Raw genomic sequence first — 72089 nt, forward strand, 5'->3', positions numbered from 1 at the left:
CAGGCCCAGAGGCATGTGTCCAGCGATGTGCTGCCTTTTTGGAGCGTCTGTCTCTCTAGGCACCGAAACTTCCCCAAATTTATGACTCCTTTTGGGGGGAGTGGCTTTGGGTGCGTCTCTACAGCCGAGGACCCTCTGAAGTCTAGAAACCCTAGGGATTGTTTCTTTTCTGACCCGGGCTTTCAGCTCCTCCCCCTTGCATCTCTCTGCTTTGTGCTTCAGCTGGGGAATGTTTGCAGTCTCTCACTTGGTTCTATTCTAGAGAAGTTCATTTTTAGGAGAGGAACCTTATTTTTAAATGTGAGAGCCTTATTTTGGGGGTATGCTTGGTTAGGGAAGAAGAATTTGATAAAATGAAAGGGAAAGAAAACAGGGTCAAAGGAAGCAAGGTTTTTGGCCGTTGAATTCCGCAGCCAATTGTAACTGCACCCGGAAGTTTGTGCTGAACACGTGTTGATGGGGGAAGGTTAGAAGACTAGCCCCACTGACCTTTAAAAGTTGATTATTAGCAAGTTCTCTCTGTGGCCAAGTGTTTAAAAATTCCCGAGGTTAAAGCAGATTTAGTATTGAAGATGGAGTTTCCAAAAGAGTGAGCCTGAAGGATCCAGAAAGTTGAATGTCTAGCACTGATAACAGACCAATCTAGGTCTAGTATAAGTAATCTACCTACAATGCTCTTAAACTATGAACCTGAGCAGAAGGACTGTTTTTTGTCAGTTGTCAAAAACTGGGTTTCCCAAAAGATCAACTGTTGTTGGCCAGGCAATAAATATTTCAAATCAAAATTTCACTTGGGAAACTTATAAATTGTCGTTCTTTAGAAGAATATACAAAATTGGGAAATTTACCTCATTTAGTAGTTTTGTTTTGCCCAAAATCTCTTCGAGAAATCATCTTTGCCCCATACTTTTTCACGACCCTAATGGAACAAAAGCAAGGAAAGAAAATCCACCATTTTAATTTAAGTATGGGATCAGGAGAGGCTAAATTGGCAGATATACAAGTTGGTCATGTCATGTCAAGAAGTATTTGTTAACCACCTGGCATATGCCATAGAAACCGTGTGAGGCCTTGGGGATACAAAGAAAGAAATAAAATAAAAGTCCTTGCTCTCAGGGAGCTCAATCTAATGGGTAAGACAAATGTACAAACACAAGGCTTCTCATCAAAGAAGGGTAGCATTTTAGCTGGGGCTTGAAGGAAGTTAGGAGCTGGAGTAGGGAGAGTTCCCAGGAATGGAGGACAGTCCTAGAGTGCAGAAGTGTTTTGTGTATTAGTGTTTTTGTTTGTTTGTTTGTTTGTTTTTAATGCAAGAAACCATAAAGAGACCAGTGTCACTGGTTTGAAAGGTACAAGAACATTGGAAAGATAGAAAGATGAACAAGCTATGTAGAATTTTAAATGTTAAAGGAGAGTGGACCGTGGAGGCAGTTAGATGGCTCAGTGGATTGAGAGCCAGGCTTAGAGATTTGAGGTCCTGGGTTCAAATTTGATCTCAGACACTTCCCTAGGCTGTCATCCTGCCCCATTCCCTAACCTTTACCGCTCTTCTGCCTTGAAAACAATACACAGTATTGATTCTATATCTCCTTATTTAAGAATTTTATGTCAATTACTTTTTTTTTTTACACCGAAAGAAGTATAGGAGTTCAGACATAAAAGATTCTGTGCAAGTAAACTGCAGATACAATTATCTTTCTTTTTTTAAATCACTTCCTTCATTATGATTTTCTTAGTAATTGCACAACAGTTATTTCTTCATTTGACTTTAGTTCTGTGTAAAAGAAAAAAATAATACTAACATGAATTTCTAAACCAAAGGCTATCTGGATTCATTCTGGAGGGAGGTGTTTTGCTTCCCTTAAATGAATAAATTTGTGGGGGAGGGGTGCTATTAATTGGACTCCCAAAACATTTATTTATTTATTTGTTTTAACTGGTGGTCAAATATATGCAACTTAAGATCCTTTAAAGCCTTTATTTAGATACTGATGGGTGCATATAAAATTCTCTGAACATCTGCTGATTTGATTTCAAGAACACATTTTTCCTTTTTCTTTTCTTTTACTAATACAGGTTTTCATTTAGGAAGAAAAAAGGGGAGTGGTTAACACACTGTTGCAAGGAATTAGATTTTGGGCAGGGTAAGATTTTCAGATTTTTTTTATCAGTATAATGTCTTGTTTAATGAATATGTATGATAGAGAAAGAGAAGTGTCATAGATTCCTAATATAAAAATATATTTTAAATCTTGCTTAATTCTTGTTACCTTTTAGAATAATTGGTGTTTGGGGCTATTGATAAATTTGTTTACATTGGTAATTACAATACTTAAAATTCTAAAATGACATACTATATTCACCTGGACATAAAAGTTTTACCAAGAGCACACATTTCAAGTGTAGGAACAATTTATAGTACAGCTACTCCCTTGGGATGGTTAAAACTTGAGGAACTAAACATTATTGGACAGATTGCTTTCCCATTTTAAGTAAGGGATAGATAAATATTTATATCTGTTAACTTTCTTCTGCTGCCTCTAAGGAATTACCTGACTCACAGTAAGTGTTTAATAATTGAGTTAATTAACTAAATTATAAGCATATAAAATAATATACCATGATGAGTCCTCCATACGATCCTTTTTTTTTTAACCCTTATCTTCCATCTTAAAATCTATACTAAGTATGAGTTCCAAGGCAAAAGAGCAGCAAAGGGTTAGGAAATTTCCAGTTAAATGACTTGCCCAGGGTCATACAACTAGGAAGTTTCTGAAGTGAGATTTGAACTTCTGTTTCTAGACCTGACTTTCAGTCTAGTGAGTCGCCTTGTTCCCCCCTTGATAGGATTCTTAACAATACTGACATTACTACTTTTCTGTATCTGCAGAGCAAGATATGTGCCCTATAGTGTAGGAAAATATGCTACAATATAAGACAATATAAAAGAGGCTAGGAAAGCCTGCAGCAAGTAGGCATTATGCCTATCCAGAAATATAGAGGTATGATGGATCACTGCAAAGAGAATCTTGCCCTTGTTCTTTTGACACATTTCACTGTAGGGTTATGAATGATAATAATAGCTAATTTTGTATATCTCTTAGAGGTTTCCAAAGCACTTTACCTGCATTTTCTCATTTGATAAAGGATAGGAATTATATTGTTCTACTCTTTGTATAATGATTTTTCGTTTTCAGTTATGATGAATAATTGGATATTCCATACTGAGGATGTTTCATAACTTTTTTTTTTTTTGTAACACATCTATGCTGTTTTAGAGTAGCATTTTTAGTTGGTTTCTATTGAAAGGTTCCACACAGAGAGTATACTCAATTCTCCAAAACTCAGGTCAGTTCAGGTCTGACTGTTCATCGGGTCAATAAAGTCCTTTATTTCTTTTTCTTCCTTTTTTAAGTTTCTTTTACTGCTTCTTGACATCTTTGCTAAAGGAAATAAAGATAGTGGGAGAAGTAAAATGAAAAACTAGACTTTTCTACTTGTTCATTTTGGTAGTAAATATTCATAGGGAAGAATTGAAATCATTGACTCAAATGAGTGAGATTGTTGTATTCAGTGTGTAGAGTGAATCTTTGTTCTCCATTTAAAAGTTGTGAAAATTTGTTAGTGATATTTCAGGTATTGGTATTTTGATAAGACCACTTACACATTAAATTTCCTCTTTTGGTACATCCATAGTGCATGAAGGCAGTAATAGCTTTTCAAATAAAAAAATTTAACACTTCTTTTGTTAAAATAGACTGAGGACATCAAAATACCTTCATTGTCTGGGTTGTTTAAACTCATCACTGCAATTAAAGAAGTTTTTTAAAATTATTTTGAAACAAATGCTTTAATATATGGTAGTTGTAAACTGATAAGTTTTTAGGTATTTGTGCTAATGGAGTTGTTGTTTTTCACCATTTTCCTTGATGCGTGAGAAGTGATTAAAAACATGGTGCTCAAAAAGGCTTGTTGCCTTCACTGAAAATAAAATCAGTCTCTTTTCCATTGTCATATATCCTTGCTTAGAGACCAGAATTGATAAATATATTTTGTAGCTAAATTACTCTTAAAGGGTTAATACTTATGTAAATAGGGACCTAGGAATACATTTTTTCTATAGGATAATTCTTTAACCTGAATTAATTGAAACCAAGTAGCAAAGCCCTGTTACTTTGGACCATTTTCTGGGACAAGAAACTAAGCAAATTTTTTTTCGAAATTCATACTCCTGAAATTTGAAATTCAGTCTCCTGAAATTCTTGTTATTTGGGGAATTATCCTTGGTGAATTTACCAAATAGCCCTGTACTTTTAGTTTTTCAAGTTATTCGAGGACTGGCGTTTATTAGGTTGTATTGGTTTACTTTATATAAGATTGTATAGTTCTGAAGACTTATTCATGGTTGTTAAAAGGAAGTTCTCTTGTTGGGGCAGGAGTCACAAGTCACAACAAAAGCCTGAACTATTTTGGTCACTATTTTATAGAACATTCACAATTATGAAATGTGGCCATCCATATATCCCTTTGGGCACACATAGTGACATCATTCTGTTCAACTTAGCATTATTGTGTTTTAATTTGAAAGAAATTCCAATCGTACCTGTTTTATGGATAAGGACCATGGGGAGAAATGCATAATAACTAGTATTTGAACTGTAGACTAATTGCCGGCCTTTCTGCCCCTCCCCCTACTCTTAACCATCTCCTATTCTGATAAGTTTATTCTTAAAAGAATAAGAAGTAGTACTGAAAACAGAATGGACCTTTGGATAAACAAACATTAGTATCATCTTAGGAAAGCCTCGTTTGCTACATCTTTCAAATATTGCTGTTGTATCTCTAAAGCTCCCTTCTGACCATAGATTTTGGAATGGTTTTGGAGTAGTCAGGAATATATTTAAATCATTTCAGTGTCAAGGATTTGGTTTATTGATTTGCTACCAGCAATTTGCCACCAAAGAGCTGGAGTTCATATCTCATTTCATCTATGTATGCATTTAGCATAATTTGTATTATACATTGGTTATGCAGGTTGTCTCTTTTTTCACTTTGATTATGCACCCCTAAAAGGGAAAGACTGCCTAGATTTCATTGTATATATGATGGAAGATTTTCACATAATATATTTGAGGATCTGAGTGAACTCTGTAACAACCCAAGAGTAGGATCTGAGAATCATTTGTACTTTGAGCTTATCTATGATCTAATTGATGTGGGTATTCCTCCAGTGATAATTGTAACCCCATCCATGCCTGTTTGTCTTTTAGTGTAATAATGAGTGTGAAATACAATGTTTATAATTTTGTCTTTGCCAAATAAATCTGATTTCCAATACCTAATAAAAAACCCAGCTATCATGCCATCCATTAAGTTTCTATTAATATTGATGAGGTTTATGGGGATGGGGTGGCATGATGAGTGGATTCATAGTCCATGGGGTCTTTGGCTTTGATGAAGTAGTTTGCCTATTGGACAACTTCTTTGGACAACTTCTGGCTTAAGTCTACAGGAAACCTGAATGTTGGAATCTGTCGATTGTGATCAAATTTTCTTTATACTGGAGGGAAATAAAAAAAACTTGAATGGATCCTGTTGTGCCTTACAACTAACCCCTATTTCTTTTTTATTTAAAATAGGTGTTCTCTTCCTTTATCCTATTTCCTTACTATTTATTCCAGTGATGACGAACCTTTTAGAGACAGAGTGCCCAAACTGCAACCCTTATTCCTAATGTGAGCCCCCTCCTGCCTTTTACCCCTGACAGAGGAGGGAGGAAGTGCTCCCATGGGCTGCTGGGCAGAGGGACGAGTGATGTGAGAAGTGTCCTTGGGCCCAGGTGGAGAGGGGGAAGGGAGCAGGTCCCCTCCAGTATGCGTGCCATAGGTTCACCAACACTGGTGGTCCCTTCTTTTTAGTCTTGTGTTTCCTAAAAGGTTCCTAACATGGGCAGATTTTGATTTTCTCCCTTTCCACCTTCAATTATGAATTTTAAGATAACATGATACAAAAAAGGATAAGGTCTCCTGAACTAGTTGATCTCTTGAGTGTTGATTCAGATTATGATTCTATGAGGCACAATACAGCACAAATTTGTTCCTCTGGATTATGTACACAAATTCCATTAAGTCATGCATAATGTGCAGTTAACATTTTCAGTTCTATAGGAGCAATTGATATCTTTGCATAACAGTTTCTATTAAGACATGAGATCTTCCTATACAGATTTATCCATTTATTTCAAAGTAAATAACTGGCATTCTCTACCCAGTCCCTTTCATACAGTCTGTTTCCTGTCAATCACCTACACTTCTGATAAGGTGTGATCTCTTTTTATCTCCTCACACACATATACCCCATATTTGGCAAAGAAAGCTGCTATGTTTTCTGTCTCAAGGGGGAATTATAAATTGATATTGTATAAATGGAGACTTTAAAGATTATTCCTAAATGCTTGTGAAGTTGTGAGAAATTATTTGAAACTATTGAAGAATCCACCATGGCCAAATTGGTTGTGGCTAAAACAGTGATGGGCAGAATCTGATTCACTATAAGTGACCTAATGAATGAGACCATATTTCTGGATCTCTGCCACATAGATAGGTCATGGTGAAGTTAACGGGTCTTCTCATGTTCGAGTCTGCCCTGGGCATGTTGAGATGGCCAATTGGGAAAGCAGATCTGTACCTTGGAAGACAAAAACAAAACTAGAGAGACAGAGTGTGTGTTCTCTTTTGGAATCTCAGAAACTATGTTCTACCCTTAACTTGGTAAGATTGACACTTGTGCCTGCCTATCACATCACTCCTCCCTCAATTTGACAATAAAGTCTTTCAAAGGCTTGAAAATTCTAAAATGGAGTTTCCATCAAGGTAGTTGTAAACAACATGTTCTGATGAAGAAAAGGAGATAAATTTTTTTGTTGGAAAAACCACACTGATTAAAGACAAAACATTCCTATAAGAAAGATTACCAAATATTGCTGGTTACCCTAATAATGGCTAACTTTTATCTAGTGCCCATTTAGCTTTGTGTATATAACTTTCTTATTTGAGCCTCCTAAAATAGCCCGATGAGGTAATTACCAAAGATGTCATTTTCATGTTACAAATGAGTAAATTGAGGTTCAAAGCTTAGCACGTGGGCATGCCACTAGTTAATGTCAAAAGCAGGACTCAAAGACAGATCTCTTCAGGTCACACAGAGAACCTTTCTCCTTTGACTCAAAAAGTATTTGCTGAGCATCATTCTGATGGAGTGGAAAAGAACACTCAAGTCAAAAGTCATGGTTCTGTTACTTTGTTATCTGTGTAGCCTTGGCCAAGTTACTTATGTTCTCTGGGCCTGTTATGTCTTCTATAAAAGAAGAGGATTGGCCTACATTTCTGAAAGTCTCTTCTGTATAAATCCTTGTGTGCCTTTGACCTATATGACCTATTCCCAACCTATAATAAATTGGAAACAAAATTACTTAAAAGGATGTAAACTAGATGAATGGGGAAGGTTTTTGCCTTAGAAATACTTCTCAGAAGAATGGTAAATAAAACCATTTTTTAAAATAATGAGCATGGAGTGATGGGGACTAAAGAAAAGATTCAAGTCGAGGATAAAAGCCCTTGTTCTATGTGGACATTGGCAAAAAGAAGACATATTACAATGAAATAGATTTGTGGGATGAAAACAGATTCACTAAGTTTAAAAGAGGGTCCAAAGGCAATAGGGTTTTTTTCCTTAGGTTAAGAGGCAGTAGGTTTTTTGTTTTGTTTTGTTTTTTGTTTTAAGGCCAATAATCTTCTGGCCACATTCTATTGGCTACAAATCTGAATACCACATCATGACCAGGGCATTGTTAAGTAGTTATTAAGAAAATAATTTAGGATTTTGTTGTTTACTTTTTCAGTGTATTGTTTGTCTTGTCTGACTCTTCATAACACATGAGATTTTCCTGGCAAAGATCCTAAAGTAGTTTGCCTTTTCCTTTTCTAGCTCATTCTACAGATGAGGAAATTGAGGCAATCAGGGTTAAATTAATTCCCAGGGTCACACATCTAATAAGTGTCTGAGACCAGATTTGAACTCAGAAAGATGAAGCCTAGCACTTTATCCACTCTGCCACTTAACTGTCCTCATTAATTTAGGTAATTATTCTGTAATTTTGTATTCTGAAAAGGTGCTAACAGGATGAAACTTAAAACCAATATGACTTCCAAGAAATCTCTGACTGGAAGAAATAGGCTAGTTATATATTGAAAGCAAGAGATGGAAGAAGGAGTGCTGTCCTTGTACCTTCCTGTTACATTAGTGGGCGGGGACTCCCTGGATATGCTTTAGAAAAGAGTATGGACAGGCTTCCCACAGATTAGAAGTCTGGCATTCAAGAAAATACTAAATATCATTTAGAGGTTAGATCCCAGTTCTGTCTATCTTTGTAGCCCTGAGTTTTATGCTCCAGGTCAAGATTCTTAATCTTGCATCTGAACAGGAATCTCTTATATGCCTAGAGTATTTCTTTGGAAAATTCTGTGTCAGGCTCCCAGTGCACTAGGCTAGCCCCTACTCTCCAGACCTTGATTGCTTTCTATCTAACGAGGCAATTACTTATGTAAATATGTAAAATAAATATAGGTTCTGGGAAGCAAGAAAGGTACCAGCTGCTGTGGTGAATTGGGAAAGGATTCTCAGAGGTGGAGTGTATTTTTTTCCCCTCCCATTTGTTCCTTGTCTTCTGTGATACTTTGCTCCCCTAGTTTTATCTTCTTTCAGATCATTCCTTCTTTTTTAACAATGAGCACCTTCAACCTTTGGGAGCTGGCTCTTTTCACACTTAATAATAAATACCTTTCTTTAATGTCTTTAGCTACCGTGTCTCTCTACTGTTTCTGTGTCATAAGGAATATACATGCCACCACCTAAAATTAAACAACATAATCCTTGGCTCCCCATACAAGAAGCATTTTATGATTTTCCTGTTAGTACAAATTAAGTCTAGTGCTGCAGAACTGTATATCTTATCCCAGGCATGGAGGACAGCTCATAGAAAAGTGTGAGGACATGGACTATCTAGTATCTGTAAAAAATAGCAAGAAGGTTGGTTTGATTGAAATAACCACTAGTGGGCTATTTAGCCTTGGCCCGATAACCTTTACTAGGGGGAAACTCCATTCAGCTTTCAAAGTAGCTCTAATTGTTTGGAAAGTTTTCCTTGTAGTAAACCTAAATTTGCCTCTTAACAACATATCCCAATTATTCCTGGTTCTGTCTTCTGGGGCTGGGCCAATCAAACATAGTTCTTCCCCCTGACAGTATTTTAGTACTTTGCCTACATCAATATGACTGGGTGTTTTTTTGCCCATCCTCAGTAGGGAATGTGGATCAGAAAGCCCAGTAGCTACTCTCTGGTTTGAGAGGGCAGAAAAAGAAGCTGGTGGGGAGAGAATTGAGACTTGTTAGTTCTCGATAAAATCTATGCAGTGAAATGTAGTCCTGATACTTGGCTTCTTTCATTCTCTTCCTCCAAGTTGTGTTTTTTTGTTTTGTTTTGTTTTGTTTTGGGGGAGTTTTTTGGTTGTGTGTTTTTTTTTTTTTTTTTTTTTTTTTTTTTTTTTTTTTTTTTTTTTTTTACCTTTGTTGTTGTTGGTTAATGGTAGGAAACCCCCTTTGTCATTTTTCTCTTGTAAGTCCTTAGACATCTTATCCTCATGAGTACTCAGTGCCACACATGCGTCTGTTCCTTCTGTCTCCTCAGCTTGTGACACTCTGGATACTCTGTAGTACATCTTAAAGGTTTGATGATTCCTGTAGAAATGCATCTTCAAAAAAATGTTATGCTAAAAAGAATAACAAAATAAAAAATACCAAAGTGACTTGTTATATGTTCATGGTTTTCACTTTTTTATTTAAAGATGGTGGAGCCAGGACAAGACTTGTTGCTTGCTGCTTTGAGTGAAAGTGGAATTAGTCCAAATGATCTTTTTGATATTGATAGTGGAGATCCAGGCCTTGCAACCCCAACACCCACTCCACCTGTTCAGCAGGTAAGATAATTCTCCAAAATCTCATGAATTTTGTTGTTAATGCTCCCTTTCCTAAATTTTAAGATATGTTTTTTTGAGATTTACATGCAGAAGGGATTCTTTAGATTTTGAACTTCAAATCTTCAGTTGCATATGAAATTATTTCTGTGTATCCTTATTCTTTCAAGAATTCTATTATTTCTGTTAGTACATGCTATTACATATTTAAGAATAAAATTAATGTTTAGACTTTAGTAATATCCATTTAATAGATTGTCTTTGTATATGTGCTTTTTTTAGCAGCTTATATTTATGATTCATATGCACATTTTTTTCTATAAGCAATCTAAGATTATAAAATTGATGTTCAAAGCGGCTACTTGGAAAGATTTTTTGACTTTCAAAGTACATCATGTTCTCCATGCTGATCTAAGATCTCATTGAGATCCCAGCTGTATTGGAAATAAAAGACTTTATTATTATAAGATAATGAATTTCCTTTTTCCTTTGTGATATATCTTTCTAGTCAAGGATTTGGTTTTCAGTTTAAATGTAAGGTATTTTAATTTTGGAAAATTATAAGCAACCTCAACAATTCCAAAACTTGCACTCATTCTTTCTCATCTTTTGTCTACTGCACACGCACTTTCTTCTCTCCTCTTTCTGTCTCTCTCCAGTCAGTGCCACTTAGTGCATTAGAACTAGGCTTGGACACTGAGGCAACAGTTCCTGTTAAACAAGAACCAGAGACTGTATCTACTCCAGCACTATTAAATGTTAGGGTAAGAATGATTTAGAATTGTGTATGGTAGTATGAGGGTTTAGGGTTCCAGAAAAAAAGGGGTAAACAGAATTGGATTGATTCCCTTTCATATTTCACGTGGCATGTCCCTAACAGAAATGTATCTTCTGTTGAACATGTCAGTGAGCTTCCCAAAGCTACTCTACAGTTCCATTCACAACTGAGGGTAGGGCCTTATTAAGATAATGCACAAGGAGAAACCATGTTATTTAAACTTCCTCTGATATATTTTAAAACAGTAAAGCAAAAACAAAATCCCTTAAAGCAAGTATTAACCAAAGGCTGCTAGCAGCATATGTAGTCGTTGGACTGGGTGGGTAAACGATATTTTGATAATGAAAATACAGGGTTTTAATTTGTTGTGAAAAATAAATGAAACCATCCTGTAATTTTTTTAAAGAGACTAATTGAAATATAACAAAATTGTTGGAGAAAATAGAGATGTAGTTGCTATTGTTACTTTCAAGAAAATGCCCATTCAATTCTATTTAAAGAGGAGAGGTAGTTAGATTGTAAAATTTTAACCCTTACACCTCCAACTGATTATTTCCCTCTCCTTCAAATCCCATGATTACATGGTTTTATGATAAGTTCAAAGTAATAACTTAGCTGTTAATGAGATTTTTTATTTGCTAGATTAAGGCACATTCTTGTGATAAGCAGTTTTGTTTTCAACCAGGTTCTTCACACCAAGCATTTATATTATTCGAGTGAATTCAGTGTGATCCAGGGGAGTGATAATATATCACTAATAGTGATCCAAGGGAGCAAAAAAGTCATCCAATCCCAACTTACTTTGTAGGTGAAACTAATTGAGGACTAGAAAAATTAAGAAAAATGAACCAGAAGTTGTCAGGGACCTGGCAATTAAAATAGCCTACAGAATTTCAAATCATATAACATTTGTGTTAGAGACATATTAAACTAGTAACCTGATGTTGTCATTCATATTGTTTGGTTTTTTTTCATAGCCACAACCACCATCTACTACAACTTTTGTACTTAATCAGATAAATCAGCTTCCAACTTTGGGAACCACAATTGTAATGACTAAAACCACACCAGTAACGACTACAAGGCAAACAATAACTTTAACAAAAATTATCCAGACTAGCACAAACACACGACCTTCGGTTTCAGCACCAGCCGTCCGTAATGCCTTGACCTCCACACCTTCAAAGGACCAGATCCAGCTGAAAGATCTGCTGAAAAATAATAGTCTTAATGAACTCATGAAACTGAAGCCGCCTGCTAACATTGCTCAGCCAGTGGCAACAGCAGCCAGTAAGTCTTCTCATATTCACTAGTAACTTTTGTTATTATGTTATTATGTGTTGTCCAGGAAAAGAGAAATTTTAAATATCAGGGTTTTTTTGAGTTATATAGTCAAATATTAAAAGTTGAACATGGGGAAGTGCTAACTACATGAATTGGTTTATTGTGTATAGGATGTATAATTTTAATCTTTTAAAGCTTTGGTCTAAAATATCTAATATCAAAAAATGCTATCACTAGGACATTCATTCAACAACCTTTTATTGAGCTCCTACTTTGGTATAAAGCCCAGTGCTCACTATTTTGGGGGATTAAAAAAAAAATTACCCAGCAACATGGTCTCTTGTCCTCATGGAATTTCCCCTTTAGTGGGGGAAAAAGTGTATCTTTAACTGTAATGAAAGGTAAAATATGAAAGTGCAGTAAGAAGTACAAAGTATCGTTCACAAGAGGGAAAGAGTATTCTTCCCTGGGAAAATTGGAAGGCATTTCATTTGAGGAGCAGTATGGCAGCAGGAAGAAGAGCTTAGATTTGGATCAAGGAACCTTGTTTCCAATACCAGCTCTACAACTTACTCCCTTTGTGACAACTCATTTGACCTTTTTTTTTTTTTTTTTTTTTTTAACCTTTTTCCTGTTTATAAAATGTACTTAATAATACTTGAAATACTTGTCCATCATGGTTTACTATGTCAATATAAGTTGTTGCTATTCATGAGGAAAAGAGCCTTTCCTAGAATGAGTTGAAAGGGACCACAGGGATCATCTGATCCAACTTCTACTCAACCTTGAATCCTGTCCATTGAGAACAAGTGGTCGTAAATATATTGCCTTTTCTTGAAGATCTTCTGGGACTAGGAATTTGTCTGTAAAGCAATCTATTCCCTACTTGGATACCATCAATCATTAGTTAGTTTTTCCTTTTATTTGAAGTGGTAAGGGAAGACATGGACTGTGGGCAGATGCAAAGAGGGAAGGAGTCATTTAAGGCAACTAGAGCAGTAAAAGCAAAAATATGGGTATCTCTCCAGAAGACTTTAAGTTATGTATGTATTATGAAAAACTTAGTTTCAAACTTTTTTCTATAGATATAATACTCTTTAAAATATTTTTCGATTGAATTTCTCAAATGAATACATTACTCATGGTATTGGTGTTGATTATATATTAAGTGATGAAGTTTTTTCTAAGAAAATCTAATTATCAAAAATTGAAATTTCAGGAAAGATATTTTTGTTGCAAAAGAATTCACCAGTTTCATTAGTGAGTTTCTCTGTAGTGCTTTTAAGATATATATATATATATATGCACATTACTCCTTGTCTGTAGCGATACTGCTTTCGTAGTTGTGTTTTTAAGGTTATAGTCATACTTGAAATTATTTTGAGAGTCCAATTATGCTGTGTAAGATTAAGGAGGTGGCTATTAGAGGAAAACAGGATTAGCCAGTCCATTATGTTGTGTCTTGGCTTCATAATACTATAGTTTCATTTAGAGCTACAGTAGGGTCATTGGTTTAATCTTCAAACTTATAACAAATGTGAGCCCTTTCTAGATGAATAACCATCTGTGTTTAAGACTATATCCAGTTCTGTGGAAGTAGAAACACAGAGCAAAAACAGCTGCTTGATCACATAGGTCGATGGGGACGTGATTTCGGATGTAGACTCTTAAGTGATCACTCTAATGCAAATATTAATAATATGGAAATAGGTCTTGATCAATGACATATATAAAACCCAGTGGAATTACTTGTTGGCTACAGAGGTGGGGAGGGGGAATAACATGAATCATGTAACCATGGAAAGATATTCTAAATTAATTAAATACGTTTCTTCAATTAAAAAAAAAAAGACTATATCCAATTCTGTTCAGAGAAACATGATAGCTATTTTAGGGGAGACAGCAATGTCTACTGACATTAAATTTTTTACTGACTTGATGACTTCTACATTTTATAACTTGACAAAGGAAGAGGTCTTTATTTGTTCCCCACAGTAGCCATCAGGACCTGGGCCTTTGGTAGTGTTGATGGTTATGGGACAAGGGAATAGTTTAAGAAGAGGTAGGGAATTGATTAAATTACTAGTTCATGGGGGCAGCTGGGTGGCTCAGTGGATTGAGAGCCAGGCCTAGAGATGGGAGGTCCTACATTCAAATCTGGCCTCAGACACTTCCTAGCTGTGTGACCCTGGGCAAGTCACTTAGAACCAAAACTGAGTTTTTTATATTATGGCATCTACTATCTTTTGTATTATGTCCATTTCTGGTATCTTAGAGTTAGTGTTCTATATAACTAGATTAAAACTTCCACTTTCTCACTTTTCTGTGAGAATACCACCATCATTTAGGCTTAAAACCTTGGTGTTATTTTGATTCTGCCCCATGCTCAGTACCTTATAAATTTTGTCATTCATCAAGGCTTCTTCATAGCATCATAAAGAATTTTGCAACCATCTATTCCAGTCTCTTGTTTTACAGATGAGGAAACAGAGGCTCTGGGGTAATTCTCTAACCTGTCCTCCCTTGGTCACACTGATAGAAAATAGTAGACCCAAGTTTCAAGTGCCAGTCTCTTATCACTTTTCTCACATAAAAACTGTTCATTCATTCAGGTCATTCTGTCTACCATTTGTCTTTGAATAAGCTATAAAACATTTTTATTCTTGCCTCTCCTTGTTCTTTCTGCCATGAATGCCCTACATCCTTTCTCCTTTCCATCTATTGAAATATCCTACCTTCCTACCTGATCTTGAAGGCATAGTTTAGTTACCACCTTCTCTTTCTATGGATGTATCTGCCCTCTAAACACAACTTTTTAACACTAATCCTTCTGTTTTAGAATTAATACCAAGTTTTGGTTCCAAGTTAGAAGAGTACTGGGAAGGCTAATGGAGTCAAGTGACTTATCCAGGGTCACACAGCTAGGCTGTGTCTTGACCTCCTGCTTCCAGGCTTAGCTCTATCCACTGAGCCACCTAACTGCCCATAGGGACTCACTTTTGAAATGATCATAGGTTTTGCGGTAACCATTTCCTCTTTGCCTCTTCTGTGTCCAAAATACTCTAACCCTATGGAGCAGGAGGCCATACTTGGTATACTCATTTGCTCCTTCCCAATACCAAGTGCTTAGTTGAGTGAGAAATACAAACTAGGAGTAGCATGTTGCCAAAATTGTTGTTTTAGATTAATTGGTAAGTATATAAGATTGGAGATAATGAAGGCAATCTTTTAAACAGGGAGTTCAGCTCCAAACTGTTCCAGTAGAACAAATATAAATTCCAACTCCAAATAAAATATCCCTAAATGAAGCATCCTTTCTTTTTACATACTTTACAGATGACTAGAATGTTATAACATCCCTATCAACCACCCTAAGCAACATTAATTTGCGTATCTTTGAGTTAGTTAAGCTTTTTTCCCTTCTGTTTTTTTCTTAGCAATTTAAGAAGTCACTATATTTCCAGGTCTAGGGTAGAAAAAGAAACTTATGAATAGTAACCTGGAGATTTGGCCTTTGCCAGCTAAACCCTTTATATGTTATTGCGTGGTGTTTAACTTGTCATTGTTTCTATGATATGACTCTGATACAAAGGATAAATAATAGGCTTCCCTATCACTGGACTCTAAGCTTCTCAAGGTTCCCTGGTTTTCTTCCCATGGGGTATTAAGGGGGCAAGGGAGGAGAATCAAGCCTTCTTATCCTCATTTCTTCTAACTTGTCATTTGGCCTAGTGATAGGGACTAGTCCTGTGATTTTATTGTCATAGAAATAATAACAATAATAGCTAACATTTATATTGTGCTTTCAGGTTTGGAAGTCATTTTTTGTGTTAACTGCCTTTACCAGTGAAGGTTGCCTTCTCTGCAACTTGAGAATTTTAGAATATATAGGTATCTTAACATGCTACCCACAGGCCACATACTGTGCCCACACTGCTCTGGAGTATGGTGCAAATATATTTGGGAAATTACAAAATAAGTAAAAAATACAAGAAAAAATAGATAACACTAAGTCAACTTTCAGCCCATAGAGATCCTCCCCTCCCCCCTTTCTGTTTGAGTTCGATACTACTAGGATAGAACACTGAGAATTTGAATGTCTTGTCCAGGGCCATGTAGCTATTTGTGTGTATGTTAGAGGTACAACTTGTACTCTTGTCTTATTGTCTCCAAGGCCACCTCTTTATCAATGATGCCATGCTGCCTTAGACTAATGATGATTTGTATGTGATTTCTGCATCTCATCTATTTTTGTCAGGCTATTCTTACTATAGGGTAAAAAGACATCAAGGCCATCCTTCAGCATCAGGCACAGAATTGTTTAAATCTTATGTCTGGGAAGGGGAGTAGAGGCAAATCCCAACTTGATTATTTGCTTCTAGAAATAATTGTTTTGTCTCCAAAGGCAATAAGTGCCATCAATTCAGGTAAGAATGATTCCATTGTGGTGATAACACTGGGTTTGTGGTGTCTCAAAATAAAACTATCATTCATATATATATATTCTAGTTTTTCATGGAGTTCTTTTCTGAGTTTTTATATTTGGGTTTTTGTTATGTTCATAAACTCTTGTGTCCACATTTTTCTATTGACATATTGATTAATTGAGGTTAAAATTGATATAAAAGTATTTATCTAGTAAGTCATGGTACTAAAATTCTAAGGTGTAATTTCTTTAAGAAATAAATATTAAGAAACCAGTACCTGTATTGGGCTATAATGCTATCTTAAGCCTTTGTAGGGTAGACAAACTTTATAGCAAAATCATAGAGAAGATAGAATCAAATTGATTTTTAAAGCATGCAATGACTTTTTTCTTTTTCTAAAGCTGATGTCAGCAATGGAACAGTCAAAAAAGAAGCTTCTAATAAGGAAGTTGCACGAATATGGATAAATGATATAAAAATGAGAAGTTTTTCTCCCACTATGGTGAGTTTTCAGGGACTATCTGGCTATATTTCTTTGCAGGTATGAAAATAACATTGAATAAACATTTGTTCCTAGCAGACCTCAAAAATGAATAGAGTAAGTTATTTTGAGCTCTGTAGACCTTGAATTGAGGAAGGTGAAGTTTACTAGAATGGACAAATGCTGAAGGAGGGGAAAGGGAGAGGTGAAGTTGATACCATTGTTAGAGTGGCAGGCTGAGAAGAAGCTTGGACTTAATGCTGTGGGCAATGGGGAACCTTGGACATATTTTGAGCAAGAAAACATGGATTAGATTGTTTGTTTTAAATCAGACCTATGATTTCATTAGTCCCAATAAGGTATCTTCTATTCCCATGGCAGACCAGCATTTCTACAACTGTTAGTTTTGACTATGGGACCTGGAAAGAGCAATGACTTTCTCGGGTCTTATATAGTCAGTATGTGTTGGTGACTAAAACCTGAGTTTAGTGTACTACCCTGCTGCCTCTTGAACAAAAACAAACAAAAAACCCCACTGAGGGTGGTTTAGTAAAATTAGACTTGTAGTATGCAGAGGAGAATTAGATGAGGAAGAGACTAATGAACATAGGCAGGGGGTGAAGTTTGGCTATTGCAGTAATATAGAGATAATGTATAATGGACCAGAATAGAGTTGTTTGGTTTTTGGGTTGTTTTTTATTAAAACCCTTACCTTTCCATTTTGGAGTCAATACTGCATATTGGCTCCAGGCAGAAGAGTGGTAAGGGTGCCCAGGATCACACGGCTGGGAAGTGGCTGAGGCCAGATTTGAACCTAGGACCTCCCGTCTCTAGGCCTGGCTTGCAATCCACTGAGCTACCCAGCTGCCCCCCAGAATAAAGTTTTGACAATGAAATGGGTGAAAACATTAGGAGGAAGAGAATTGGAAAGATTTCTTAGTTTTGTTGTTATTTTGTCATGTCCAATTCTTTGTGACCCCATTTGGAGTTTTCTTGGCAGAAATACTGAAGTATTTCCTTCTCCAGGTCATTTTACAGTTGTGGAAACTGAGGCAAACAAGGTTAAATGACTTGCCTAGGGTCACACATTCAGAATTATCTGAGGCCTGGTTTGAACTCAAGTTTTCCTGACTACAGGACTGGCACCCTATCCACTTTTCCACCTAGCTAGCTCCCCTTCTTTAGTTATTCAAAAGCAAAACTATAAAGATGCCAGTATAGGTAATCCCATCTTTTAAAGGGGAGCTATTTGATTATAAACTGATGATTTAGAATTTGTAAAGCATTTTTCTCTAGAAAAATTGGGATCCCAGGAAAAAGCCTATTGTGAATTTCAGTTCGAGTTGTCTAAAGCATAATGGCATTTTATCTTTCAACAATATTTTTTTAAACATTTATTAATATTCATTTTTAACATGGTTACATGATTCATGCTCCTACTTTCCCCTTCGCCCCCTCAACAATATTTTTATGAGGAAGAGCTTTCAGAAGTGTGATAGGATAGTAACTGTCATCTATATGGGTTGGGAAAAGTTGTCAATGAGCTGGCTGAAAGAGGTGAGATAGAATAAAGGTATCCTGGACTTGTTTGCTTTCTGTTGCCATTCCTACCTTGCCAACCTTGGCCCTACTCTGAGAGTGTGAGGAACCTATAACGTGGTGGCCCATCCCAGACAAAAGTCCTCCATTGCAGATGAAAGATAGTTGGGATATTGTGGTCGATCCTAGTTCTGCTCCCTTTGCGCAAGTCATTGAACCACCTGGATTTCAGTTTCTTTCATCTGTAGATGGATTAGATGATTGTTAAGGTCTTCTATGCCTTTCACTCCTTGGGGTAAAGGAACACCATAATCATCCAGGAAGAAATCTCTTATATAAAGTAAGGTTTGGGATTTTGAATTTGATCGTGGGGGAGGAGGAGAAAGGTTCAGGATTTGATATGGGTGTTTCATTATGATGGCAAGATTTTTGGTAGTGGTGTGGTTTTTAGTATTTGATGTTTCCAGGAATAAGAACCTATAGTCTCCATAATGAGTAGTCTAGAAAATGAAAACCACTCACTGATTAGCAAATTTTTTATATTGTAGAAAGTACCAGTGGTTAAAGATGAAGAAGAACCAGAGGAAGAAGATGAAGAAGAAATGGGCCATGCAGAAACCTATGCAGAGTATATGCCAATAAAATGTAAGTCTTATTGGTTTGCCATAGAATTGGGTTTTTGCTGAATGATTTAGATTTCTTTTGAAATTTTTTGTCAATTCCCAACTCAGATTTCAACTCGGCACTTGATATTTAGTCTGCTTTATATCCTAAATTAAAATCCTATTCTTTATGATCTGGAGGTGACCCTGTGAGCAGAACAGGAATTTTGAGAGCTTTCACCAACCTGGAAAGGCCATCCAGTGGCCATCCAGGAGCAGATGCTTAAGTACAGAGGTATATGTTGATTGATTACAGGCAGGAGGCCAAAATAATAAATTTATCACTAATTTGTCACCCTAGAATTTGGGGAATTTGTTTTAGTTTTATCTTTTTGGTTTGTATCTGTAAAAGGTGTACCACATTGGTTAAATCTTGGGCCCACAAAATATTAAAAGTTTTAGATCATTCCTGTATATCTACATATATATTTACTGTCAGGCTTCACAATGAAATTAAGTTTATTGTAAGTGATTTTAAGACTTGGCTCTTAGAGCCTTTTAAAACTAAGGCTAAAATAGGATATAATACTGTGTTGTTTTGCCATGGAACTGATAGTTATGTGGCTAAAAGAACATTGTAAAGCAAACAGTATTCTGATCTTCATTTTCCAAAATTTTATTAAGCTGGTTTATTTCTTTCTCTTCTCTTTTTTTTTTTTTTTTAAACCCATACCTTCCATCTTAGAATCAATACTGTATTTTGGTTCTAAGGCAATGGGGATTAAATGAACTGCCCAGGGTCACACAGCTAGGAAGTATCTGCCATTGCATTTGAAGTCAAGAACATGTATCTCCAGGCCTGGTTATTTATCCACTGAGCCATCCGTCTCCCCCCTTTAATGTAATTTGTTATAGAAGAAGAAAAATAGCTTGTTTGTCCTTGATATCATTGTAGCAGTTTAGTCCCCCTTCTTAACTAAAATGTCTTTTTAAACAATTTTCAATTTAGTTAATTTTAGATGGTTTTTCATATTTAAATGTTATTTCATAGCAGAAGATGGAAACATTTATGGACTGTGCTCTACATTTCTTAAGATGTTTCTTTTTCATCTTTTTTTAATTAGTGAAAATTGGCCTTAGGCACCCTGATGCAGTAGTGGAAACCAGCTCTTTATCCAGTGTCACACCCCCTGATGTTTGGTACAAAACATCCATATCTGAAGAAAGCATTGATAATGGCTGGTTGTCAGCATTACAACTTGAAGCTATCACATATGCAGCCCAGGTATGATTTAGTACTAGTATTATGTAAGGCTGTATACTTCATTCAAAATGTAAACCTTGATTTTTTACCATAGGTTTTTTAAAAAACTAAATTATTGTGGATCTCATGTCTGAAGACATTCAATTTTGCATCATTTTAAAAATGAAATGATTCATTAAATGCCTGTTCTCTTTCAGCAACATGAAACATTTCTACCTAATGGAGATCGAGCTGGATTCTTGATAGGTGATGGTGCTGGTGTAGGAAAAGGGAGAACTATAGCTGGAATAATTTATGAGAATTACCTTTTGAGTAGAAAAAGAGCATTATGGTAAGTGTAATGATTGTCTAAATATGTGGAAATTGTTGGGCTTTCTTTGAGTTGGGGAGTCCAAGGTAATGTGGTGTTCCAAAATTCTTTTAGATTAATGTGATTTCTATTTAATTTTTTTTTTTATTTTTTCCTTTTTACAGGTTTAGTGTATCAAATGATTTAAAATATGATGCTGAAAGAGATTTGAGGGACATTGGAGCAAAAAACATTTCGGTTCATTCATTAAATAAGGTGTGGAAACTTTTTACTATGTACGATTGAGGCAAAACTTTAGGTATGCTTGTGTGAGGAGAACAAAATGCATGCTATATGTATTTGTGTTGTTATTTACCAACTGTCAGTTTTACATTTATTATAAAATGTTTTGAATTTCAAGCAAGAATATGGCTTTAGAGAAAATACTTATTATTGAGTAATTTTGAATATTATTTTCCTCAGAGTTCAATGGATATGGCTTGATAGTAGTTCTATGTATTTTCAGTGTCTACAGAATGATATGGCAATATGTGAATTTTTAACTTAGAGATTGAATCTCTTGAGTGACTAACCAAAAAAGAAGGATGCTACAGATAGCAGAAGGATTTTCATGGCTTGATATATAGTACTTTTCCCAAAGGAACTGATTACTTTGAATTCTATATCAAATCATCTTAGCCACAGGTGCCACTTCTTGCCCTGTTCACCTAACAGTTATCTCTGATTTTTAAAAATACCTACCTGAAAGTGTGTCTGTGATGAGGCTGTGGCTAACAGGTGGTAGATGAAAACTCCAGTTAAATGAGGAAAGCTCTTTGCAGTTGAAATCTTTCCCTTATTCTCCATCTTCACCTCTAACAACCCTGTCACCAGAATAAGACAGCCCAGACCAAACAGTAATACAAAAATATCCTGTTTCTTTTAAGGGAGGAACATTGTCTTACACATAAAGCTTTAGCCCCTTGCAATACTTTGCTATCTTCACACTTCATAAACTTCCATTTTATAGAGAGAAAACCTATGGCACACCAAGGTTAGTATAGTAAAGTATCTTGTCCAGGGTCAAATGCAAATTTTTTGAATGGATGAGAGGAGTGTATGTATTCTCTCACTTGATGCACTGTTCTTTACTTTTTTACTATTAAGGGTAGATTTTTATCATTGATGCCAGTATGCTTAAAAAAAAAAAAAACAGTAGGGAGTTCTTATAAATTTGGTTGTGATAGACCTTTGACCATATTACTTCTGTTTTTAAGTTTAACTTTTTAAAAATTCTACAAAGAGAAAACATTTTGAAAAGAAAATTTCATAATGGAATTTTATTTTAGAAATGGTAAATAAGCTAGGATCATTTTTACTATCTAGTGCTGGCAATATTTAGTGTTTTCATATATTTCGAGATCAACAAAAAGATTCAAGGGGCCTGGGGATATTTTTCAGAGGACTGTAAAACTTTTTAGAGCTATTGCTTTTTTAAATTAAATGAAGATTTAAACACAAATCACTTAGGAGCCCAGAATGCATGGCTAGTATATAAAAGTATTGTTTGACTATCAAATAGCTCATATAATTGGAAGAAAAAAACCTGATAACTGCAGACTCATCTCTTAGACCCTGAAGTACTTACATAGAGTTCAAAGTAAATCACCCACCTAGATAAAATAGTGAAATAATTCATTCAGAATGTGGTAAAATGGAACACAGCTTAGACTGAAAGTCAGAAGTCTGTTCTAATTCCACCTCCATCCCTTAATCTGACTATTTAATGGGTGTAATACCTACTCTTCCTTTCTGTTTGAATTTGCTATAAGAATCCAGTGAGATGAAAATATAAAAGTGTTTTTTGATCTATAAAGTTAATTGTGAATTTTTACCCTTTCTCTTATAGTTTAAATATGGAAAAATTTCTTCCAAACATAATGGGAGTGTAAAAAAGGGCGTTATTTTTGCTACCTATTCTTCTCTCATTGGTGAAAGTCAGTCTGGTGGTAAATACAAAACAAGATTAAAGCAGCTTCTACATTGGTGTAGTGATGACTTTGATGGAGTGGTATCCTTTATGTGTTTGGAAAAAAGTGGGACTAAGTGGGGAGGTTACATAAGAAATCTTAAAATCATATTTCCCAAGTAATTGATTGAAGAAGTGAAAGAATGTTATATTTTTCTCTGAAAATATAAATGTGTAATCTGTAACTATGAAGGATAAGCATATCTTTGGGACAACCTGATCATGGGAATAAAAATAATTAATATGACTCCTGTGTGTATTCTCCAAATAAAATGGGATTCCCTAAACTGTATTTCAGAGGATGTTCGGCCCCACTGAGACTTTGAAGCTTTAATTGGTGTATCTTTAAAACATCTGCAGGCACAATCCCCTATTCTCACTGGTCTATCTCCCCCCCCCCCCCAAAAAAAAAAAAAAAAAGTTAGAGAACCTTCATTTAAGTGCCTCCTCAAATTTTATTTTTGTTTGTTTGTAAATAAATTTAGCCCTTCCCTCCCTTCCCTATCACAGATAGCATCTGGCAAGATATATAGATTATGTGTTTCTACTTCTCAATTCCTTCTCTGGAGGTGAATGTTGACAAGTTACTCTTCAAATAGTAACTCTGACTGTATATAAGGTTCTCCTAGTTCCACTTGTTTCATTCTATCTCAGGTAGTTCTTCCCAAGTTTTTAAAAAAGTAATCTGCTCATTGTTTCTTATGGTGAGGTAGTAATATTCCTTCACAATGATATACTACAATTTGCTTAGTCATTCCCCAATTGATGGACAGCCCCTTGATTTCCAGTTCTTTGTCACCACAAAGAGTGCTGCTATCAATTTTTTTGAACAAAGGTTCTTTTCCTTTTTCACCTGATCTCCTTGAGAACTAAGGATATATAGAGTTTTGTAGCAATCTGGGTTTAATTATGAATTGCTCTCCAAAATATCTGGATCAGTTCAGAGTTCCATCCAAGAGTTTATTAGTGTCCCCATTTTTCCACATCCCCACCAACATTTGTCATTTTGTCCAATTTGATGGGTGTGAGATGATTGGAATTTTTTTGATTTGTATTTCCTTAATCAATAGATTTGGGTTTAGAGCATTGTTTTATGTTACCTATATCTGGCTTTGAATTTCTTTATCCAAAAACTATTCATATCTTTTGCCCATTTATCAATTAGGGGATGGCTCTTATTCTTAAAAGCTTGACAAAGTTCTCTATATTTAGATATGAGACCTATCTGAGAGACTTTCTATGAAAACATTCCCCCAATTTTCTGCTTTCCTTCTAATCTTGACATTTGTTTTATTTGTAGAAAACCTTTTTCAATTTAATATACTAAAAATTATCTATTTTACATCATACAATGCTTTCCATCTGTTGTTTACTCATAAATTCTTCTATCCATTAATCTTATGCTCCTCTTTTTTTCTAATTTGCTTATATCTACTTTTCTGTCTGAATCATGTATCCATTTTGATCTTATCTTAGTGAATGGTGTAAGATATTGCTTTATACCTAGTTTTTGCCTAACTTTTCCAGTTGTCCTAGCTATATTTACCAAATGGTGATTTCTTGCCCCAATAACCTATATCTATATTTCTGTCAAATACAAAGTTTCTACTATTTGTTGTATGTCTATTCTGTTCCACTGAGCTGCATTTCTATTTCTTAGCCAGTACCAGATAATTTTGATAATTACTGCTTTATAATACAGTTTAAAATTGTTAATTCTAGACCTCCTTTTATGTATTTTTTCATTTGTTCTTTTGTTATTCTTAATTTATGGTTCTTCTAAATGAATTTTGTTGTTTTTTTTTTCTAGCCCAGTGAGATAATTTTTCTGTTAATTTGATTGGAATGGCATTGAATAAGTAGATTAGTTAGGATTGTTATTTTAATATTTCTCCAGTTACTTAGGGTTGACTTTATTTGTGTAAAAAGTATTTTATAATTAAATTTGTGTATTTCTTGGGTTTGTTTTGGCATTATTTGGCATATTCTCAGGTATTTCTCCCCAACTTTCATATTCCTTTCCCAAGACAAAAATTGTAGAAGCTTCAGAGACTTAGAATATATAGTTCTTTTTCTCCTACAATTAGTGATTGTAATGTTCACGAGGTTCATTTCTTGACTCATTCTTCAAAGATAGTATTTGATGAATGCCACAAAGCCAAAAACTTATGTCCTGTTGGTTCTTCCAAGCCGACCAAGACAGGCTTAGCTGTGCTGGAACTGCAGAACAAATTGCCAAGAGCCAGAGTTGTTTATGCTAGTGCCACTGGTATGTGTCATTTATTTTTCCACCAACATTCCTACTCTCTTCTTCCTTACAACACCCTTGCCTCTAGCACTAATGGTTGGGGGTTGGGGGCTTGTTTTTTCTCTTTCCTTAAAGGTGCTTCTGAACCAAGGAACATGGCCTATATGAACAGACTTGGAATATGGGGTGAAGGAACTCCATTTAGAGAATTCAGTGATTTCATTCAAGCTGTAGAACGAAGGTAAATTTAGAGATTCCACTTCATCACTTTTAGAAATAAAAATCATTTTTTGTATTAAAATTTTACTCTTTTTAATGATGTTACTGGGTTACTTTGTATTTTTTGGCATTTTTTAGAGGTGTCGGTGCCATGGAAATAGTTGCTATGGATATGAAGCTGAGAGGCATGTACATCGCCAGGCAGTTGAGCTTTACTGGTGTGACCTTCAAAATTGAAGAAGTTCTCCTTTCCCAGAGCTATGTTAGAATGTATAATAAAGCAGTGAAACTGGTATGGGCTTGACTTTACCTAGTAGTTAAAAATTCATATTTGATGTTTCAGTCATTTTGCTTAGTGTGGTAAAAGTCTTTCCAACCCACATAGCTCCTGAATTTGTTATATTTTTTTTCCTTTTTAAAAATATGAAATAAAGAAAAGTGCTTATTAGCTAAAATGCTAATTGAACCAGTAGCCTTTTTTTTTTAACTTATACATTTAAGCCTTATTGTCCTGAGTTTAGAGTATTTTTTCACAACTAAAAATATATTACTCTGATAGAATGTTATATAGAATTAAATGTATTTAAAAATCTGTGAAAACAAGGAGATAGGAAGAAAAGTTGACTCTACTATCATTGATGCCATAGTCAAAAATTCAAATGTAACTTGAAAAAGCTTCAAGTATCTTCATTTGCAAACACTATTTAGCTATTTAGCTATGCAGCATGTAAACTTTTGCTATTTCCTTTATTTAGTGGGTAAATGCCAGAGAGAGATTTCAGCAAGCAGCAGATCTTATAGATGCAGAGCAGCGAATGAAGAAATCTATGTGGGGACAGTTCTGGTCTGCTCATCAGAGGTTTTTCAAATACCTGTGTATAGCATCCAAAGTTAAGAGGGTCGTGCAGCTGGCACGAGAAGAAATCAAGAATGGAAAAGTAAGTTATTAAAAGATATCAGCTAATCGATCTCAATTTGTATGTGAGAATTGGTGGGGAGGCTTCGTTTCTGTTTTCTGTAAAAATAAAGAGGCAACACTAAATAGTTTGGAAGGATCCCTTTGACTTCTCAAGATTTTAGGTGTCTTTTGGTAGATCTGAGATTTTTTATATTGTAGAGTTTGATCTGTTTTTCCTGTAGAAATCTTCAAAAATATAGTTTTTGTATATTTCTATGTCCAAAGTTTAACCATAAATTTCCTACTTTGTCTTAGCCTCTTGTATTTTTTTATCTTGCACTTAATATATCTCCTCCTCCCTCTAGTGTGTTGTAATTGGTCTGCAGTCAACAGGAGAAGCTCGAACTTTAGAAGCCTTAGAAGAGGGTGGAGGAGAGTTAAATGACTTTGTGTCAACAGCCAAGTAATATTTTTGGTTTTATTTTTGTACTTTTACTTGTACTTGTATATTTTACTGTAAAAAGTGGGAATTTTTCAGTAGTTAAAATGGTTTCCTCTAATTTAACTTTTGCAGTAAGACTAATGTACAAATTCTTCACTGTGGAATGTTTTTTATAATATTGCTCAGGTTTTAGTATTTTATGAATTAGTGTGTAAGACTTCTGAGATTATTTCGTACAATAGCAATGTTTAATAGCCTAATGATTCTGAAGCTGCAGGGGCAGGAATCCTTAGCAAAATCAAGTGTTCCACATGTCAACTAAAGCCTGTATAGACTCAGAAAGATTGTAGAGACAAAGCGTGTTTGGGTATGTCTGTGTCCATCCATCCTTCTGTCTATCTCTTGGGGCACAACCTACAAAGTGTCACAGCATAGTACTTTTTGTCTTCTCTCTGCAGTGTATAAATATCATCTAAATATTATTTCTTTTTCATTCGATAATACAAAATCACCTTGGAACAGAATATGATTTCTCATATTTTTACATTTATTAAATGGTTATTATCTTTTACTTGAGCTTTGTTTAAACTATTTGAATATAGAGGATCAGACTGATTGGTTTACCTTATAAGACAATCTTGGATGGCTCAGTTGATTGAGAGCCAGGCCTAGAGTCAGGAAGTTCTAGGTTCAAATTTGGCCTCAGATATTTTCTAGCTTTGTTGTGACCCTGGGCCAGTCACTTAACTCCCATTGCTTAGCCCTTCCCACTCTTGTCCCTTAGAACCTATACACAATATTGATTCCAAGACGAAATGTAAGGATTTAGAAAGAAAGAAAATCTTAAATATATGGTTTTTTACTACTAGGTTATTATTATTAATAATAGGATATTAGGACATACTAAGTAGAGTGCCAGTTTTTAATTATTTTTTTCTCTTTCTTAAACAGAGGGGTATTACAGTCACTCATTGAAAAACACTTTCCAGCTCCAGACAGGAAAAAACTCTTTAGTTTGCTTGGAATTGATTTGACTGCTCAGAGTAACAACAGTTCACCCAGAGATAGTCCTTGTAAGGAGAATAAAGTCAAGAAACGAAAAGGTAATGCTTATAGGACATTGGAAAGTAATAAATAATCTTTAGAATCAAATAGTCCTTAAAACTGGAGCTATTCTGAAAGCTTTCTTCACAAATGTTAATCCTAAAACTTTATAATGTACTAAATACAATTTTTAAAACTCATTTGGCAAAAAAGTAGGCTTGAACCTGTGTCATCATCCTGCCAGTAAAAATCCAGCTTTACTCACTTGGTTTTTAGTACATTGACTATCAAGGATGTTTTCTAGTGACTCCAAGAGATCAGCCTTGCCTCCTTAAAAGCTGTCATGAACTCTTAAAATTTGAAGATCCTGGCAGGATGGAACTTTTAGAACTAGCTGTGAAGAGAATTGTAGGAAAACAAATTCATGTATCAAGTTATCACGTTGTTGACTTTGTATTTCATAACTGTTGGCAGGACCTCTGAAATCCAAAATCCTGATAATCCAGCCACGTTTCACATAGATAGGAAACATACTTTACAAAGCAAGCACCAAAGCATTATAAAGTCCTCCCATTGTGCTCAATATCTTAGTGTCAAATACCCATCATTTGTCCTTTTATTAAGCCTATTTCTTTTTCTTTTTTCTTTCTTTTTTTTAAAATTTACTTTTAGAAAAATTTTCCATGGTTATATGATTCAAGTTCTTACTCTCCCCTCCACCCACTCTACCCCACCCCCCTCAGCCAATGCACATTTCCACTGGTTTTTACACATGTCATCGATCAAGACTATTTCCACATTATTGATAATTGCACTGGGGTGGTCATTTAGAATCTACATCCCAAATCATATCCACATCAACCCATGTGTTTAAGCAGTTGTTTTTCTTCTGTGTTTCTGCTCCCACAGTTCTTCCTCTGAATGTGGATAACATTCTTATAAGTCCCTCAGAATTGTCCTGGGTCACTGAATTGCTACTAGTAGAGAAGTCCGTTATGTTAGATTTTACCACAGTGTATCCATCTCTGTGTATAATGTTCTCCTGGTTCTGCTCCTTTCACTCTGCATCAATTCCTGGAGGTCTTTCCAGTTCATGGAATTCTATTAAGGCTATTTCTTAGCAACATGGCAAATAGTGACTACCCTTGCAGTCATGGACATATAGGTTCAAATTTGCTGTCTTAGAAGTACTGGCTTGTGTGACTTCACACAAATCACAACCTCTTACTGCTTGTGACAACTCTCTAGTTACAGATAATGTGATCTCTGTTATTGGTGGGAGTTTAATGCACCCATGGAATGACATGTCTGGTCATCCCCCACCAAAAAAAATCAACCATTACTTTTGATGAGTAGATAAATAAGGATTTATAGCCAAAAATTTCCCAGTAGATCTTGTTGCCATCTGCATTAGCAGACATTGTGTTCCTCTACATGTTAACCGAGAAATGAAAATTACTTAATTTTATTGACCTTGCCATTGTTGAAACATATGTTATCATTAAAACTGGTCAGTTTGTTGAGCAATTTAAAATGATTTTTAGCCTTTCTCAAAATTACTTGTTGATCATTATTTAGGATTTACTATTTCTTGTCTTAAGATGAGTATGAAGTTTTCAACTTAAATGGATTTGTCAAAGAGAAACTTCTGTATATCTGGATGATATACCAGCACATAGTTTAATGTGGCTGACATTTGGAAACCTCTTTTAAAATACTTCAGTATGGTAAATTATTTATTAAGATTCCATTTCTCTACAAATATACATGTGAGTTATTTGAGGGTAGAGGCTGCTAGGCACATAGGTTTTTAATAAGAAAGTACGTGTTGGTTATATCATAATCTGATTTGAAGAAAACTTGAGTAAAATTATGTTTATCATGGAAAATTTATTTGAAATAATCATTTATTAGCATTAAATATTGAATCTGGTGTTGGGGAATTAAAACTCATTTTGTTTCATGATGCAATATAGGAGAAGAAATTAGCAGAGAGGCCAAAAAAGCACGGAAAGTTGGTGGCCTTACTGGAAGCAGTTCTGATGATAGTGGAAGTGAGTCCGATGCCTCTGATAATGAAGAAAGTGACTATGAGAGTTCAAAAAATATGAGTTCTGGAGATGATGATGATTTCAACCCATTTCGGGACGAATCTAGTGAAGATGATGAAGATGGCAAGTTTACATATTCTTAAATCCTCAGTACATTTAAAAACAATGTTACTATGTTGTTTGAACTTTTTAAAATGTAATCTTTGTTCAAGGCAATAATATAATAGAGAGTAACGTTTGACTGTAGAGTTTTGTTTGACCTAAGTGTTTTAAAAATAGAACTTTTACCAGTAGCCTGTGTATTATAACTGCTTAGCCATAAGCTCATGTGATGGGAACAAATTTAATTTCACTTAATCTGTGAATTGATTTCTTCTCTTATGTTTAGATCCTTGGTTAATCAGAAAAGACCACAAGAAAAGCAAAGAGAAAAAAAAGAAAAAAAGTATTGATCCAGATTCTATTCAAAGTGCCTTATTAGCGTCAGGTCTGGGATCAAAACGACCAAGTTTTTCTTCTACATCTCTTGTCACTACTCCTAATAATACACAAGGTATGATTATAATTTCTCTATAGAGGAAGTATATGTAGTGTTTTAAGTATAATTTTTTAAAAAGATTAATACTGATTTTACTTATTGACTTTCAAAATATAGCTAACAGTAATAGTAACAGCAACAGCCTTGTAACAAGTCAGGATGCTGTTGAAAGAGCCCAGCAGATGAAGAAAGATTTATTAGACAAATTGGAAAAATTAGCTGAAGATCTTCCTCCTAATACATTGGATGAACTTATTGATGAGCTTGGTGGCCCAGAGAATGTGGCAGAGGTAATTAAGTAGCTCTCCAGTGAAGACTCCGCCTTTTTTTGTATCTTGGTTTTTTCTTTTACAGTCTGGGGAATTCTTAACATTCCTTTTGGTGGGTCTTTCATAGTAGGAAGAACATTGGGTCTAGAGTAAAGTGGGTGTGAATCCTTCTGTATCTTGAGACAAGTGATGATTTCTGCCCTATGACCTCCCCCTTTTTTTTCCTCTCAAGCTGGTTGACCCTTTTTTTTTTTTTTTTTTTTTTTTTTTTTTAAACCCTTAACTTCTGTGTATTGGCTCCTTGGTGGAAGAGTGGTAAGGGTGGGCAATGGGGGTCAAGTGACTTGCCCAGGGTCACATAGCTGGGAAGTGTCTGAGGCCAGATTTGAACCTACGGCCTCCCATCTCTAGGCCTGACTCTCAATCCACTGAGCTACCCAGCTGCCCTTGGTTGACCTCTTAATTCCCTATGAGCTCCTTCAAAGTTGATGATTAAAAGTATGGTCCTTTTTACTCAGCAGTCTTTTACCACATGGTCTCTCCTGCCTCAGTTGAAATTAACCATTTTGTATTTATCCAGATGACTGGACGAAAGGGGAGAGTAGTAAGCAATGATGATGGAAGCATCTCTTATGAGTCAAGGTCTGAAGCTGATGTTCCAGTGGAAATTCTGAATATAACAGAAAAGCAGAGATTTATGGATGGGAATAAGGCAAGTTTCTCAGCCATCATTTTCACCCAGGTTTAAAGTACTCTCGATATACAAGGCACATTACTTAAATACTCAAGGGATGATTTTTATCTGAACAAATTTTACTATTGTAAATATGGAATATGGCTCAAGTAACAGTAGTAGTTATGTTTTTTTCAGATGATAATTTAACAACTGTTTTCCTATGAGTCCTTTAAATCATTAGGGTTGATACTTTTTATGCCTTTGTCATATTTTCATTTGATATTATATAAAAAACCAAAACTGTTACTTTCCCTTTAAGCTTCATATAGAAAATCCAAGACTGACTTCTCTAAAAGCATGTTACATAACCATTTTCACTTTTGTCACTTAAAGTTGGTGATCTGATTGAACTGATTTATTAAAGATAATGTGGAGTCCAGAGCACCTGGGTTTGGACCCTACCTCAGATACTTGCTTAGCTCAGTGATCCTAAGCAAGTCACTTAAAATTCTAAAACATCAATTTCCTTATATATATAAAATACGGATTTTTAGAAATGGGTTCATTTGGGTCAATTGGCATTATATATGTAGAGTGCTTTGCAAATCTTATACCACTGGTTTTTTTGTTTTTTTCTTTGTTTTAATTTGCCATGGGTATAGTATATCCAAATTCCATTTACTAGAAAGCTGTTTTCACAGTATTGTAACTGACAAACTTGGGGTGCTAATGGGACTATTTTATTCTTGGAGAGATCTTATTTCTTGATACTTTTTTTAAATTCAAGATTAGATAAGTACTAAGCTCTTCATCAACTAGTTGTTATTGTATCTGTAATAAGAATGATCAGAAAAAAAGTAAAAATTTCTTTCGCACTAAATCAGAGTACCAGACATATGTAATAGCATCAATTAGGGCACTGAATATTGCATTTAAAAGCTTCCATGCAATTCTTTCAAGGACGAATTTATAGGAAATAAAAATTATATAACAGTGGAAATATGATTACTACAGAAGAAGCTACTCTCAGAATTCTGTGGACACCTCAATACATTGATGATCATATCTTTTTGAAGAGGAAAATGCTATCTTTTCTAGAGTGCATTTTAAGAGAAAATTCTTCAACTTTATTTGAAGAATATATGGTTATATCAGTTCTTTAAGAAAGTTATTAAATATTAAAGCTGTCTTGATATATCCAGTTCAGTCATCCATGATGTCAAAGCAAAAATTTGAAAGTACATTTCTCACAGAAATGCCCAAGAATGTCAAATCCTTAATTTTTTTTTTTTTCACAATAATGTTGGAAAGTTATTTACTGAAATGGAACTTGTAAAGATTATTGCTAAGAATACTCCTGAGATTTATAGCAGCTAAACCATAACTTTAATTTGCACAGTTTAGAAAGAGATGTGAAAATATCAAGCAAAGTGACTCCTAAGAAGAAATGCAAAGCCAGTCTCTTGTTTCATGGTAGTGAATGAAGAACACAGAATTTTTACTGAGGATGCATGTACTGTAGGAGAATATTGAAAAAGAAACCAGCTATAAATAATGCCACATCTGCTCCATTATCAAATATAAGATTATTATCTCTATTTAGTGTATGCATTATTATAATCCATCTTTCTGAATTCTTAAAGGACTAGTGAAAACTTCCACACTTTAAAAATAATAAAATCAGTTTATTATTTTTTGATGGCACAATTTGGACCAAAAAAACAAGTTGTGGATGATTGAGGAGGTGTATTGTTTTATAATCTGAATGAGAAAAAATGCTCTAGCTTTTTTTTTTTTTTTCAACCCTTACTTTCTGTGTTAGAATCCTAAATGTTTAGATCCAAGGCAGAAAAGTATAATGATTAGGCAATGGATATTAAGTTTCTTTCCCCAGGGTCACACAGCTAGGAAGGTATCTGAAGTCAGATTTGAATCCAGGACCTCCTCTATCTCTAGGCATGACTCTCAATCCCCTAATCCATCTCATTGTGTCCTCTTAGCTGTTTTTAGTTTAAAGTAGATATGACGTTAATTATGAAGTTTCTGAATATTGTTATGTATACTTTGAAGTTAAGGTTTAATAAGTGCCACCAGATTCTTGTGGAGATTTTGAATTTGGTAGTTCCTCATTGAGTATTCAGAGTATTCAGACATCCTCCTTTTGCTTGCAGAGATCTTTTATACTTTGTGTTTATTTGTTCTAGAATATTGCCATTATCTCAGAAGCTGCCAGTTCAGGTATTTCATTACAAGCAGATCGACGAGCTAAAAATCAAAGGCGAAGAGTACATATGACTTTGGAATTGCCTTGGAGTGCTGATAGGGCCATTCAGCAATTTGGTGAGTTATACTGTATTTTACTTTCAAGTAGCAAAATTCTTAAGGTAATAATTATATTATTACTCAGCCATTTTGGATTGCATAGAGCAATAGTGTCAGGAACATTAATTTTTATATTTTAGCTTATGGTTTCCTAAGTCAAAGTCAGGAGACTGGAGTTCTCACTTGGATCCTCTTACAGATTCAGCTCATTACAGCATTTTAATTTATTTACTTAAGTAGAATATTTCTACCGAAGGAATAGTGTTTCCTTACCCCTTAGTTATTGTGTTGATTACATCAGAAACAAATAAATCTTAGGTTGAGTTTTTTGCTTACTTTTTCAAGTCTTACTGAATACTAACTCCTCTTGAAGTTAAGACTAGACCTAATTATCTTAAAAGATAATTTATTTTTTTGTTTTTAAATATATACAGGAAGAACTCATAGATCAAACCAAGTTACTGCTCCAGAATACGTATTTCTGATTTCTGAATTGGCTGGAGAACAAAGATTTGCATCTATAGTTGCTAAAAGACTAGAGAGTTTGGTATGTTCCTGTGAAGACATTTGGGGGCGTGGGGGAATTAATTTCAATATGGTGGATTCTATCAGTCTACAATGATTCCCAAAGTGGGCGCCACTGCCCCCTGGTGGGTGCTGCAACGATCCAGGAGGGTGGTGATGGCCAAAGGTGCATTTATTTTTCCTATTGATTGCTATTAAATTTTTTTAAAAATTAATTTCCAGGGACGCTAAGTAATTTTTTTTTTTTTTTTTGGAAAGGGGGCGGTAGGCCAAAAAAGTTTGGGAACCACTAGTCTACAATAAAAGGAACTACTGTCCTATGATTTTGAAAGTGTGTGTTTTTGGTAGGGGGCGCTCACACATGGTGACCGAAGAGCAACAGAATCTAGAGATTTGAGCAGGTTCAACTTTGATAACAAGGTAGATTTTGCTTATAATCTTATGGGGCGGGGATCCCACTTTATTTTAACAAAATTAGTGAAGTCAATTTAATATGAGAATAATATTTAATGCTTAAAATAAGATTTTCATTTTATGCCAAGAGAATGTATTGTTAAAAGCATATGCTTAGTATTAAATTATATACTATAAATTATAATTAATGTAATATGTGATATATAAATATGTAATAAAAATATAAATTAGGTTGAGTGGTAAAATTTCATCTGTTTTCAGTTGTAGTTTGAGGGCAACGTAAGAGTCTAAATCTTATATTAAAACTCTTCTTACCTACTTATGCTGCATTGACTTGTAATTCTCAAAAATTTATGATGAAGAGCCTAGAATTTTGAGAATTAATGACATCCCTTTCAAAATAATTTGGAAGTTCTGGTCAGTTATACATGTTACATCTCTGATTAAGAGGCTCAATAATATGTCACATACCAAAATGCTAATTTCATATAAGATGTTAATGCTTACAGGTTATTTTTCCCTTTTCTTTTCCCTCCAGTATGGTAGAAATGCTTTGGAAATTGTTATGAAATCCATTGTGAACCTCGATTCCCCAATGGTATCACCACCTCCTGACTATCCAGGAGAATTCTTCAAAGGTAAAATTTTATTTATAGTAGAATTTAGATAACAAAAAATATAAATTTATTCCATTTCAAGTGGGAAAAGTTTCCTTAAAGAACTAACACAGAAATTCCAAGTTTAAAGGCTCTCTTATGCAAATTTAAACTATACCAAAATAAAGATTACCTTCCCTTTTAATACTATTTGAGTGAAAACAGCAAATTAATATAATAAATTTTTTTATCTCATTAATCAGTTCTTTTTGAATTCTACCTGAAACAATTTTATTTGTACAAAAACCTTTTAATTTTCTGTAATCAGAATTTGGCATTTGATCTTTCATAGTCTTTTATCATTTTGCCAAGAACTCTCTTCCTTGTCTTCGTTAGTCACGAAAGTTATTGCCTTTTTTCTCCTAATTTTATTTCCCTTGACATTCTTGAATTTTGTAAGGTAAATTAATTTAGAAAGCATTTTCATTAGATAAGCACTGCCCAATCATGAATAACAATGATCTCTTTCTCTGTTAAACTATTTTGTTCTTTTTTAATTTTTAATATTTTCCCATGTTTACATGATTCATTTTCTTTCCTTCCCCTCTCCCAGAGATAACAAGCAATTCCCCTGGGTTGTACAAATATTATCACTTGATACCTATTTCCATATTATTCATTTTTTGCTAAAGAGCAATTTTTTTAAAAAGCCTAAACTCCAAAGCACATACCCATATATACATGTGATAAGTGATGTCATGTTTTTCTTTTCACTTCTCTTCCCATAGTTCTTTCTCTTAATTTTTTTTTTAATCCCTTGTACTTTGGTGTATTGACTATAGGTGGAAGAGTGGTAAGGGTAGGCAATGGGGGTCAAGTGGCTTGCCCAGGGTCATACAGCTGGGAGGTGTCTGAGGCCGGATTTGAACCTAGGACCTCCCGTCTCTAGGCCTGGCTCTCAATCCACTGAGCTACCCAGCTGCCCCCCATAGTTCTTTCTCTTAATGTGGTTAGCATTCTTTCCCATAAGTCCTTCAGGAGTGTCTTGGATTGATCCATTGCTGCTAGTAGTAGCAAATTACATTACATTAGATTATTCCACAAAATCCATGTTTTTGCTTACTATGTACAATGTTCTGATTCTGCTCATTTCCCTTTTCATCAATTCATGGAGGTTCTCCCAGTTCATATAGAAAGCCTCCAAATCATCATTCCTTACAGCACAGTAGTATTCCATCACCAACAGATACCACAGTTTGTTTAGACATTCCTCAATCAAGGGACACCCCTTCTTTTTCTAATTTTTTGCCATCACAAAGTGTGGCTATGAATATTTTTGTGCCAAGTATTTTCTATTTTATTCTTTATGTTAAAATGATTTCAATATATTTCATAGAATCAGGTATTTTTTTTACTCGGAATTTCTAAGGTTCTATAGATCATATGTGTAAAAAGTAATAACTTTGTTTCTTCCTTAATTGATTATGCTTATTTCTTCAGCTTCTTTTTATTGTCTTATTGCTATGACTAGCAAATTTAGGACTATGATAAGGTCATCTGCTTTGCCCCAGTTCTTATTGGAAAGGCTCTTAAGGTTTCACCATTATATTCATTGATCTTCATTGATACCTGAGAAAGAGAGAGGGTGTGGTATGGTGACATTTTAGTCATTGAGAGCAGCTCTGTGGCTTAGTGGATAGAGAACCAGGCCTGGAGTCTGGAGGACCTCGGTTCAAATTTGGCCTCACCTCCAAAGTGGAGGTGGAGACACTTCCTAGTTATATAACTGAGCAAGTCACTTAACCTTTTTGCTCTTCTGCCTTGGAACTGATACTTACTATCAATTATAAGACAGAAGATGGTAAAGGTTTAAAAAAGGGGGGGGGGGCAATCATTAAATTTCATTCCATGAATCCTGAATGAGAGTTAAATTTTGCCTCTGCTTCATTAGCTTCTCTAGTTCTTCTTGATATGGTTCATTGGTTATGTGAGAATATTGATATTCTTATTAGCTCTTTTCTTGAATGTTTTTTCTCTTTTGAACTACTATGTCTTCATGTATTGTAGTCCCTTTTGGAATGCAAAACCAGTTTTCTTCTTTCCATCTTTCTCTTCATTTTCAAGCTTGCCCTTTTCACTGCAAGCCCTTGTTAGATACTGTCCCTTCCCAGGTCTTGTTTTTATGTTAGACAACTTGTTAAAGTTCTGCCCTAGTATTTTAATGTTTTCACATCTTTTATAAGAGTAGAATCTTTTCTGAATTATATCTCTTTTCTAAATAAGCTTATTGATGATTCTGGGTGCTTTTAAAAATTCCTAGCAATTGTCAAATGTTAGTACTTTTTGAACTTTGCCTAAATTATGTTCTTTATTTTTTGATCAGAAGAAATAGCTGTCTATGTTCTAACTCTGAAATAATCATGAATCAAAAATAATCAACATTTATCAGTTCACTTTACCATTTTGTTATAAGCTTCTTCATCTAACCAGGCATATTTGAAATTTCCCTAAAGAAACTTTTGAATTCCGTGGCTATAATTTTTTTCTCATTTCACTGTCATTTTCCAATGGACAGTCAAAACAAAGCAGTGTGTTTGTCATATCTAACAATTTCTCATTTCACACACATCTTTCTGAGAGATGAGAAAACTGCTTCAATGTCAGGTCTTTGAAGTCACTATTGATCCACCCAGTGACCAGCACATTATTGTGGCCTTCATGTAACCTTAGCTCTCTCATTTCTGTTTAGGCACAACTTTACAAGTTTCACACAACTTTACAAGTTTCACTGAAATCTTCATGTTGATCATTTCTTAGGGTGAAATAATTCATCAGCTTCATGCCATCTCTTTTTTTTTTAGCCATTTTCTAGTCCTTACTCCACTTGACTGCCTCTCCTTTATTAGATGGGCACATTGTAATCACTACGGGGGTAAATACAGATCTAGTTTTAATTGCCTGGCTTGAAAATGAAGAAACAGGTAGAAAGATTCAGAGTAAGTGGATTCTGTTCCAGACTAGCGTTAACTAAACCTAGTCACAGAAGGCCAAAATATCATTCCATGTTTGTTAAAAATCTTAGTCTCTTAGCTCAAACATATCAGAGTATGCCTTTTTTTCCCTTTTTTTAAACTCTTAGCTTGTCTTAGAATTAATACTATGTATTGGTTCCGAGGCAGAACAGTGGTAAGGGCTAGGCAGTAGGAGTTAAGTGACTTGCCAAGGGTCACACACCTAGGAAGTGGCAGGTCAAATTTGAACCTAGGACCTGCCACCCAGCATATGCCTTCTTTTGAGTATTACTTGATGTGGCTAAACAAGTAGGTGGAGATTAGAAGGTTGTGTTGGGAAAATGTTCATGACAATTTAAAAACACAAATGTTAGTATGTCTTTCTTGAGATATTTTTCAGTGGAGATTTTTGTTAATTATCTCATTTTCTCCATTATTCTTCTCGCCTCCCCCAGAGCCATCTCTTATTCTCATATATCAAATATTTTTAAATATAAAAAGGGCAAAGATCAATAAACATAATTATTACATTGAGGATGTCTGAAAAGATGTAGAATGCACATGTTTGAAATTTATTTTTCACTTTTTTGGTGACTATTCTTTGCCTTTCCATTATTGTAGTGACTGTATATATTTTCTTAACTCTGTATCATTCCATGTAGACCTTTCCATGCTTCTCTCTAGTTATTATTTCTTACAACATAATAATTAATATTACATTACATTTTAATGCCATAATTTCTTTAGAAATTCCCTATCAGTGGATGATTCCAGTTCTTTGCTATCACGGATAGTGAGGGCTACTAAAAATGTTTTGGTGCATAGAAATACTTCTTACCAATGGCTTCCTTTTTCAGTTTTATTTTCAAACTAAATATTATCACATTTAGACAGAGTCCTGTGTGAATTACATTATGTATCCAGATTTTTTCCAGAGCTACCATAGTACCGAAGATGGAGGCTACAGGGCTCTGGGATTTTAGAGCAATAGTAGATGTGGATGGCCTGTGGTTAGGTATTAACTTATCAAGGATGCAGATTACAAGATGTTTATTTTTTTATTTTCTTTTAGATGTCCGACAAGGATTGATAGGAGTGGGCCTTATAAATGTAGAAGACCGCTCTGGAATTTTGACTCTTGATAAAGGTACTTCTCTTGACTTTGTTTATATATGTAAACTAGAATTCAGTATTTTAAGTTAATAAATATTTCTGAAAACAAAAGATGTACATTTGGCAAATGCTTTGGGAGAATCCAAAATTAAAATGTCCTCATCTTAAATTTTAAGTTTTCTTGTGAATGAGTATTATTCCATTGTCTTCCTATAAGGTATTTTCAGATGAGAATGGGGCGGTGTAAGAGTTAGGGAACTACATATGAGAAAAGAGTCAACTTCAAGTGGTTCCTGAAGAATGACTAATATATATTTTGTCCCTTATTATTTAAATTAATTGGGGATTTATTGTGACTTCCTTTTCAGATTACAATAATATTGGAAAATTCCTAAATCGTATTTTGGGTATGGAGGTCCACCAGCAGAATGCCTTGTTTCAGTATTTTTCAGACACACTTAATGCAGTTATACAAAATGCCAAAAAGAATGGTAGATATGATATGGGTATTTTAGGTAAGTAAGTTCAAAATGAAATGATTATTTAATGTTGCACTTAGTGTTAATTTTTTCTTAAATTAATTTTGTTATTCTTTTAAAGATCTTGGTTCTGGAGATGAGAAGGTGAGGAAAACAGATGCTAAGAAATTTCTAACTCCGGGATATTCAACCTCAGGCCATGTTGAACTTTACACAGTAAGTGTAGTATACACATGTATGTTAAGGTTCAATTTAATACATAGAGGAATATCCCTTGAAGTATTTATTTGTTTAAAGCGTTTTTGGTATCTCACAGTAATATTCATGTTTTTACCTTGTTTCTCTCATAGATCAGTGTAGAGAGAGGAATGTCATGGGAAGAAGCCACCAAGATTTGGGCTGAACAGACAGGACCAGATGATGGCTTTTATTTATCGCTGCAAGTAGGAAACTTTAATATAAGTGTGAATAACTTTGAGATGGGACTGATTTCTTTTCTGGCAGTATCATTTGTTTTTGTGGCAAGACAAAACAAAAAACATAATGAGCTATGACTTGTGTGCTAACTAGTGTCCGAATACTAGGGAAACAAATAATAAGAATATCTCTACCCTAAAGGAGGTTGTAAACTAATGGGGAAACATAATACACAGACAGGAGATTAGGAAATGAGGGTTGGATAAGGACCAAGGCTGAGACAGAGTGTCAAAGTCTAGAAAGTTAGAAACTCTGTTGGAAGTGAGCTAGGGATTTTCAGTCATGAACCCCTCCAAAAATAGTCTATTTTTTTTTTTTAATAGCAGAGCAGAACAGAGGGTTGGTACAGGTTGAGAAGGTCACTGGCACTGTGGGATAAGAGGATTGGTGAGGCACAGCCAACAATAAGGCCCAAAAGGGAAAGTCATTATACTCTTGACCATATCAGAATCAAAATTTCAAAATAGAAATTGAGATCCCATTGTTTTACAAATATCCCTATTTTCTCTCTGGAAGCTTTAAGTGGCATAAATTTGGGGCTAAAGTGACAGTGCTGGGAACTGATTTGTTTTGAGGAGAGCCATTGTCCCTAGGATAAGAAAAGAGTTTATTATTCTTACTGATTGACTAATTAAATCTCTAGTGAGACAACACCTCAGAAACCTTTCCCTCTTCCTCTCCCCATGTCCGAGAGATTAGGACCTAGAAAGAATCCATTTCTCTGGAATGACTGACTGCTAGCCAGCTGTACCCTCTACAGTGGTACTTAGCCAGTAGTATTTGAAGTGGGGTCAGGTCATTGGATTATGAAAGTGTCAGATAGCTTGCTGGAAAGAACCAGAATTATAGACTGGCAAATGATGATGAAAGCTAGAGGATAAGTTGATATTTGCTTTTAGTTTTAGTTTTGCTTAAACTAGCCAATCAAAAGAAATTTATTAAAGGGTTCATTTTGTGCCAAGCACCAGAAATACAAAGAAAAGCAAAAATAGTCCCTGCCCTCGAAAAGCTCCTATCTTAGGTTCTCAGCAAACATGTAAACAGTAGAAGAATTTATGTACACATTCTTTTTGTGGTGTGTTCTTGAAGGCTGTAGCCAGTTAAGTACAAGGTCTTGAACAGACTGAAGCTAGGTATCATTAGACAGGATTCACCTAGGACCTTGGCAACCCATGAAACAAAAGAGAAGAAATGACCTTCAGTCTGCTCTTACTTATTTGGTAGTGGCAGGAAAAGGAGTAGCAGATGCTCATAATCAGTCAAAATTTCATTTGGCTGTTGATCCTCTAAATGTGAGGTCTTTCTCTAGTGATTAACAAATGAACATGTTTAGTTCTTGATATAAATAAAAACAGAAGAAAGATGGAAGATGATTCATAGGTTCTCCTTAGAACAACAAAGAAAGGAGTCAGTTTTATTTGTATGTCCAAAAGCTTCAAGGAATATCTTTGCACGAGACATTGTCATCCTGTAGTGCTACACTAATGAATATTTGCAGAAAGATTACCATGGTAGTAATAATTGGTTATGCCCCAGTCCAGTGGAAAACAGTGTGGAGACATTTTGTGAAGAATATGCTAAAATCATCCAAATAATCACTGTACTACTTGTTCCTAGAAAATGCAGATACCCAGATGCTTCCTTCCTAGATTACTTAGAGGACTAGTCCCAATCCTAGAGAAGACCATACATGAAACAGTCCCTTTTATTAGAGAGGAGATGTTATCTAGCATAGCTGGTTAGCACAGCAGCTAGGCATTTGGGATAATTGCAGTATAAGCAACTAAAAGGCCAAAGTCGTTTTTAAAAATATGAATAAATGCACATATTTTATATAAATGAAGTTTAACTAAATTTAATGCATCTTCCAAATTTGGCTTCAAGGATCAATGACAGTAGAACAAATAGTTGCCCTAAAATATTATAATGATGTATCTTGACTCTTTTGTAGATAAGAAATAATAAGAAAACTGCCATCCTGGTGAAAGAAGTGAACCCTAAAAAGAAGCTTTTCTTAGTTTATAGACCAAATACTGGGAAACAGCTGAAATTAGAGACTTTGGCTGATCTGAAAAAGAAGTATAAGAAGGTACTTTTCTTACATGTTTATGCATGTGTTTGGAGACTTTGTGAGCTTTCCTAAGTAATTTATTTTTTAAATGACAATTCTGGTTTTATTAAATGTATGAAGTGGTCACAAGATGATTGAGATTTTAGAGTAATAAAGGCACCTTAGAAGTCATTTTGTTCTACCTATTTTTACAGATGAAGAAACTGAGGTAAGACATTTTGCCAATGGTCATTCAGTAATTTCAGATTATAAATTCAAATTATTTTTTATCTATTGTGGATGCTGTGGTGCCAGCACGTTATATACCCTGGAGCCCTAACTCTGCATTTTACATTGTGACTGAAGTTCCACTAATTGCTGGTTTGGATGCTTTGGAAAGGGTACTTGAGAAGAACATTATTATTTTCTAATACTGACAATTTAATCTTTGATAAATCTCCTTGGAGACATCAATTAATTCAGTTACCAGTATCTACCATAACTTTTTGTATGGCTAAAATAAAGAAAGCTATTTCTCACATCTGTTACATAGTGGTTAATCAATAAACTTTTTATTAAGTATCTACTCTGTCCTCATTACTCTGCTAGACGTTGGGGATATGCAAACAAAACAGTCCTTCTCTCTAAGAGTTTTCCCTCTAAGACACAGGAATCAAGAAAGGCTTCATGTAGAAGGTATTGTTTGAGCTGAGTTTTGATGGAAAATGAGAATAATTGCTACTATTATCCAATAACAAATTTTATCTTATTTTTGCAGGTAGTTTCAGATGATGCCTTGGCTCACTGGTTAGATCAGTATAATTCATCTGCAGATACATGTACTCATGCATACTGGTTAGTATTTGAATGATTTTTTGAATGTTTAATAATGAAATAGAGTTTTTAGTAACATGACTAAATTAATTTTATTTTTTACAAACACTCAATCTTTGCTTTGTCAAATAGTTTAAAATATTAAATATTAATTTTTACAAAGGCAGACTTACACATTTTTTTCCTTTGTATATCCCCAATGTTCCAAATAGATTTTATGCCTAATGCTCAAATTTCAGCTTTTCCTAGTCATGGAGAGGAAATATATCATCCTATTTTCCAAATTTCCTTTTTTTTTTTTTTTTTTTTTTTGGATTACTCTTGTGATTTAAACCACAACTGAGACATAATCCACACAGAACTGTGAATTTTATTAATTAGTGCTTAAGTAAATGAATTTGCATTAAGAATAAAACACCAGCATTTCTAAGCTATTATATGTTGAATTTTATTCTGCTAGGTGAATAAGTTGCATTTTCTAATGGGGATGAGAAAACTTTCCCCTAGATTACTATGTATATTTAAAATTCATTGGTTTCTACTGTTTCAATTGTCTTAGCAAGGTATCTTTTATGCCCTAAAATAACCTGCCAACTTGGGAAAATGTGGCCCATTTTGTGAAAAGTGATAGGATAAAATAGGCCTAATTTTTTTATCCACTATTCATTTTTGGGCAGATGACTTGCAGTGAGCAAAACATTTCTTTGGGAAAATGGTACTGTGTTGAGTGTTAAGAAAATCCTCCAGATTTTACATTGAAAGAAACTAACCTAAAAATAGGCCTTCTGGTAACAATTTCTCCTTTTTTGAATGAACTAAATGCTATAAGTTGACTTCAGTGCTTTAAGGATCTGAAGTGTTGTCATTGTGGGTCATCAATATTTTCTCATCTCTTCTGCACTGGGCTAGTTCCTAGTCTCTGAACAACCCTAATCTTTTAATCTACTCTTTGCTATTAAAATGATATTCAGAACACTGATTTTGAACTCTTTCCTCCTGTAATTTTATTATGCATTATTAACCATTCAGCTTCGCACCTTGATATTTACCATAGGGGCACTCGAATCAAAACTAGTTTTTCCATTTTTAGATAACTTCTCATATTTCACAATTTTATGACTATACATAATCTTCCACTGGAGACTGAAATTATCTTATATCTTATTTGAATTGCTTTAGTTTTACTAATAACGAGTGTTTTAAATAATATGTTATTACTTGTTAGGATAATAGCAGAAATTGCAAAGCATTTATTCAGTAATGTTAACATTTGGAATAATGAAGGCAAAATAAAATGACCAAATAACTAAAGGAGTTAACTAAAAATTTGTTAGTCCCTTTTCAAGTAACCAATACAAAAGAATGGTTATTTTCTAAGTTTGGATATGAGAAAAAGATTTGTTCATATTAAAACAACTGTTGTTTCAGTAACATTATTGTACATATAAAGTATGAGGAGGGGTGGAGCTAGCTGAGTGTGGGGTAGATAGAGATCATGCATGCTTCAGTAAAATGAAAGAAAATGGAAGTTCTATTATGTATTAATCTGTTTCCTTCTTTCTACCTCCTTTTTTCCCTCCCAGGAGAGGCAATTGCAAAAAAGCAAGTTTGGGATTAGTTTGTGAAATAGGTCTTCGATGCCGCACCTATTATGTTTTATGTGGTTCTGTGCTGAGTGTTTGGACAAAAGTTGAGGGAGTTCTAGCGTCTGTCAGTGGCACAAATGTGAAGATGCAGATAGTTCGGCTACGAACTGAGGATGGACAGCGAATTGTGGGTAAGTTTTATTTATATTGCTTACTAATTATTGCTATTCTACAAGGTATAAAAGAAAACCCATTGCTTTCTGGCTTTTTAATTTTAGTTATTTTTTAAAATAACTGCTCCAGAGGCAGCATGAGGTAATAGAGCACACTGGCTTCTGCTTTCATTCCTTTGACACATAGCTGACTTTGTAGAGAGACCCTGAACAAGTCACCCACTACTAGGAATAACAGAAGGAATTCCTGCTTGGATTTTCCCTACAGCTCTTTAGCCTTAGGTCCAAACTACCATGTAAAAAGCCCCCAAAATGAACTTTTATCTCCAGCCAGGTGGTAAAATAACGGAACTGAAATCACAAAAACCTAAGTTCAAATCTGAACTCTGTCATTTATTAGATATGTGACTATGGGCAAGTCATCCAACCTCTTTGTTTTAGTTCCCACATCTATAAGGATAATAATCGTGCCTACTTCTCTGGATCAAATGAAATAACATATATAAAAGGACACTTTGCATTTATTAATATTATTATGTATGATGCTAGCTGCTATTATCACTTTTTTTCCAGCTAATGTTGCCATTTGGCCCCTTTTTTCTGCTTTTCCTGCCAAGTATACAATAGACTCCTGGTAGCTCTGTACCTCTTCTGTGATAGTTGGTGTACTGATCTCCTGTCTCCCTTCTCCTTTCTGAGCTAGTCTTAATATAGTGTGGAATGGAGACACAGTCACTTTTGGTTCCACTAATTATTCCCTGGTAAAAGGCATCATAATGAAGAGAAAGTGTTGACTTTGGAAGTTTGAGGAAATGTCATACTTATTTGCACTTTGATTTCTCTGGGCTTCTTACTCTTCTGTAAAATGAGACTAATGGTACCTATCCCACCAGGTGGTGAGGCCTGAACTTGAAAGCACTGTGGAAATTAGCTTTCTTTTATTGTGGTTCTCAACAAGACAGGAAAGTAGTAGTTCCATTGCTGTCTTGGCAGTTGCTGTAGTCTTTGGGCCAAATAGACCTTAAATGTGCCAATTAGAATTCAGATATCACCCAGAAAAGTGATTTTGCTACTATAGACCAGTTTGAGGTCTTTGCTCTTGTTGAATTACAGTGCTACCCAGCCTTGAAGAAGAGAATCCTTCCTCTTATTGTTGCTGAAGAGATAAAATAGCATCTCCATCATCAGCTTTTTTAGGAATTGTGATCTTTGGAGGAAATCATGATTGGTTTTTCTTTACTTATTTCTGTTCTACAGTAGATTCTTCTCTCTCCTTTCCCCCTCCCCCCCATGACTAGTCAAACCCTATGAATTTTTCAAAGCCAACCTCTGGTTTATTTCTAATTACAGGTTTGATCATTCCTGCAAATTGTGTGTCTCCCCTTGTAAATCTTCTGTCAACATCAGACCAGTCCCAGCAACTCGCAGTTCAGCAGAAGCAGATATGGCAGCAGCATCACCCACAGAGCATCACCAATTTGAACAACTTGTAAAGGAATAGACTACAGGTTTTGACATGGATGTTTCTGGAAAAGCTATCCAAGCATATCATTTGCATAAAAATCAGGGACAGATTCCAAAGAATTTTTTCAGTTGCGCTCTCTCTGATAATATTTTGAGAATGAGGAGGTACCTGGAAAAGATGGCCAAACTGAGACTCAGCGATGCTGACGGTGGTGCAAATGTCCTTCCCGACATAGGCTTTTCCTCTAGTCCTACAGTACTTAACTTCCCATTTGCTTTGACTTTGGGCAAGCCGGGGTGTCTTTTTTTTTTTTTTTTTTTTTTTTTTTTTTTTTTTTTTTTTTATGGACTGTTTGTCTGTTTGTTTTTATTTCTCAAACTAAGACCACAATTCGTGTGAAAATGTGTGGGCTTTCCCAAACTGGCTTTACCTTGATTTTGTCCTTCTGCGCTCAGGGTTTACGCAGGACATCCATGCCATGGCTGGGAAAGACCTCCCAAGATGCATGTCTTTTGAGTCTATAGAGAAAATCTCTGTTGGTTTTTCTTTTCAACATGTAAAACAGGTTTAGAACTAAGCATGAAATGGAAATGGTTGCATATCATGCATTCAGGTTCTTTCCCAGTTTTTGTTTTGACAGTGCATGTCTTTGAAAGCATGCCATAAAGCAAGACCCCACCAGAGTTAGGGAGCAGAGAGAAAGTCAGTAGTACATACAGCTGTGGTTAGTGTATTGTTAGAGAGCTTAGACCCAAGTACTGCTTTTCTCCCCTCCTCCTCTAAGGCAGAGTCCACCACACGGATGCCCTTTTTTGTAATAAAATTCTTAAATTAAAAATTAGTTCATTGTAATGTATTAATATTCCTAATGTGCTGCAAAAACGGCTCAAAGCCTGTTTTTCTCAAGATGGCATTTTTCCTTAATTGGAGATGGTTATGGAAACTAAGTGCAAATTGACCTCTATCTCGCAAAACAATCCTCTCTTTATTTTTTACTTCATTAATGTAATTTAATTTGTCACTTGTAAGATAAAACCTTACTTGAGCTGTAAACTAGACAATGGGGAAAACACTTGAGGCTTCTGCTGTATGTGCTCTTTGTTACCCAGTAACTTGAATACTGTTTAATATGTTGTAAGACATTTGTAGAGTTTATCTGGAGCTGTTTAAAATGGTAATGTACAAATGTGAATAGTCACTTATCTATAATATGGGTAAGTTTTGTTTTGCTTATAATAGTAAATGTTTATAACAAGTGAGGGACAATGTTTGTCTTTTTTTTTTTTTTTTTTTTTTTTTTTTAATTTGCTTGCACAGGTTGCACTATTGAAAACTTTTGAGATTGTATAAACCTGTCCAGAAAGCTACAAGACACCAAAATCTTGTAGATGTCAAATAAAAGTTATTGTACTAACAAGAAGTGGCCTCTTGCTTAGGCAGTCATCCCTTTTAGCAACTAGTTGTACTTTGGCCAGCCTACAGAAATAAGTGTTGCCTCAGCACTCCATTTAGTGGTCTATTCCAGTGTAAATAAGCTTTTCCTGCTGGGAAGTGGTGATAGGTGGTAGCACACTGACCCATACTTGGACAAGGGCAGTTTCCACATTGTTTCTTTTAGTCTTCTGGCATTGACCTGAAGTAGAGAATTTGTCTTGGTATAAATAGTTAGGTGCTTTGGTGGAGTGCAACCATCTATCTCTTTGGTGCCTGGTGTATTTTCTTTAAGCTCATACTTGGTTACTTGGACATTTCATCTGAGTTTATTTAACATGCCTTCTAATGGTATTAAACTGAGAAGAATGATCTGTTCTCTTTTGCTCATTTATCTGATTGAATAAGTCTTTGTACTCAAGTGATCTCTTAGGAGCACAAGGACCTGAGCTTCTGCCTAGCACTAGAGTGCTAAGAACAAGAGGGCAAGATTGCCCTATGGGGGGTGATTGCAGGGCCCCAGGGTAACTAGAGATAGAGATTCTGAAATAAAAACAAACTCTTCCAGCAGAAAGACACTGTAAAAAAGTAGGCCTCTGCTGGCTCCTGGCCAAATTTCCAAAACGTTTTTTGTTTCTTTGATGGTGGTTTTTAAGTAGATCATGTTTTCCTCTAAGGCAACACTAGAATAGATCTTCAGTATGTTGTTAAGTGACACTACATAGTTGCTGTATTTAAGTTTACTCTTGAAGCAGTTAATCTTGCTGCAAAGGGATGTGATTTGTGATAGTGTTTCTCGATTTCTCTGTAGAATGGTGTGTGTCTGTCCGCACACACATAAATATACACATACATTTTTTTTAAATGACCAAAAAATTGTCCCCTGAAAATGTCAGTAGTAGGTAGATGATCTGATGATTAGTGATGCTGAAGGTTCCAAATTTGAATCCTTCTATGTGTGGCAAAACAGAAAATCTCAACTTTTGCATCCAATAACTTTTGTGTTATACTATAATGGTGACATTCAGGTAGATCGGCCTCAAGGGGGTTGGTAGATAGGATCCTCAGCCCCCTTGGTAAGATTTGATTTCCAAAGTCTTGAAGTTAGATGAGTCCTTTCTTAGCCATAGCAGCTCAGCCTACCATGTTTGGAGAGGAACAGTTATTTTAGCCTGATTGCTCTTCCTTTTCACCAGCATGATATTGAGCTTTGAAGTATTCATGTCCTTTTAAAAAACAGAATTATGGTTTAGGGTGTTTAGAGCTGTTTCCACATTTTTGAATTCCAGACCAATACTCCTGTGGGGAGGAAAAAAAAAACCAACCCAACAACTTTTAGATGCTTTTCTTAAATTTCCTCATTGCCAGAGAGGTCTGTAACTTAGTAGTCAGAATATCCAAATATGCCAACCAGTGATTCATATTTATAAGAATATTAACAAAACATCTAACAAAAACACAGCTTCATTTCCCCCTTTACAATCTTAGACATCATCATAACTTATATTTAATTTTCCAAATAATTTCTAGTTATCCAACTCCAGGTATAAGCTTTCTAGACCCAGTATATTAGTTCACAGCTGCTGTCAGAGGCTAGTAACATCTGGGACAAAAGAAGGCCACTACCTTTAAATTGCACAGTATGAAAGTGGTTGCCAGTGGACAAAAGGATACTTTCTACCCAACCATCATCTCTTCATGTCAAGACCAAGCTGAATATGTATCAAGGTGGCTAATTTAGATGATTAAATTGGATTGGGGTTGAGGCAGTGAAGAGAACAAGTGTTCTCTAACCTTGACTTTGGTCTTTTGGCAGGCAAGCCAGGGACTGCCAATTTAGTAAGGAGAAGAGCCCATCTGTCCAAAGAGGTGTGAGGTGTAAGGTGCCAGCAAGGAGCTTGGGAGGGAACAATCCCAGAACCCTGAGGGTCTCTCAAATCCTCATTTCTGCTTGGTTTTCTTTCTGCCTTGCTAGCAAGATGGAAGCTGTATAACTATGAACTAAAATGGATGTAAAATGGAGATTCTGTGAATTAAGTAAGGTATTGTATGTTCTGCACTAGAAAAGCAAAGACTATTATACCACCTGAGTGTTCAATCTACCTTGATCTTCTACCCTCTGGTCACCTGAGGCCCTCAAGGCCAACTGCTAGAATAGCTAAAACTTGAAAAAACTACCAGTTCTCTGGTCAGAATACAGTGTTTTTTAAGGGCACATAAATGAAGGAAACTTGTATCTATAAACATGCAGCTCAAGTTAGCGATTCCTTTCCTGAGTACTTGAGGTAAAATCCCCAAACCCACCCATAAATCCTCCCCTCTATAGATGTGTACAGAACTCTGTGTATATAGACATGTTGGAATTACTCAGTTGAGGAATGTAAATATTTTTTGTAAATGGAGACATTTTTCCCTTCTAGTTTTGATTTCCCTCTTTCCTTCCCCTCTTTGTCCTATTTATTCACTTGCTGTACTATAGGGCATGGGAGTTTTTTTAATCTAGAAAAATGTGAGGTAGTCTTAGCTGAATTTCTCCAAATACTTTTTAAGTTTTCTGTTCTGCATCCTTACTATAGAACTTCAGCTATTTTCGTGTCTTAATATTTTTAAACATGCCTGTTTTGCATTTTTGTTCCAAAATTTATACTGTGCAATGCATTGGGGGTGGGGGGGTGGACTCGTGCAATTTCTGGTATTGTCATCACGTGACCATTTATGCTCCTTTATGTTGATCTTTTAATGCCATAATAAGCTCTTAGATTCACTCTTATCATAGACTTCATTTTGAGCTCCTCTATCTTCTTCGGGGCATTTGGAGTGTTCAGACTTCATTTTTAAGCAAATTAGGCTTATTCCTTTACCCCTTGCACTTTAGGCCCTTGATTCAATTTTTTACATCCCTGATTGTGCAACAATTGAAGAGTAGGTTTAAAAAACATGCATGGCCCATTTGTCACCACCTTCCTCTTCTAATTCTTTAGGAAGACTCCACAATCAACACTTTCATTCCTATGATAGGAGGAAGAAATTGGTGGTTACCTTTTTTCTGCTTGTGTATGTAGACGCATATTGATTTTTAAAGTGTTGAGCTGACAAGTTTGAGTTTTTTGAGAAGCCAAGGGTCATGGCCTTCTATAGTAGCATATTATTGTGCTGTCCAGCTGTACATACTAGAGACAAAGCCTTAAATTCATGATTTTAAGCGGTTTGGTTTAATGCAGAATGAGTAGTGAGCCATTTAAGGCTATGTTAGGCTTTTCACCTTAATGGACCTAGGAACTAATAACTTCATTTGGAACAGAAATGGAGGCATTTAGCATCACCAACCAAAAAAAACAAAAAACTGGGTGTTTGTTTTTGCCATTATGGAATCCTTACGAGTTTTTCCATGTGGAGAGAGAAGCAGTGTTATTGTTGTTTGGTCTTAGCAAAGGCTACCACCAAACAGGTGGCTTCAGGCATTGTGGGATAAGAAACCCTCAGTGTAACTGCCATTTAGATCTTGTGCTGGGAGAACTGGGAGGAGAAAAGAAATCACTACCTTGGAGGTGTGAAACAAGCCCAGTGTACCTACAGAGCTTTTTTTCCTGGTAAGAAAATAATTTTAGCTGTTTTTAATGTGTAGCAAAGGCTTTCATTCATGACTGGATTTTAAGTATGGCATTAATATCGCAAGAGTCATGAACATAGTATACTTCCTGACTCTTATGATGTTTAGGAAATCTATCTGTTTTAACAAGATTAGGCTTCTCCTTTTATTTGATAAAATCCTTTTACAAATACCTCCGGTGCCTGACCTTGTTTAAACACATTTTTCCCTGCTCTCTATGTCTCTCTCCCTTCCATCTACATATAGTAAAATGGAAATCTTGTGTTTGTAGCATCATAAACCCCATTTGTGGCAATGTCTGACAGCACAACTATAGCACACTCTACCTTAACTACAGAATCTAGCAAAGAGGAGGAAACTTAGAGTGAGAAAAGATATCATCCATTGAATTGTCATAGAGAAGAGTGCCAGGGGCAGGGAATTGAATTTCTGGTGGTCATCACATTTGTCAGACATTCAAATTCAGGGAAGTCTGCGACCTGGAGAGCTTTTCACTCACTTCCCTTCAGTGTTGCTAGGAACTAAGACAGGCACTTGTGCCCCGAGTCCTGGTTGCCAGAGGAAACATTTCTAGTCAGATGCACCCTGGGAGTTGGGGGTGGCAGGCAGCACTTTTGATAGTATTCTAGCACTGAAGAGGATAAAGAGGCTCGAACTCTTGCTATTTTTATCTTTCTGGCCTTGGCTTTTCCAGGCAGAGAGAACTTTTCATGAGGTACATTAGCAGTCTTAACTGTTGTGAGAAAAACCATCCATCTCATTGGGTTATAATGAAATTGCTAGCTACTGATCCTTCTCAATGACCACTTGTATCTACCATCATTCCATGAGAGGTGGGAAGAGGTACATTGTAGCTCTGCAATAAGATTTGCCCTGGTTCTACCTCCAGCAAAGGAGATTTTTATATGTAGGCATAGAACCTCCTCCTGATTCCAAAATGGTGCATCTAGAGATGACAAGTGATGGATTCCAAAGATGACCTTCCAACCAAGGCAGATTGTGACTTTTGCTGACTTCTTGTTTTGGTTGCTTATTGTAGTTGGGTTTTGTTTTTGTTTTTAATCACCCTTTTTATATTTCTACTCTGTTTTTGGAATCTGTCATTATGTAAAGATTTCTCACTGTATTGGTGATGCTGCACTGCTCCATGCAACTTTCTCATGGTGAGACAGTTCTCTGAGTGTCCAGAATCTGCTGTTTGCACCATTTTCATTTTTAACTTGACAAAATTGGAATCTCATGCAATAAAAAATGTACTGGATGCATTTAGCAGGGTTTTTACTTGTAAAGTGAAAAAAGATCAACAGTGGGACATTATGGAATCTGTATTTAGTTTTTTGTTGGGGGCTTTTTTTGTTTTGGGGTTTTTTTTTTTGTAAAATTATTAAATTAAACTGGCTAATACTCTGGAGTCTTTGGTGTCCTTTATGAGGGAAGAATATTTTCAGTAGCACCTGTTTTTAGATTGGTGGTTGCCACAGTTACCTTTTCATTTTTTAACTGGTAAATGAGCATCTGTAGCATTTCTTAGGAGGGGGGTTAACTGTCTCAGGTTAGTTCCTATCTGCTTAAGCTTGATGAATTGTAAGATATCTCCAAATCCTTAGATCTTTATGTTAGAAGAGATCCTAGAGATTATCTAGCCCAATCCCCTGATTTTACCAAAGAATAATAGCTCTTTAGCATAAAGTGATATATGAAGTCTGCCAACACCAGTGCTTCTGGCATTGTGTGATCTGGGAAAAGAAAAAATTTCCCAGTTCCTCAGAATAACTTGGGCATCATCTGTGGTCTTTACTATGGACACCTCAAATTAGTCCTGCCTTTTTACAAGCCTAAGTGGTAGAAGCAGTTAGAAGGCTCAATGGATAGTGATCCCTGGCCTGAAGTCAGGAAGACCTGGGTTCAAATCTAGCCTCAGACCCTTCCTAACTATGACCCTAGGCAAGTCACAACCTCAATTGTCTTACCCTTACCACTCTTCTGCCATGGAACTGAAACATACGTAGAATTAGTTTTGAGGAAGAAAAGAAAAAAGACTAAGTAGGCATGAATACTAGTTCTAACCATCTTGAGAGTAACATGTAAAGGAAGAATTATCTGTGGAGTATCTTAGAAAGGAGTAAATTAGACAACAGCATGAACAGGTCATGTCTTTAGATTCCAGATCTCAAAGACATTAGCAATTAACCTTGAAAAATGCCCATTCTTATCAGATACATTCTTGGGATTCAAAGACATTTAAATGACTTGATTTTTTAATGATTAATTAGGAGGAGTTGTCAATCATCTTCCCAAATGTAAGGTGCCTCGTGGCTTCTTTGTAATGACAACAGTGTTTTGAGATTTGGGGAAGTTGAATAGAAGATAGCTGAGTGGTTGCACTGAAAATTCTAAGTTTGGCTTCAAATGCCTTATTTAAAATTCAGGAAAACCTTATTTGAGAGATCAACATAGAGAAGGAAAATCCATGGGTGGCAATTAGCTAATGGCTCACTCTTGGTAAAAGAACAGCAGAATTTCATCTCCATTATTGAGCTATTTTTTTTGGCCTGGACTTGGTCAATATATTAAAATGGACTTTTCATATGCTTTTATAACTGAACAGAAAACTCCAGAATGGAGTTTGGCCAGAAATCACCTTTCTCTCCTAGATGTTACATTCTTATTGTGGTTTAGTTTAGCCTTCGTTTTGGCTGCCATGTAATACTATTGATTCAATTCACCAAAATTTATCCCAGCATTTTCCAATGAATCTTAGAAATAGAAAACCACAAGAGTGGGAGACACAGTACTAGCATCCAGAAATTGCTTTTGCCTCCTGATAGACAGTCCTCTGTGTGCCAGGTAATGTGCCAAGTTCTGGGCATAAAAAGGAAAATTAGAAATAAGTCCATGTTCCTTGACCTCACTGGACTCTAATGGGGAAGACAATAGTACAGCAATTGGCACATGCCAGGTATACACTAAGGATGCTGGCAGCTGAGGAAACAAAGGCCTTCTGGAGGAAGTAGTACTTGATTGCAGGTCCTTATAATTTATTTTTCCAATTACATGAAAAAACAATTTTTAACATTCATTTTTTAAAATTTCGAGCTCTTTCCCTCCTTTCCTTACCCCCTCATTAGAAGGGAAGCAATTTTATATAGGTTATGTATGTGCAGTCATGCAAAACATTTCCATATTATGTTGTGGAATAAAACAGACCCAAATAAAAGGTGTCCTTTGATCTGCAATCAGAGGTGGATAATATTTTTCATCATAAGCTCTTCAGAACTGCTTCGAATCTCAGTATTTTTGAGAAAAGACTTAAGTTTTAACAATTGATCATTGTACAACATTGCTTTTATTGTATATAATGTTCTGGTTCAGGCTTGAGCTCTTGAAGTCTTGAAGGAAACCAACTATTGGAAGTTGGGAGAGAATTCCTGTGGGGTACAGCCAGCCAGTGTGAGAGGTGGAGTATTAGGTGTGAGGGAGAGTAAGGGGCCAGCTTTAGCAGACTCTAGATTTTGAGCATAGGTAAAGAGATGGAGAAATAGAGAGAGGGATATTTTATGAAGAGTTTTAAAAATCAAACTGTTATTCATGTCTAATCCTAGATAATAAGTAGTTAGTCACGGTAGTTTGAGTTAGGGAAGTGACATGGTCAGGTCTGCACTTCAGGAAAATAAGTAAGGATATTAGCAATGTCGGGGACTTTGTGAGAATGCACTGTGGGTCTAGCTTCCTATCTGAGGGGATAAGAGAGGGTCCACTCATGAACATAAAAGATTTTGAATGTCTTTTTCTGCTCCAGAAAATGAAGCTTCTATTGAAGTTGTGATTCTTCGTAGAGTATCAGAGCTAGAAGGGACTTTGAACTTAGTCCTGCCATTTGCAGATATAGAAAGGGACACCTAATAAAATTACTGAACGAAGATTGGAACAAAGCAGTGTGGTTTAGTAATTAAAGAGTTCTCACTGGATTCAAATCCTGGCTTTTTGTCATTGTGTGACTTTGGGTAAGATGACTTGATCTACCTGACCTCACAGATTTAGAAAGGATGTTATTGGTGGATGTCTGAAACAACCTTATTTTAAAAATGGATAAACTAAGGCCCAGATAGGTCAACTGACCTCTCCAAAGTCACAGGAAATAAGTTTAACAAGTGAGAGTCAAACCCAGGTCCTCCTGATCAAAGACAATACTCTTTTCCACTGTACTTCCCACTTCTAGAATAAGGGTGGGGAAGAGAAGGTTGAAGTAGACAAGAAAGAACCCATAATCTTAACTTTAGGCCACTCCTTCACTACATGGAGATTTCATTTACTCCATCCCACTTTTCTTGCTCCTTAGCAATGCAATGCTATGAAATGCCAATTAAAATGATTACTAAAGAACTATTCTGGCTAATTTCTAAAAATTAGGATAGTCTCAAAGCCTATTGCGTAAGCTTGGAAAGCACATGACCTGGTGAATGCTACTTCTCCAAGCATTTGCACTTATACTTACTCAGCATTCTGGCTATCCATTGGCCATGCCTTGCTTTTGCAATAATAGAGATATCCTTCCCAAAGATAGATTTCTTAAGTGGCAAAAGATTGGGCGCCCCTCAGGAAATCACCTATTAAGTGTGTGCACAGAAGGGAAGAAAGAAATGTCAGATTTCAGGAGATGACTGCAATTTCTCTCCCCTGGTTGAAGGCAAGGTGATCCAAAAGAAAGAGTGCTGATCTTGGGTCTCAGAATGGCCTACGGCAAATTCATTCTGACCTTTGCTGTATTACAAGTGGGCAAATCATTTCATTCTATTCCCTCATCCATTGATTAAGGATACCTCCTGTGATGTTAGCCCCACAGAGTTATTGAGAAGATGAAATGATGATGACAGCTAGCATTTATACATAGCGCTTTAGCACTTTACAGATATCTTCTGTGATCCTCAGGACAACTGCTGGAGGTAAGTGCTCTTATCTCTATTTGCAGATGAAGAAAAGGGCTGAGAGCAGCCTCAGTATCTTAGTCATATCTTCCTTACTCAAGTCCAGCACTCATTCCCCGGGCCACCTAGAGATGATGGGCGTAAAGTAATTTGAAAATACTACACATTTATTCTTCCTAGGAACACATTAGATACCTTTTGTAGCCTCGTAGGATCATAGATTTAGAGTTGAAAGGGACATGATTATGTGTCATATGCTTAGAGCCGGAAGGGACCTCAGATCATCCAGTCCAGTTCCCTCATGTTATACAGAAGAAACGGATACCCCTACAAGCACCTAAGATTTGAACTGAGGCTTTTGACTCAAAATGTAATAATGCCCATTCCAATATGCTATGCTGCCTTTTGTAAACCACCTTACACAGTCATAGAACTAGAAGAAACCTAATCATAGATGACAAAGTTACTGATTTAGAGTGAGAAGAGCTTTAACTGATTTGTTTGTTCATCTGATTTGTACTTAAGTATACTATGCAGTAGGAAGAAGCTAATCTTGGGCGACTGGCTTGGACATTTGGAAGCAGAAAGTACCAATGTGAAGTCTTGTTAACCAACAGACATTCATGGAGCATCTTGTGGGTCCAACTCTGCAAAGCTCTGAGCAAACATAACAAACTTAAGATATTCTCTGGCCTCTATGCCCTTTAAGAGTCTACAGTCCAGAAGAGCTATATCTAAGGGCACCATGTTACCTTTTCACAGGGAGATAAGAGCTAAGTCTTTTGGACGCAGTGATAAAAGCTGAGTTGCAGAGATGACTAAACCTTGGAATGTTCAATAAGAATTCTTAGAAAATAATCGGCAGCTGTGTGACCCTGGGAAAGTCACTTAATCCCCATTGCCGAGCCCTTACTGCTCTTCTGCCTTGGAACCAATACTTAGTATCCTACCTAAGATAGAAGGTTAGAGTTTAAAAAACAGCAGTAGCTGATCTGGGCCTTTGCCCTCATTCCCAGTATTAACCATGGTAACCATGGAGAAAGGTGTCTGTACCTGTTTGATAATAGGAGAAATGGATATCTAGGAGAAATGAAGCAAGAGATAGAATATTAAATAAAAGCGTTTAGAGGAAAAGAATTGGGAGGAGAATAAATAGCTTAGGAACACGATGGTAAACAGCCTGAAAAATGCACTTCTCAAAAACTAGAAGAGATCAATATCTATGCTGCCCACTTCATAGACTGGTTTATCAGTAAGTTAGTAGAATTTAATTAGTACTAATAGACTCAATAGAAGCAACACCGAAGACAGGACTCACTTGGTGGGGGAAATCTATACATAAATATCTCTAGTAAAAGTCTTAATGTTCAAGGCAAAACTCATTTAGATGGCTGCTAGGATAGAAGGCACAACTATCCAGTTCTCATCTTACCTATTTGGCAACACCCTGAAGTTCACACTAGACCAAATAATGATCTAGAAGTCTAGTGAGAAACTGCAGTGATGATTTTTGACCTCAAAACAACACAAAAAGTCAAGAAGGCCAAGCACAATAGGAAGGGGTAGGGGGGGGACCACCAACTAAGCCAGCACCAAGGAAATGTAGCCTCCAACCATGACCAGAAACAAGGTTAATCTCCAATTCTATGGCCAGAAACAGCAGGAGCAGAGGGCTCTCCCAGGAAAGCCCCAGGATGGTCAGACGCAGGATGAGGGCATTGGAAGCTCCCAGGAACATCAGCCCACTGGATGGCAGCTTTCAGGCTAGAACAGCCCAGGCCCAGGGGTTCTGAAGGCCCTAACCGTCTTGAGGCGCCAGAGAGAGCCCCAAAGAGGCAAAGCTCTGAACTTCAAAGATTCTGAGAAGAAAAGGGCAGTGACATGTGAATTCCCCCAGGGCTGACCTCTCCAATCAAAATCACAGCTCAGAGTGGACCAGCCTCTGGCACAAAGCCTTTGTTCTGAAAGTAAAGCTGGAGATAAAAGTACAGTCCTCCCTTGGTATATCATGAGTTTTTAAAAAATATATATCCAATTCTGTGTCTTCTGTGCAGAGTTTGGGATTTTGCAAATGAATACTGTAACAATGGAAATGCAGTACACCACTACTGCTTGCACAGATTTGCCAAAGTGAGATTGTACGGGGCACACTGTTGGCCAGAGGAGTGAAAGGAGACCAACCACAGCGCTATGTTCTGTATCCTGGGCGCTGATTGGCTCAGTGTTTATAAGAGAGTGGGAAGGGTTTATAATACCTTAAAACATATATAAACAAAATAAATATAAGGTCGCTATTTCACGGATTTTCACCTTTCATGGGGTTCTCTAGAACATAACTCCTGCAATAGGTGAGGGATCACTATAAATCAAAGGAAACATTGATTAGCATCTGAAAATATTGTGCATTGAGATTTTATTGTATGTAATATTGTACACTCCCAAAAGGAGTGATTCTATACATGCAATCAGACATAAAGGAAAAAATGAATTTACCACAAGGACTCAATGAATACCTGGAAGAAATAAAATAAGTGATGTAAAATGAAATAAACATTTGAAGAAAAGAATTAGGAGAACAAATAGCTCAAGAAAGAAAATAGTAAACTTCTCCTGAAAAGAGACTCTCTCCAAACTAGAAGAGATCAAACAGAAAACAATTATGAGAGCAAAAAATATTAGAATAAAATGAAAGATTGGGAAAAATGGAAGAAAATATAAGATAGCTGATAATCAGAAACCGCTGATCTGGGAAACAAATTCAGAAGAATTAATTTAAGAATCATTAAAGTCCTTGAAAAATGTGATTTAAAAAAAAAAACAGCACTACAAACTATAAATGACAATTGTCCAGATTTATTAGAACCAGAGGGTAAAGTGAAATAGAAATTAAAATCCTTGAAAAGAATCAACAAGAAGTGATAGTCAAAATTCAGAACTCCCAAATCAAAGGAAGAAAAAAACTATATTCAGTCAGAAAGCTTTTTGTTAAGTGCCTTCTATGTAACTGGCATTGTTAAGCCCAGGAGATAAAAAGAAAGACAAAAGATTTTTTTTTAAATCCCTGACATCCAGGGGCTCTCAGTCTAATTGGGGAGACAATACACAAGCAACTATTTACCAACAAGGTGTATATATAAAACAAATGGAAAATAATCAGATAGTATTAGAATTAAGAGGGATTAGAGGGCAGCTAGTTGGCTCATTGGATAAATCTCCATACCTGGAGTGGGAGGAGCTGGGTTCCAATGTGGCCTCAAACACGTCTAGCTTTATGACCCTGGGCAAGTCATTTAACCCTGTTTGTCTAGCCATTCTGTCTTAGTACCAAGTATCTAAAAAAAAACAACAAAAAGGAATTAGGTTCATCTTATAAAGTGGGATTTTAGCTTGAAATTGAAGCCAGGGAAGTTGAGGGAGAGATAAGGAGAAAAAGCATTCCAGGCATGGGGTACATAGTTAGGATATAGAATCAAGGAAGAACCTTGTTTAAGTTCCAAAGAGTAAGGATCACACAAGGACTGTCAACCAGCACCTACTTAAAATAAACAGAACTTGAAAATCGTATTTCAAAGTCAAAAGATTCAGGCTTATAGTTGGCAGCTAAATGGCTCAGTGGATTGAGATCCAGGGTGAGAGATTGGAGGTCCTGGGTTCAAATATGACCTCAGACACTTCCCAGCTGTGTGACCCTGGGCAAGTCACTTGACCCCCATTGCTGAGCCCTCACTACTCTTCTGCCTTAGAACCAATACACAGCATAAATTCTAAGATGGATGGTAAGGGTTTCATTAAAAAAAATGAGATAGGATTACAATCAAGAATAATTTACCAAACAACGCTGGGTAGCTCAGTGGAGTGAGAGTCAGGCCTAGAGACAGGAGGTCCTAGGTTCAAACCCGGCCTCAGCCACTTCCCAGCTGTGTGACCCTGGGCAAGTCACTTGACCCCCATTGCCCACCCTTACCAATCTTCCACCTATGAGACAATGCACCGAAGTACAAGGGTTTAAAAAAAAAAAAAAAGAATAATTTACCAAACAACGCTGGATCTCATCATAAGAAGTTTTTAAAAAATGGATCTTTAATGGAATAAAAGTTTTTCTGATGAAAAGTCCAATGTGAAGTAGAAAATTTGAAATACACAAGAGTCCAAAGAAACCTAAGAAAAGTAAGTTTGAGAAATTGGAAGGGGTTCTATGACATACAATCTAAGAGAGGAAGAAAACCAAGTATTCCTTTAGATCCTTGGAGTCTTCAAAGGATACCAAAGGAATTAAATTAAGGTCGGGGTGGGGGGAAGGATGTGGGAGTTGGAATGGTTCTGCTCTTGGGAGAAAAAGGTAAGAATGAATAAAAGGAATACATTAGTGAAGCAGGGAGGAAGAAAGGAGTGGAACTTGTTATTTCTGATGATCTGTGTCTGTGAAAAGAGAATACAAGCATGGAGGAATGGGAGGAGCAAACATTAGACAGACCTCACTCTTTATTTGAAACAAATAAGCATGTTTGTCTGGTTTGTGGTAGAAAGGTTTCTTACTTCCCAGTGAAATCAGCAGGAAGAGGGAGAGGGTCATTAAAAGAGGATGGACACAAGCAAAAGAGAGGATTAAATGGGGAAAAGCCTAAGGGGGTGCCTTCCATCGTTTCTTAGACAGTTGAGGAATGCCTGAACAAATTGTGGTATGTGAATAGAGTGGAATATTATTGCTCTATAAGAAATGACAAAAGATCATTTCAGATACCACGGTTGTATAAACTGACACAGTGAAGTGAATATAAGGAAAATAATTTCTTTAAGAATAACATTCTTAATAATTGTAAAGATAACTAATTTGGAAAGACTAAAGAACTTTAATAAAGTCAGGGTCCAACCCTGTCTTCCAGAGGATTTAGGATGAAGCATGTCACCCAGATCTGTGAAGATGGGATTAACTCTACCCTACCCATTTTTAGATTTAATCACCAAAAGCCTATACACCCTATTTACACTTGAGTGGGGGAGTTCTGTAGCCCAGGGTGTGCAAAAGTGGGTGATGAATCAGAATCGACTGACTGCCCCCCCCCCCGGGCAGTCCTAAGCAAAGCTGAATTTGGTACATGTAAAATGGAAGGAAGGCACAGAAACTGATGAAAGAAATGGTCTTTAAAAGTGGCCAGAACTTCCTGGGATGCTCTCTTTCACCTGGAACTGGACCCTGGAGGAGCTCCAGCTGAGGACCTTAGACTGCTTTCTTTTTGAACCACCACGTGGGTGAGTGAAAAAGACTGACTCCTTCCTGGATTTTCTGAAGGGACTGTCCTCAGGAGAGGCCTCCCCACTTAGGAGAGGCTTTACGGCTGAAGCCCTTGCGTTATTCATCACCGGCCCTCAGCTCAAGGCTGAGGACTAATTAGCCCTGCCTGGGTTGAATCTGGGTTGAGTCAGGGGCCAGAGCAAAATATTTAGTGCTCTCTGATTTTCTTACTTTCACTCTCTCTTCCTATTTGTAAATAAACTACCATAAAAGTCATTCTGACTTGAGTCTTTCATTTGGAATTAAGTACTTAATTCCTGGAGCCCCTGCTCTCTGATAAATTTAGTCCAACCTTTTAGTTTTACCCCTTACACATTTCTCCCCCCTTACAGTTCCTGACAGAAGTGATGGACACAAGGTACAGTATAGTTAAGTCAGGAAGACTTAAATTCAAATCCAGTCTCACCAGCTGTGTGACTCTTGGTAATTTGCTTCCACTCTATTTGCCTCCATTTCCTCAACTGTAAAATGAGGATAATAATAGCTCCTACTTCTCAGGGTTGTGAGGATCAAGTGAGATAATAGCACTGAGCAAAGTGTCTTGCACATAGTAAGCGCTACGTAAAAACTATTATTGCTAGCTGTGTGACCCTGGGCAAGTCACTTCACCCTCACTGCCTAGCCCTTACCAGTCTTCTGCCTTAGAACCACACAGTATTGATTCTAAGATGGGAGATAAAGGTTTTTAAAAAACATTTTTTTCAACTATTATTGGTATCCAAGATAAAGAATTAATGCAAAAATACAAGCCTGAGAATCATTCCCCACTAGTTGAGTAGTCAAAGAATATCAATAAGCAAATCTTAAAAGAATCACAAACTAGGGCAGCTAAGTGATTCAGTGAATAGGGCTCCAGGTCTGGAGTTGGGAGGAACTGGGTTCAAATTTGTCCTCAGTTATTTGCTAGCTGTGTGATCCTGGCCAAGTCACTTAACCCCAGTTAGCTAGCTCTTTCTGCTGTTCTGTGCTGGAATCAATCTAAGACAGAAGGTAAGGTTTTTTTTAAAGATTATTTTAAGATTATTTAAAATTATACTATATATTTTTAATTAAAAAAAAGATGAAGCATCTCCTTCCTTTTGGTTAGAAGGGGAAACTAAGGCTGGGGAACGCTGCACATATTATCAGACAAGGTCATTATGTTTGTTCATTTTGCTTACATGACTTTTTGTTGGAGTCATCTTGGGCAAAGGGAGAAGATGAAAATTGAAATGGCTGATGATCAATAAAACATGCTTAAAAGTAAATAAAAGAATAATTAAAATAAAGTAGCCATATCTATTATTACAAGTATTAAATGCTTACTCTATTCCAGCTAGCTAGCATGCTGGCTACTAGGAATGCAAAGACAAAAATAAAGCCCACAGGGAGCTTGCTTTGGGGGCCAGGGACAGTCATCAAGGGCATTTATATGCACACACAGAGAGAAAGTAACAGGATCAAAATGAAAGCATTACTTGGTTTTGTAAGAATAGTGTCAGGAATGCTAAACTCAGAATGGACTAAAGCTAATGAGGAAAAGAGGTCAAGAGAAAAGGGGTTTCCCCCTAGATTGGAGAAAAGAGAAAATTTGAGGATGGGAGAGGGCCAGTCTTCACAGTGGAGGGAAGAGAGCTGCTCTTTTCTTTTCTGCCAAAAGGAATAATCTCTGGACTGGAAAAGACAGAACAAAAATGGCAAATGGGAATTGATGACCAAGATACAGAAAGAGCTAATAGACCATTTGCTGCCTTCGATAAATTCAAGTAGCCTGGTCCCAATGAACTAAAAAAAAAAACAAAAACTGGCAGATGTGAGTACGGAGTGGTTTTCCTCAATACTGGAAAGATAATGGAAAACTTTGCTCTGAAGAGAAGGGCAGAGAATACCATCTGGAGACTGATAGAGGAAGGAGCTTGGAAGAAATCTAGAACGTATTTGGAGTGGGATCTGACACAGAAAGAGTGCCGTGGAGGGTGCGACCCCACTCAGAGATGCTCAGGTGTCTGCTATGGGGAGAGGAGCGATGGGGGTATCCTTTATCCCTCTGCTCTCCCCAGGCACTTGGATGACTCTTCTCAGAATCTCCATCGAAGGTGACAGCCATGTCTTCATTCCTCTACGGGCTGCCTGCTGGACTTTGTCCCTCCTGGCCTCACATCCGCAACCACTGCCCCTCTCGCCTCCCTTTTAGAGAGCATCTTTCCCCAGTAGATTTGAACCAAGGACCTCCCATCTCTGGGCCAGCTCTCTTCACTATTTACTATTAAAAAGATGATTAGTGAGGGAGGCTGGGTAGCTCAGTGGAGTGAGAGTCAGGCCTAGAGACAGGAGGTCCTGGGTTCAAATCCAGCCTCAGCCACTTTCCAGCTGTGTGACCCTGGGCAAGTCACTTGACCCCCATTGTTTAGCTCTTACCACTCTTCTGCCTTGGAGCCAATATACAGTATTGACTCGAAGACCTACGGTAAAGGTTAAAAAAAATAATAATAATAATAGGGGGGCAGCTGGGTAGCTCAGTGGATTGAGAGCCAGACTTAGAGATGGGAGGACACCCAGTACCCAGCACTTACTAAACATTGATTTGATCAGATAGCTAATACTTTGGATGTCAGAGGAAAGATCTAAAAAAGGTCCAAGTGAGCTAAAATTTAGGGCTGAATCAACATTGAATTGAAATATATGTGGAATAGTTCAATGGGGATATAATTGGGGATGTAGATGCTAAACAATCACCCCAGTGCAATTATCAATAATATGGAAATAAGTCTTGACTAATGACACGTGTAAAACCCAGTAGAAATGCATGTCAGCTACAGTTGAGGGACGGTTTGGAAGGGAGGGAAGGAACGTGAATTATGTAACTATGGGAAAATATCCTAAATTAATTAATTAAATAAAAATGGTCAATTAAAAAAAATATATATATATATACATATATACATATATAGAGAGTCTTATATAAGGATTTAAAAATCAACTTCACAAGGATGAGATGAGAAAGTCTTGGCAAGACTTCAGTGGGGGCTGTTAGCTGGCTTAGTGGATGGAAAGCCAGGCCTGGAGTTGAGAGGACGTCGGTTCAAATTTGACCTCTGTTACTTCCTAGCTGTGTGACCCTGAGCAAATAAATCGCTTAATTTTTAGCAAGTCGCTTCGCCTCTATTTGCCTCAATTTCCTCATCTGTAAAATGAACTGGAGAAGAAAATGGCGAACGGCTTCAGCATCTTTGCCAAGAAAACCCCAAAATGAGGTCAGAGAATGTCAGACATGACTCAAACGATAAAACAAAATTGTTCAGTGATGGGCCAAACCAGACACCTACTGAAGTGGTTCCCAACTCTGAAATTGTGTGATTCTCTGCCTCTTCCTACTTTCTCCCTTCCCTCACCTTGGAGCTTTCATCATACGTATAACGTGTTTCTTTGCTGCTTCCTACGTGCATTTATTCTGTACGTGGCATTTGGTGGCAGGGAAGCCAAGTTCTGGATGGCAAGTCTGGGTTGTTGGTTTGCAAAACCAACTTTTGGGGTTCTCTTTTCCCTTTAATGATTAATGATCAGAAGTTTAGCTTGAATCTGGAAGTGATATTCCCTTAGACTAACAATATTTTTTTAATTTATTTTTTATTTTTCAATCTTTTTCCATGTTTCCATGATTCGTTCTCTTTCCTTCGTTCTTCTCTCCCCTCCTACCGGAGCTGACAAGCAATTCCACTCCCCTAGAATAACAATATTTAAAGGAGCAAATAAATATAATTGTAGTCCAGTGAAGAGAGCCAGAAGGCAAAGCTTCTGGCCCAAACTTCCTGCTTCTTCTTCTGGCAGGAATTAGTGTCCATGGGAGAAGGATGGGGGTCACAAGAGGCTCAAGATGTCTTTTCTGCGTCCCTTCAGGCCACATAGTACACAATCTAGTACCCTGTCCAATGGCACCCTGGGACTCCTTCCTTAAGGACACAGGCACACCTTTACTGGAACGATGGATGGTTTTTTAGTTTATCCTGTCAGTAGCTTGTCTGTTCATAGTCACTTGCCTGTTGCCTCCCCCATTAGATTGTGCGTTCCTTGAGAGCAGGGACCGTCTTTTGCCTTTCTTTGTATCACAAAGTTCCAGGCACAGAGTAGGACCTTAATTTACTCATTTACTAATTTGTTTTAGTAACATAAATTTAAATTTAATTGAGTAAATTTAATATAAAATGAGTCACTTTAATAGATTAAATAAAAATAAAATAAAGTAAATTTAAATGAGTAAGTTACTCATTGACTAATGGGCTGACCGTCCTGTCCTACCTTCTTATTTCCTACGTTTCTTTCCCCCCAGAGAACTGGAGTCTCTTCTTTCCAACTAGGGCACCTTGAGGATGGGCCATTGTGTCCTTATCTTAGTTTTCCCCAATCAAAGGGCCCTGCATGGATCACCCTTTATTTAAGCCTCCCAGGAAGGAACAAGCCTTGACCTGGATTCTCTGCAGACACTCCCCTGCATGTGCCAGGCTGCGTGGGGCACTGGCTGTTCCTTGCCCGCTCCTCCCTCCATCGCCTTGTTCTGATCGGCTTGTTCTCTCTGCCTGGCCTGACCTCCCCCTCTCTCGCCGCTCCCCCGGACAGTGCCCAGCCACCCATCCCTCCCTCATCCTGCCTTCTCTCTCTGGGATAACCACGGCCTCCCGAGAGCCTCCAGAGACTCTGTTTATCAAATGGGATGAGCGTTTTGTGAGCTCGAAGATGCTTAAATACATGTCAGCTATTGCTAATCAGGCTTTTCTTAGGGCTTATATTTTCCTTTATATTCTAGTTATGATTATTTTTAATAACTGACATTTATGGAGCACCCTAAGGCTGACCAAGTGCTTTGCATTCATTATCTCAGATGAATGACTAAACGGATGAATGAACGCAGGGGCATTTATGAAGTCCTTACTCTGTGCCAAGTACCGTGCTCGGGGTGGGGGATTCAGATAGAAAACGGGAGGCAGTTTGCTCACAATGAAGGAAGGGAGGAAGGGAATAAGCATTATTAAGCACCTACTATGCGCCAGGCACTGGGCTAAGCTTGGCCCCTCTCCCATCAGCCTGGCATATTCTTGATAATTTTAGAACGAGGCTGTCTATGTTTTTATTCCTAAAACCCTTTAATAAATATCTTATTTGGGGGGCAGCTGGGTGGCTCAGTGGATTGAGAGCCAGGCCTAGAGATTCAAATCTGGCCTCAGACACTTCCTAGCTGTGTGACCCTGGGCAAGTCACTTGACCCCCATTGCCTAGTCCTTACCACTCTTCTGCCTTGGAACCAGGACACAGTATTAATTCTAAGACAGAAGGTAAGGATTCAAAAACTAAGTCAATTAAAAAAATACAAAAACAAATATCTTATTTGATCCTCAAAACAACCCTAAGAGGTAGATGCTATTGTTATTCTCATTTTACAGTTGAGGAAACTGAGACAAACTGAGATGAAGAGACTTCCCAAGAATCATGCAGCTGGTAAATGTAGGAGTCTGGATCTGAACTTGAATCTTCCTGACTGCTAGTCCAGAGTTCTGGCCATTTCAGCTGCCTCTGAGTTCTTTTTTTTTTTTTTTTTTTTAACTCTTACCTTCTGTTTTAGTATTGTTTCTAGGACAGAAGAGCATGGAGGGCTACACAATCAGGGTTAAGTGACTTGCCCAGGGTCACACAGCTAGAAAGTGTTTAAGGCCAGATTTGACTTGGTCCTCTATCTACTCTGCTACCCAATGCCCTGTTGCCTCTGAGTTTTAAATTTGGGAAGATAACACATTAAAAAAATCTCAGTTATAGGGTACATGAAAAGCCCCCAAAGCCCCAGGGGATAGGGGTGGGTGTGACAACAATATGAAGAAGTTCTTGAGGTACATCAACGAAATCAGATGACAATGGAAGGGGTTCTGGAAGTCAGAGAGGCAGGGCAAATGGTAAGACCTGGGGCTTCCTTCCCTAACTACCTCATTTTCCCTGACACTCAGTAAATAGGAGCTGAATAAATGTTTATTGACTGACTGATCCTCCCAGCCACCTAATGAGACTATTAACAGGCAATAGACACTCATATGATGCTATGAATAAAGTGCTAGATTTGGAGTCAGGGAGACCTGGGTTCAAATCCTACCTCAGAAACAAGTTGTAAATAGGGGAGAACAACAGTACTGTCTGGCAGGGTGGTTGTTGTGATGAACAAGTGAGATAATATTTGAAAAGCAATTAACACAGGGTAGATGCTATGTAATGTTTATTCCCTTCCTTCTTTCCCACCCTTCACCATGTCTTTCTTCTTTTAAAATCATTCTGGTAAAGAACAACTCCCAGACCCTCTAACTAGACTCCATCTAAGGCTTGTGGAACAGCTGGGTGATGTAGTGGAAAGAGGGGGTCTGGAATTAGGAAGACTCATCTCCAAGTTCAAATCAAACACTTTCTCTCTCTTTCCTTCCTTCCTTCCTTCCTTCCTTCCTTCCTTCCTTCCTTCCTTCCTTCCTTCCTTCCTTCTTTTCTTGTATTACTTCCAAGGTAGAAGAATGGTAAGGACTAGGCAATGGAAGTTGAGTGACTTGCCCAGGGTAACACACTAGGAAGTGTCTGAGGCCAGATTTGAACCTAGGGCATCCCATCTCAATCCACTGAGCTATCCACCTCCAGAGAAAGAACTGTTGGAGTCATCTCTCACATTGGTGTATTCGTGGTTTTATTTTGGGGTTTTGGTTATATAGGAATGTGCTTTTAGAACAGTGGCTAATATGGAAATGTGTTTTGCATGACAACAAAAATGAAATTTAAAAAAATTATCAAAATGCCCTGAGATTCTTGAACAAGAATGTAAAATAGACAATGAAAAAACTCACTGATCACTTCATGAAATAAATCCCCAAAAGACAGCTCCCAGGAATACTACAGCCCAATCGAAGAGCTCCCAGGCAAAGGAGAAAATACTGTAAGCAACCAGAAAGAAACAGTTAAAAAATCATGGAGCCACAGTCAGGATTACACAGGATTTAGCAGCTTCTATATTAAAGAATCAAAAGGTTTGGACTATGATGTTCTAGAAGGCAAAGGAACTAGGTTTACAACCAAGAATCATCTACCCAGAAAAACAGTATATTATTTTGGAAGAAAAAAATGGTCATTTAATAAAAATGGAAGATTTTTCAAGCATTCCTAAGGAAAAGTACAAACCTAAACAGAAAATCTGATGTTCAAATACAAGACTCAAGAAAGGCATAAGAAGATAAACAAGAAAAAGAAAATTTAAGGGATTCAATAAAGTCAAACTGTTTATATACATATATGGAAAGATGACATCTGTAACTCTTAAAATTTTAACATTATTAGAGCAGGTAGAAAGAATATATACATGGACAGAGGGTGTAGGAGTAAGTTGATTAGGATAACATGATATCTACCCCCTCAGAAAATTAAGGGCTAAAAAAAAAGAGGAGAATACTGAGAGAACAGAGAAGGGAGAGGTTGAACAAGGTAAATTATCTCACCTAAGGAGGTGCAAAAAAACCTATTACAATGTAGGAGAGGATGAGGATGCTAATGGGCAATGCTTAAACCCTACTTTCACTGGAATTGACTCAGAGAGGAAATACCAGCCAAAACCATTTGCTTATAGAATCTAATCTTATCCTCTTCAGAAGTAGGTGAGGAATAAGATAAAGGTGAAGGGTAGCAGAAGGGAGGGGGAATTACAGGGGGTGCCATGATTAAAAGTGAAATGCTTGCCAGGAGGGACAGAGTTGAAAGTGGACAGCAGAGTAAATTAAAAATCAGAACCCTACAATATATATTAGAGCAGTGATGGCAAACCTATGACTGACACGCATAGCCATTTTCGATGACATGCTGCCGCATACAGAAAAGTATGGGGCCGCATGCCGAGGATAAAACATTTGCTGTAGTGTAGGGTAGACACTCTGTGCACTATAGATGACAATTCTGACTATATTAATTTACCTATTTTGGTTTACTAAATACAGTTATATATTACAATTATATATTTTTGTTATTTAAACTATAAATATCATGAAATTATGGCTTTTTTCTAGAAGTGACACACCACCCAAGTTATGCTCATTTTTTTGGCGAATTTTGACACACCAAGCTCAAAAGGTTGCCCATCACTGTATTAGATTATATGCAAATGAAGAAAAGCAGAAATAATAAATACATCCTTTTCAGATACAGTAAAAATTATAATCAATAGAAGTTCATGGAAAAAAAATTAAAAATCTTCTAAAAAAAGGGGTGAATCAAAGAACAAATTATAAAAATCAGCAATTACATTAAGGAGAATGATGATGAATAGACAACATACCAAAATTTATGGGATACAGCCAGAACAATTCTTAGAGGAAAATTTATATCTCAAAATGTTTATATCAACAAAATAGAGAAAAAGCAGATCACTGAATTGGGTATACAACTAAAAAAACTAGAAAAAGAACAAATTACAAATCCCCAATTTAAATCCAAATTGGAAGTCCTTAAAATCAAAGGAGAAATTAATAAAATTGAAAGTAAGAAAACCATTGAACTTATAATACTAGGAGTTAGTTGGGGGAATGGGAGAAAAATAAAATAGAACATTGGTTAATTTGATTTTTTTTAAAGGAAAGAAAACCAATTTAATAGAATCAAAAATGAAAAGGATGAATTCACTAACAATCAAGAAGAAATTAAGGCAATCATTAGTAGCTATTTTGCTCAATTATATGCCAATAAGTCTGATAATCTAAGTGCAATGGATGAACATTGACAAAAATACAAATCGTGCAGGTTAACAGAAGAAGAAATAAAATACTTGAGTAATCCCATCTCTGAAAAAGAAATTAAACAATCCATCAATTTATTTCCTAAGAAAATAAGCCTTGGGTCAGATGGACTCAAAAGTGAATTCTATCAAATACACAAAGAACAATTAACAAAAACAATATTATATAAATTATTTGGAAAAATAGGCAAAAAGGGAGTCCTACCAAATTCATTCTATGGCACAAATATGGAGCTTATATGTAAGCCAGGAAGAGCAAAAACAGAGAAAGAAAATTACAGACTAATTCCCTTAATAAGAATAGATGCAAAAAATTTAAACAAACTACTAAGAAGGTGTCTACAGCAACATATCATAAGGATCATTCACTATGACCAGGTGGGACTTCTACTAGGAATATAGGGTTGATTAAATATTAGAAAAATTATCAGCATAATTAACCATATCAATAACAAAACTAACAAATCACATGATTTTCTCAATAGATGCAGAAATACCTTTAACAAATTACAACACCCATTCCAATTTAAAACACTAAAAAGCATAGAAATAAATAGGCCTTTCCTTAAAATGGTAAGTATCTATCTAAAACCATTTTCAGGAAGTATCAATTGCAATGGAGATAAGTTAGAAGACTCCCCAGTAAGATCAGAGGTTATTATCACCACTATTATTTAATATTATACTAGAAATGCTAGTTTTTAGCAATTAGAAAAGAAAAAGAAATTGAAGAAATTAAAGTAGGCAATGAAGAAACTAAAATATCATCTTTGCAGATGATATGATGGTATACTTAGAGATTCCTTGAAAATCAACTAAAAAACTAATTAAGGGATAGCTCAGTGGATTGAGAGCCAGGCCTAGAGAAGGGAGGTCCTAGGTTCAAATCTGGCCTCAGATACTTCCCAGCTGTGTGACCCTGGGCAAGTCACTTGACCCCCATTGCCTAGCCCTTACCACTCTTCTGTCTGGGAGCCAACACACAGTATTGATTCCAAGATGGAAGGTTTAAAAAAACTAATTAAAATAATTAATGACTTTAGCAAAGTTGTGGGATACAAAATAAACCCACAGAAATCATCAACATTTCTATATATTACCAACAAAGTCCAGTAGCAAAAGACAGAGAAATTCCACTTAAAAATAACTAGATGGGGGCAGGAGGGTGGCCCAGTGGATTGAGAGCCAGGCCTAGAGATAGGAGATGCTGGGTTCAAATGTGACCTCAGACACTTCCCTGCTGTGTGACCCTGGACAAGTCACTTAACCCCCATTGCCTAGTTCTTACCGCTCTTCTGTCTTGGAACCAATACATAATATTGATTCCAAGATGGAAGGTAAGGGTTTAAAAAAAAAAAACAAAAGAAAAGAACTAGACAATATAAAATACCCATAATCTACTTGCCAGGATAAACTTAATAATTATATGAACACAATTATAAAACATTTTCCACACAAATAAAGTCAGGTCTAAATAATTGGAAAAAAATTAATTACTAATGAATAGGCCAAGTTAACATAATAAGAATGAGAATTCTACCTAAATTAATTTATTTATTCAGTACCACACCAATCAAACCACCAAATAATTATTTTATAGAACTAGAAAAAAATAATACAATTCATCTGGAAAAACAAAAGATCAGAAATATCAAAGGAATTAATGAAAAAAATGAAGAAAGGTGATCTAGTAGTACTATAACTCAAACTGTACCATAAAACAGTAATCATCAAAACAGTCTAATACTGATTTAGAAATAGAGTGGTGGATTAGTGGAATAGATTAGGGGTAGCAATCTACTATTTGATAAACACAAAGATCCCAGCTTTTGGGATAAGGACTCAATATCTGACAAAAACTGCTGGGAAAACTGGAAAACAAGATGGCACAAAGTAGGTATTG

At 36.3% G+C, this 72089-nt stretch overlaps 1 protein-coding gene across 3 annotated transcripts; it reads left to right on the forward strand.

Moving 5' to 3' along the window:
- Positions 1–9887: 9887 nt before the first annotated feature.
- On the forward strand, positions 9888–46457 carry SBNO1 (strawberry notch homolog 1). Of its 3 annotated transcripts, XM_044673168.1 has the most exons (31): positions 9888–10034; positions 10691–10795; positions 11787–12099; positions 16922–17022; positions 19089–19185; positions 20267–20427; positions 20604–20737; positions 20881–20971; positions 22605–22766; positions 24858–24993; positions 25108–25213; positions 25330–25483; positions 25947–26129; positions 26455–26552; positions 27483–27634; positions 29552–29749; positions 30015–30179; positions 30282–30454; positions 31014–31145; positions 33314–33449; positions 33866–33978; positions 34305–34376; positions 34909–35008; positions 39050–39124; positions 39459–39605; positions 39691–39785; positions 39920–40012; positions 41998–42135; positions 42875–42951; positions 44514–44707; positions 46040–46457. In XM_044673168.1, the coding sequence occupies exons 1-31, from the start codon at positions 9903–9905 to the stop codon at positions 46180–46182; spliced, it is 4176 nt and encodes a 1391-aa protein (XP_044529103.1). In that variant the 5' UTR covers positions 9888–9902; the 3' UTR covers positions 46183–46457. The 3 variants fall into 3 exon arrangements, with proteins under 3 accessions (XP_044529103.1, XP_044529109.1, XP_044529115.1); XM_044673174.1 differs by lacking the exon at positions 10691–10795 and having other exon boundaries at positions 9903–10034; XM_044673180.1 differs by lacking the exons at positions 42875–42951; positions 44514–44707; positions 46040–46457 and adding an exon at positions 42706–42759 and having other exon boundaries at positions 9903–10034.
- Positions 46458–72089: the final 25632 nt, after the last annotated feature.

The sequence above is a fragment of the Gracilinanus agilis genome, chromosome 1, assembly GCF_016433145.1.
Source record: "Gracilinanus agilis isolate LMUSP501 chromosome 1, AgileGrace, whole genome shotgun sequence".
In the NCBI taxonomy this organism is placed as follows: Eukaryota; Metazoa; Chordata; class Mammalia; order Didelphimorphia; family Didelphidae; genus Gracilinanus; species Gracilinanus agilis.

Bases quoted from the DNA above. Each gene is read 5' to 3' on its own strand.
- SBNO1 (XM_044673168.1), top strand. From the start codon at position 9,903: ATGGTGGAGCCAGGACAAGACTTGTTGCTTGCTGCTTTGAGTGAAAGT. The intron at 12,100-16,921 runs GTAAGTCTTCTC...CTTTTTCTAAAG, and splicing joins GCCAGTGGCAACAGCAGCCA to CTGATGTCAGCAATGGAACA. The intron at 24,994-25,107 runs GTATGTGTCATT...CTTTCCTTAAAG, and splicing joins TGTTTATGCTAGTGCCACTG to GTGCTTCTGAACCAAGGAAC.